Here is a 72,089-nt window from a genome sequence, read left to right as displayed (position 1 = left end):
GAATCAGTCGAGTCATCAGACGACTTAGGCTCAGAATCCATCGAATCCGGCTCAGACTCGGCGTCCACTGACTCTTCCTCGGAATCATCCTCGGGCTCTAGCTCCTGCTCCATGGGCTCTGGCTCCGGCTCAATGTCGAACTCCCAGTCCATCGGCTCCTCTCCCTCGGACTCGGTATCCATCTCGATGATGACTGGTCGGGTGCCGGAATCCTCCTCGGACGTGGCAGCGGGACTCACGACCTCTCCATCAGCGGCTTGCGTATCCGGTTGGCCATATATGTCGAACGGGATGTCGATGGTCCTAAGAGGTCCATGCGTACCGAACTGATCCCGAAAACACCAACCGAGATAAGGATGGGCCCGGAAATGCGGCCCACCCTCGTCGACCCAAACTATAATGAAATGCCTAATATAAGACTCCCCATTCCCTATGGGGTGCTCAGTCACCGATCGCTCTATGCGATACGAGATCCCAAAACGAAGTGGCGCATCCACCATCTCAAGGTCGGGGGTCTGAAAAGTGGGGTTTAAACAACAATGAGAATAAATCTTAGCGAGTAGGCCCCGTAAACCGAAACTAGGCTAACATGCACCTCTCGGACAAGCATCAACTAAACACATAGTTGATCAATCACACGACTTAGGCCCTCGGGCCCAAATCAAGCATATAGTGACCCTGCAGGTTAGGCACATAATAATAATAATACTATGCCCAGCAATGCACATACACATGTCAATTGGCCACTGTCACATGCCGCACACATGTTTGCACTCGTTTATGCACTCTTCGCACACTTGCCAATGTCATGCTTATGCTTGCACAATTCAATGCACACTTGCACACTTGCACACGTGCCAACTTTCCATTTATTCACCGACCCGCATAAAACGCATCAGGTCCGACCCGCGTAACACGCATCAGGTCTATCACTTATCGATCAATCTCCGGCCCGTGTTAAACGCATCAGGCTCATGACACAACCCACGTGTGGGACGCCTCAGGTTGGCCATCTTCTGGTAATCCGGGCATCGTCCCGCGTTAAACGCTTCAGGACGGGTTCATTACCCCGCGTAAACGACGCCTCAGGGTTTATGTGATCACACGAGCGCAATCCATTAATTATTATCTGAACCCCGCGTAAACGATGCCTCAGGGTGGTTTAAGCGATCACATGCTCATGCCAATCGTGCATACTCACATAATGCACATATTATGCCAATGCTCAATATGCACACTCATGGCCATAACAATCACACTAGGACACTCAATTTAAATTAGCCACAAGCTCAATTTATGCCACGACATGCTTAATTCACCTCTTAGCGCGCCCAATGAATCAATGAATTCAAAACAGCCACAACACATATTTGGCACCCGAATTCATACGATTAATCAATATAATTGAGCACACTCATGGCCCATAATGCCCCTCAATTCTCGGTCACACTAGCACTCAACATGGCATTACATAATCAAGCATAATTCAATACCCAAATCAGCCACCACATGGCCCAACCAATCACACATGGCAATTCACGAACAAACCACATATTAGCTGAACAAGGCCCAATTAAATCCTCAATGGACAGCCACTTAATCAGTCCACCCTAGGCCACTAATCCATCTACAAATCATCACATTAGGCTATTAAAATCACCACAAAACAGCCAATACTCAGCCCATAAATTGCACTCACAATAATCCACATATTAGCCCTTTCTAGGCCACCAAACCACATTTAAATCATCACACTAATCCATCAAAACAGCCACAAAATCAGTCCTAATCAGCCCACACTAATTAACCCCTAAAATACCCTAATAACCCCTAAAACTTGTCTAAAGTGCACATAAGCCTAAATAAGGGTTAGGGTTTTCACTCACAAGGTTTAAGGCTTCAAATGTGGGCTGAACAAGAAGAGAAATGGGCCGAACAGCAGCTGGATCAAACCGGCTCAACGGCGGCGCTCCGGCGTCCTCACGACGGCGCTCCGGCGTCCTCACGGCGGGCGGTGGTGCTCCGGCTGAGCTGGGAGGCGAAGGGGGAGATGATGGTGGTGGTGATGGTGCCGAAATGAGGAGGAAGAGAGAGAGAGGCGGTCGGATGGTGGTGGTGAGGTGAGGCGGACGGGCGGCGGTTCCGGCGGGCGGCGCGGGTGAGTGGTGGCGGCGGCTCCGGCGACTTCTCATGCGGCCAAGGGAAGGAGAAAGGGAGAGAGTGAAGCGTGAGAGAGGGGAGAGAGAGAGAGAGTGACCGGTTGGTGAGAGTGAGAGGAGAGAGATATTGCAAGAGAGAGGTTTATCCACAATGGGTTGGTAGGGGTTGGTGAACAACTCCTCTAAAAATTACCACCTTACCCTCTCCACTCATGACTTGATCTAATGGCCACAATTTAAAGACCAATCACATTCAATCAAGATCAATGGCCAAAATGGTTTCTAGACACAAAATATCCAAGGCCACTTTAGGGAATGAGCAAGAGTGATGGGTGCACCAATGTCCAATATTTTTGGCACTAATAAGGCTGAATAAACCAATTAAAACCTCTAAAATTCGGAACCCATGCATAGGCTTAGGGGCAATTTGATAATTTTTCGATTCCGGTCCGAAATTTCATTTTTCGACTATACCGATCCCAAATATAATTGGCCATACTAATGCGACGTTGTCCTTACAAAAATAGTCGCATACGTCCGTGAAATTCGACACTCAAGTCCGGATTCAATTCCATGATCAATTTCGCTCAAATGCGATTTTAGCGTCTCTCACTAACGGGCGGCTGTTTAGGGGTTACGCGTATCGACTTAGGATTACTCGAGTCGTGACGGTCTCGATTTCCAAGATAACGCGAGGATTATCGCTAGTTCTGGGGGTCGCGATCGTTCAGAATAAGTTCGGGATCGTTCGCTACACGCACTCTCGGTCATGCAGAATCACCCGCGTTCCGATCGTATGTCGTTGGCCAAATCGAATCCGTCACTCTCCTTGGATCGGCCCTCATTGGCACAAAATATTCCCTCGGTGTTTCTCGGAATCGGGCCTCGATTCACGGTCGAGTTCTTAGGTCCACGTACCGTTTTCCTAATTAGCCATTCCCTAATGGTCAGTATCCCGAGAAGGATCCGTTCCGGGCGAGACTTACTAAAATGAAATGAGAAATAAACATATATTTCATTGATCATGAAAGTGGGTCGAATTCAGGATGTTACATTGTCAACTCTGATACTGTGAAGAAATACTACCCTTGAAATAATTTTTAAATTCATATTGATAACGAGGGAATTAGCAAAAAAGTTATTGATAAGGACACCCCTGGTAGTAAGTCTAACTGGAAAGGACTTTGCATATGACAAAATGGCGTCAAGGCTGATCCTGACAACCATGGAAGTCTCGATGGTAGTCACGCCCATATCAATCAAAGACATTTAAAGTAGAAATTGGCTCTGCTACGAAAATTCTCATGTAGGCAATTACACATGCCCTGTGCAGTTAGGAATCAGAAGATTTCTGAGAAGTTCCTCAACGTGCCGGGACCGCATTAACACAGCATGCGTCGAGGATAGGACCGCCTATTTGGGAGCACCTTTAATTATAAAGGATTTCATTCGAGCTTCAAGACTAACCATGAGAGGAGAAAAGACTCTATTAGCTTTGAAGATAAAAGGGAGACACAAGGGGTAGTTTGGTATCGTTCTCAATTTACCCTCGATCATTTTATTCCTAACACGAGCTCATGTCATTGTCAACAGGAATTGTCAACATCCGAGAAAAGCTCAAGGAATCATTAGCTTAAACCCAAATGAAGGAAGTTACGGAGGGTAATGTTGTATCGTTCTCAATTCCTGTCCCTCAAAGAGCCGTTCATTAACACAGCCTTTCTTATTACCTTGCAGGTTTGCCTCACCATTGCAACATAGGTAAGTATTTCTTTCCTTAAAAACTCTTCTCATAAGAGTAGAAAGAAACAAAGAAAGAGGAAACATGTTAAAGCAAATGGATACTTAATCCTCCCCCAAGTGTATCACGTCTTTTGGAAAGAAATTTTGCATGGTAATTTTACCAATTTAATTTATCAATTCCATATGAAAATTTTGACAATTCGACGAATGGTGTCGAACTGCTCCGATATACTGAACGAGATGTGCTAGGATGATGGAAGGCAATCCTTAGTCTATACACATTCTCACGTATTAATCGCTAGCGAGATGATTGAAAGGGTTCCATGTCTGCAAGGTAAAAGGATTTCTCGCATAAAGTACAGTAGCCAAAATGACATGAGGCAGTTCATTTCTCTGCTCCATACACTACTGGTGATCCTTTACTTAACCATTTTTAGCTTATACACTTGGAAGCTCCTTTCAAATTACCCCTGTCAAGAACCACCCCACATTGGGGCAACTCGAGGTAAGTCAGCAACGCGAAATGAGAAAAATGAATAGAAATTTTCTAGCTCTTACTTGCATCAATTTTTGAGTGTTATTATTGCAATTGAACTCTCACGATAATTTAAGTGCCCTAGGATGACGAAGAGTAATTCTTCTTCTATCTCATATACTTATATCCCTTGCTAACCAAATTGAGCCGACAATTTCATTTCGTATGAACCCAGTTGGTGATCATCCCTACATTGGGGCAATACAAAGGTCACCACAGTTCAAGCATCATAGTCCAAAGTGCCGGATGAAGATGAAGACTCCAAGAGCCTAATAATATTATCTTGTTCAAACTTGTGTAGGTTAGTTCCTGACAATGCCAAAAGAATAGCAAAAAATGATAAAATGAAAAAAATGCTGAAAACTAGGGGCAATAAAAAAGCAGTGTGCCTAGTAAAAGTAAAAGGCCAATGCCTATGGACAAAAAAGCGATAAAAAAGGCGAAGGAATTTGTATCCCCAAGCGAATTTGCAATTATTGGACAAAAGTCCGAGAAGCCAAAGCACGGGATTACCTAGGGAGTTTGCAAAGAAGATCCTGGCAGTGAAGAAAAAGACAGGCGACAATGCCAAGATGATTACCAACTCTCACCATTACATATTTTTGAGCCCAACGATCTTTTGTATCTCAACCTGTGAGCCAAGCCTACGTTATGTCCCTCATAAAATCTCTTCTGACTAAGGCACCTGAATTAACGTAGAATTTCAAATATTTATAAACATCACTCGAGGACGTGCGAGCAAGACTACTTCTATCTCATTTTGCAGGGTTCTTGACTTGTAAACCCGGAGATAATTATAGAATATTTTCTTTCAAGGTCTTAACTTGAACAGTCTCATTTGTTAAGCCATTGACCAAGCCTGCATTACGATCCTGGTAAAGACCTCTCAGATTGGTAAGATTGTATCGCTTGCAAGAAAACTCAAACCCTTGTTGATGTGACGATAGTCAGGTTGAGTGCTTTCAATGTTCCCACATTAATGGTTGGGATAAGACAGCCCTTTTCAGTAAGAGAGTGGAAAGTCCTTTCTGATTGAAGATTACTCATTCAGCATCTTGAGAAGTCCACCTTGTGAACAAAAATTGTCTCAATTGATAATTATCCTTGGTGGATATTTGGTGATGCGAATATGGCAAAATAAGCACACATGAACTTTCAAATGCACATTCTGGAATAGCATAACTTGTCTATAGCCCTTATGGATGCATGCATATTTGCGTTAATCGTCTTTGATAGGTAAAATGTCCTCAAAGACTCAAAGAATGCCTGACCTTTGGAGTATCTCCAAAGATGTCCCAAAAACTCTCAAATGTTCTCTCCAGCAGAACAGACATGGCATGCCCTTGGCAGCTTGCAGTCCCCCTTTCCATGGACACTGCTTTCACAGCTTTAAGTCCACTCAACAAGAATTGACATGGCGTGCTCGGGGTCTTACTCCCCAGTAGCACACCACGAAAATTCGGGCACTGGAGAAGCCTTTTTTACCATCCCAAGCGATGTGTCCCGAGAAAGGTCGGTCATTCAGCAGATGATGGATCAAACCTCCGGGTAAGAAACCCTAGGTATCTGATCAGAACTCTTCTCAAATCACCTGGAAGGTAAACCAGATATTCCTTTGAAAAAGAAAAGCATTTCTCATTGCCCGAGATGCGACCAAGATACCTAAAAAAGATATGTGTATTCTAGAATAGCCTCAATCGTCTATTCCTTCGATGAATGCATATGCTCTTTGCATAAAAATTTATCTGACAGGAAACATGCCCTTAAGAGGCAGGAACAGCATAGGTAATTTTTTTCTACCCATGCCCAGTTCCAAAACTCTATGTACTTACGATTGTTATGGTACCTCTTGAACATTGGACTGATCTCTCTGTTCACCACGTACCTACGATTGTTATGGTACCCCTCGAACATTGGATTGAGCTCTTTGTTCACCAGGTACCTACGATTATTATGGTACCCCTCGAACATGAGATTGACCCCCTCTGTTCACATCAAGCATTTTTCAGGTACCTCTGATAGGATGCAGGAACTTCGACAAAGCAAAATCCCGTCAAGGCGAACGAAGATAGGTTCGAGTTCTAGACAAACAAAATCCCATCGAGATGACCAAAGAGAGGTTTGGGTTCTAGACAAACAATTTCCTTCGTTAAGGTGACCGAAGATAGGTTCGAATTCTAGACAAATGAAATCCAATCGAGGCGATCAAAGATAGGTTCGGGTTCTCGACACACAATATCAACTATTTGGAATTACTCTACTCTCCTGGTAAAGTAAGTAATCTCAGGTATGTCTTTAATTAGCGCGCATCATCTTATATAGCATCATAAAAAATGTGACCCATGGTCACACCAAAAATAGCATTCATTGTACAAGCATGGGCCAAATTTAGGTGTCATTTTATCTTTGAATACAACATCTGCGAGCTCACTTTTAAAGAGGGGCAGCTATTGTTACCTATTTTCTAATTTTTTCCCGAAAATTTACTATGCAAAATTTAGGAGTTAATTTCTTAATCAATTCCTAAAACAAAAAATATATTATTTTTATCTAATTACATTGCATATAGACATTAGGCACATTTGTATTAATAGGGCCTATTAAAGCATATTTTCTTAATTAACATACAAAAAAAAAGTAATTAAAAAATTGTTAAATTTTTTTTTAAAAAAAGATCCGGGTCGGGTCGAGTCGGGGCCTGGTCGACCCAGCCCTTTCTCTTTTGCCCCGCGCGGGCCCGGCCCGCTTTCCTTTTTTTATTCTCCCCACGCGCTAGCCGGGCCCGTAACGGCCCAGCTCTTTCTTTTCCTTCCCCGACGCCGGTCTTCTTCCTCTCGCCTTCCCCGCATATGGCCGTTCACCAGCCGAATAGTGGAGTGGCCCTTGCCATCCCCATCAAACAAAGTCTTAGGCAGCAGGGGGAGGGCATTGATGGCCAGTCCCATCCCCCCCTCCCTTTCCTAGTCTTTCCCCCTCTCATCTTCCTCTCATGATGGCCGTGGAAGTCAAGCAGAGGTGCAGATTTTTTTTCCTCCCTGCATCGGCCCAGGATGGCCACCAAAATCGCGGCACAGGCTATAGCCAGCGCAGGGTCATTAAGGCCGCGACTTCTGAGGTGGGGAAGGTGGCTAGGGTCGCTTATAAAGGCCGAAGAAGATAGAGTGAGCAGCGGTCCGAAACAGAGCATAGTGAGAGAGAGAGAGAGATACTGAGAGCAAAAGATAGAGATTTGAGTGTTTCTAGGACTCAAAGAGGAGGCTAGACGACCGTCCCCGACGATCAGCATTGCCGGAAACCGCCTAGATGCACCGTCGACCGGTGACCAATCCCGACCCTGTTTCTACCCTGTTTTTGTGCACCGGTTAGCCTAGATTCCCGCTGGCCATTTTGCGTGAATCCCGACCCATACCGATGATGTAGCTAGCAAGGATCACCTAGAGGGGGGTGAATAGGTGATCTAAAACAAGTTTTAATAATTTATGCGGAAACAAAATAAATCGCAGAAGAGTCTGAATAAAATTCAGATTCAAGACAGATTATATAGACTGTGCTCTTGATGTGCAGAATGTAAAGTAAGAGATAAGGGATAGAGAATCTGCACACAAGTTTATAGTGGTTCGGCTTATAGCAAGCCTACGTCCACTCTCCCACGCTTACAGCCTACTAGCTGGATTCCACTAATCAAATCAATGAGAAGTTACAGCAAGTTGTGCCGCTTAAACCCAAGCACTTCTCCCCGAAGCTGGTGCTGCTTATACCAAGCCGATAGATCACACTATCTCACACCTAAGCACACACTTATAACACTGTCTACACCTCTCAAATGATTACACGTTTAAGCTCACGAAAGACAAGAGATTGAATCGGAGTATGCTCAAACTTTGGACTTGTTGATTCTTGATTTCGTTCTCTACCTTCTGCTTCTCGTTGATCTTCTTTTATACTCCTCCACTTCCAAACTAGCCGTTGGACAGTCTTCAGAGGATCATCTTCCAATATTCACCTTTGGATAGATTTGTATAAAATGGATTGAGTAGCCATTGGTTGATAAAATCTGAATCCCGCTGATTCTGGTCGCCCATACAATCAGAATCTTGGTTTCCATAAGTAGAGCTTTATCCGTTGTAATGTATACTTGTCGTAATGTTTGATTGTCAATCAATTATAGCCTTAGATTGAGACAATCAAAACTTTCCTTCTGTGAAATCCATACCAGATCACTAGCTGTTATGTTTCGTTCTGAATTTTGCGTCTGAATAATTTTAGCGTCTGCGTCTGAATAATTTCAGCGCCTGCGTCTGAAGAATTTCTGCGTCTGAAGAAATTCTGCGTCTGAACTTTCTCGTTCTGAGTCTGAACTTCTCGTTCTAAGTCTGAATCTCTTTTGCTTGAAGTTCTTTCACAATCTGAACACGAACTAGATCAAGATTGACATATGCTTTTCTTCCAAAAACAACTTCCTGAATCAAAATACTTCAAAGCATTTATCAGACTTACAAAACACTCATGGACAGTTTTGTCAACTTCAAAAACTATTGGGAATTTTCCTTAACAACCGATGTTCCTCCCGGTCCACAGTCGCCATCGGGAGCGAGCCATGGCCACCGAGTTGGCCAGAGCCCCCCGCTTTTAACAGCGCACGCCAGATGTTTGATGAAATGCCTCAATGAGGCCGGATTAATTTTGGTTGCCGGCTAGGGAACAGGTGGCCGGACGATGGGTCGGACGGCTGGGGAGCATCATGGCGGTCCTCAGGCGTGAAACTCAGGCCGGAATTGGCTTGGGTCGGCCGGCGAGGCGCCGAATCTCGACCGGCCGACACCACCGCGTGTCTGTACACGTAGGGACCAACCTAACCCGATTCATAACCCGGGTTGACCACTTGACTCGGTTCAGATCCGAAGATCCGACCTGGGTCGGATTTGACCCGACTACGATCCACTGACCCGACCTGGACTAATATTATAATAATATTATATTTTTTATTTTTAAAAACAATTTAAAAAAATTTAAAAAAATTAATTTTTTTTCTTTCTTTGCCGTTATTATTATTATTATTATTATTAAAAATAAAATAATTTTGTATTTCTTTTAAATTAGGAAATAATTTATAAATCAGTACTTTTTACTATGTGAATTATTTGATTAATAATCATGTTTAAATCGGATAAACCTATATGGCTATACGGTAGTATTTTGCATGTTATTTTTACTACTATTGTGTTATTATTATGCATGTTTTTAATTAGAATATAATTGCATAAATTGTTATGTTTTGAATGTTGTCGCTTTATTTAGGGTTAGAACCTTAGACTACATATCTATCTTGACTGCTAATCATTAATGATTGTGTACTCGTTTGATCACCTCACATGTTAGGAGAAATGTCCTAAAATGAATCCAAATTGCCTCATAAATATTTTCAGAAATGAACAAGGTAGAAAGGTACCGAAAGAGCATTAGTTACCCAACTAATGTAACCAAGTTCCCGAACTCATTTAATCTCTGGTCCGCAGAAGTAAGCAATTCTCCCATTGTCGTTCTTGGTGTTTGATGAACTCGCATTAAATTTAAGATTTGCTGGCATTCTGCCCCCTAAATGATTTGCAGCTGCATTTTGTAAATCCTTATTATCCTAAGCTCTTGCTTTCCCTAGAAATCATTGTATATTTGAAACCATGTCTGTTAACATAGTTGATTTGCATCTATCTTGTGGCCACATGGATAGTATGAAGCACCTAATGTTGCAATCAACTCTGAAAAGTTCCCTACATAGATATAAAGAAAGTAGCTACTGTTGTGTATCAACTTTGGTAGATTCAACTCTCTATCTTTCCCCTTTATCTGCTAGTTAGACACCAAAAGAGTGACGTGTTAGAATGACTTGTTATTAATGGATACTTATGGGGTAAAGTGTGCACATGAAATGTTTAGAACTTGGTCATAGTTAGGGTTTGAAGGACTGAAGGAATGTAGCCTGATGATAAACCTTGTGTCATTGAAATATCATTTTCATACATGTTGTTTGTCTTCCATCATTAATTTTGCATGTTAAACATTCTTATTTTGTAATCTTGCTATACTCTTTGGAATTCTTTGAGTTTCTACAGTAGGTAACTTGGGCAAACTATCCTAGAAAATGTCTAGAAATTAAAGTAATTTCGTTTTTGACCGGTTTGAACCAAATTCCGGAAGAAAACTTGGTTCTAAATCGATTTTTGTAAAATTGATGATGCCAAAGTGAAATTAAGGTAAAAATGAGTTGATTTGAGGGTTTTCAATTTTTTCAATTTTTTTGGACAAAGTGTTTATCAAAAAGTTAACATTTTAATGATTAGTCACTAAAATGTAAATTAATGAGTCCAACTTTGAATTTTTTGAAAATTGATAGTGCAAAAGTGAAATTGACACTATTTTGGGGTTTTTTTATGCAAAAATCAAATTTTGACTTTGGGTTGACTTTTTTGTCAAAGTTTGATCAAAAGTCAACTTTTCTACTTTTTGAAATTAAGATGCAAAAAAGCAAGAAAATGAATGGCTAATCCTAATTCAAATGTTAAATGACTCTTTTTGGTTGAAAAATGGGTTCTTTTGCAATCAAAAACCCTAATATCAAGATTTTTACCTTTACGACGCGTTGGCTAAAAGTCAAGTGTCAACAGTCATAAAGGTAAAATTTAGCGAAAACTAACGGAGAGTAAATTGTCACAGGTATACCCGTTTAGGATTTTTGGTGGTCAGAAAATTAGTTTTGGGTAAATTGTGACAAATTTACTCCCCGTTAGTTGTCACAAATTGTCACAGGTGTACCAGTTTTGAGTTTTTTGTGGTATTAAGAATTTAACTCTATCAAATTCTATTAAATTATAGAAATTATATTGATTAATTCTATTAAATTATAGAATTCAACTCAACTAACCACTAAAGTCGACAATCCAAGGTAATTGCTGTATACATACTTCTTCTATGCATAATATTTCTTCTCACTGTTTGCCTTCTTCGCATTGCGTTTCTAGAAAAGAAAGGTTGACTAAATCAGTACTCTAAAAAAGTAAACACAAAAATATGTGAAAACAAAAGAGGGCTATGGTTACATTGTATTTACCCAATCTTATCAACTAGCTCCGGTATATAGTGGCTTGCCCCGCCACCTTCTTCTTCATCCACATTGTCTACTCCTCCTACAAAAAAAAAAGATTTAATTGTAAACCTTCAAAGAATTAAGAAAATAATAATGGTAAAAGTACGAATGCAAATGTAATTATGATTCATTTGACATATACAAAGTGCACTTTGCGTGCAACATACATGGACTTCATATGCACATCGCATGCAACAGACATGCACTTTACATGCGAACTAGCCTTGACCTTCGTTTACCTTGTGATGGATGGGGGATTGACGACTTTCATTTTACCATCAAACAAAATAGTCTGGGAGAGAAACTAGAATCTTGTTGCTCCTTTTCTCTCCCACTTAAACCATTCATGCTTGAAAAACTAAGATATAAAGAATTTAACTCGACCAAATTCTATTAAATTATAGAAATTCAATTGATTAATTTTATTAAAAATGTGACTGAACTAACCACCAAAATCAATAATCCATGCTAATCGGGCAACTCATGTGCAAAGTACATGGATGAACACACTTTTAATATTAGAAGACGGTGAGATTAATGTAATGGTTTTGATTTTTAAGTGTGGAAATGAAACTAAAACAATCCAATGCTCTATTTGGGAATGGGGGATAGAAGAAGATGAAAATGAATAAGATCATTGCATGTGAATCTAGTGAAATTCCAAAGTGGAAGAAAATGGAGGAGAGCAGTCTGTTTGGAAAATTCTATTTTCAGTGGAATCTCTGTTGAGAAGATTGAGAGAGCATTGTAGAGGACATACAAAAAAATCCGCCCCTTACTATTTGATTTTGACGGTGGGTGTCACGTCCCGAACCACTCACGGTTGATGCTTGTTGACCGACTATGACCGGAACGAGCCCGTGAAGCATAGACAATTGTTAGAACGTCCCGTTGATTTTAAATTGAAACGCAAGCGGAAGCAAAATAAACGAGACAAATCCAAGCAATTAAAGCAAACGGTGCACGTTATATTTACATGATGGACTCGTGCTTATTTTACATGCCCTATCTCGGGCCAAGCAAGCCGCACACTAGATTTTTCACATGCCTATTTCAAAGGCACCTCCGAGTACAAGCCATATAAACAACAAAATTTGGCTTGGGTCCCTAGCTTCTTTACGGCTACTAGCTTCTCGCTCTCGTTCGCTCCTCTCTTCTCGCTCGCTCCTCCCCGCCCTCGTCCGCACAGCCGTCCTCACGCCTTACCCGTGGCCGATCCCGGAGTCGATCCGCCCGTGCCATCAAAGGGACCGCTAAACCCACGCTGGGGTCTGACCCAGTCTTTGTTGGCTAGGCGATACCAAGCCACGTACGGGTGCGGGACAAGGTCTTCCCGACCTTCGTCAACCATAACGTAGGTCGTAATCCTGCAGTAGGCACGGTTCTCACGGGCATCGATCACCGTCAGGAGCTCGGCTCTCATCTCGATGGGATTGCCGAACCGGGTCGGGGGTGACGCCATTCTATGGACCTGAAAAAGGGGAAACAACGGGGAGTGAGTCGAGGAGACTCAGCAAGTGAAAACTCTAATAACAAGCGAGGACATATCGATCGCCGTACACGAACCATTTCTTACCGTACCGGCCTTAGTGGCCAATCAAACAGTAACGTGCATACCAAGCGTAACACAAGAACTTCAAGCATGGCTAGTTCATGGTTTACCTCATTTATCGCGCCTCGGTTTCTATTTCGGTATTAAGTAACATGCAAAACCATGAAACAAGGCAAACTCGTTATAGAAAAAAAAATGCAACATTGAAACACCAAGAACCGAGAAACGGTGGAACGCTCATGATACAACGTATCCCAAAGTCATTTTCCGGTATTAGGGAATTCACTTACTACTAAATAAAACAAGAACTAGAGAGTGGAGAATGGACGGTGGGGACGGCGGCCTTGGGGGTCTCGGGCGACTTAAGGTGGCCGACTCTTTCTCTCTCTCTCTCTCTCTCTCTCTCTCTCTCTCTCTCTCTTGGGCGTGAGTGGCCGGCTATGTATGTGAAAAGTGTGGCAATTCTCTCATAATGTCCTCTATTTATAGGGCAATGGCTTGGGGTTTATTGATGTAAGCGCATATGTCATTGGGGTATGAGGTAAGCCATGACCTCATTAGTTCATTAAGAGCATAGGCCAAAATTCATGATTATGAGAATTAATTCTCTCTCTCTCTCTCTCTCTCCTTCGGTTCTCTCCTTGGCCGAAGCTCTCTCACTTTGGGTCAAATAATTGGTGCACTGGTGACTCAAGGGCTTCATAAATAGTCTCATAAATGCTAGTTAGAAAATTAAATGCAAAGGGGACACCTATGTCAAGCATTAAATGAAGGTAATAATGAAGAAGATAAGCTTGGACTTGGTCGAAGACTTCTAGGCTCTTCCTTGATGCCAACGTGAGCTCACAATCAGAACTTCTAAGTGCTTGTTTCTGTCCCAAATCACTTGGATCAAGAGGCTCTCGTAAAAACATGCAAATAACGCCTAAAACGAACCCCGCATCATACTTAGATTAATCACTTTCCGAGGTTTCTCTATAAAATAAAATACTTAATAAACTCAAATGAACCAAGGTTAGATGTATAAAACCATCTAAAAATGATCAAATAAGGTTAAGGAAGTGTTTAGACGAAAACTGGGCAAAATCTTGCTTCTCGGGTGGCCTGGCGCATGGCTTGACTGGCCGGGCTTGACCGGGCAATTTGCCTGTGCGTGGCCGGGTGCGTGGCCGAGCGCCTGGCCGGCTTGCACGGGCGCTGTGCCTGGTTGCACGAGCAACTTGCCGGGCTGCACGAGCGGCGCGCTGGCACAAAACCGAACGAAACACTCCCAAGGTTGGTTCATGGTTCAAGTGTAACTATTAGTTCATGCATAGGCACAACACATGACTCACGAGCAATTTTCATGGGCACGGGACTAGGTTGGGGCCGAATCTCAAGGGTACAAGGGTCAGGCACGATGCTAGGCACACGGCCGAGCGCGTGGCTCGTCCGCGGCCGAGCACATGGGCACGGTGGCCGGTCATGACCTGGTACAAAGCCTGACCGCCTGGCCAACGCAGCAGGCATGATGGCCGGCCCGTAGCCAAAGCTTTAGGCCTGTGGCCCGCTACATGGCTCGTTCATAGCTTACTCATCATAACTTGACAAAAAAATTTACAACCGATCCTCACCCGAGTACTAGCGGTCTAAGGTCGACCCTCGGTTATTCCTATGCCCAAATCCGGGGATGTCACAATTCTTCTCCTCTAATAAAATTTCGTCCTCGAAATTTAAACACATACCTGGTTCCTCAAATAAATGCGGATACTGACGTTTCACAATTTCCTCACTTTCCCAGGTGGCTTCCTCTATACCATGGTGACGCCATATTACCTTTACTTAGGGAATGGTTTTGTTTCTCAACACTTGCTCCTTACGATCCACGATCCTCACCGGCTCTTCAACATAGGACACTCTGCTGTCCAATTCGACCTCATCGAAATTCAGCACATGTGCCGGATCGGGCTCATACTTTCTCAACATAGATACATGGAGCACATTATGTACCTGAGCAAGTTTCGGTGGCAATGCCAACCTATAAGCCAAATTCCCTATCTTCTCTCAAATTTCAAAGGGTCCGACGTACCTGGGACTTAACTTACCTTTCTTTCCGAACGCGATACTCCCCTCATAGGCGATACTTTAAAAAATACATGGTCGCCTACTTGAAATTCTAGGGGCTTTCGACGTCTATCAGCATAACTTTTCTGCCGACTATGGGCGGTTCTTAACTTATCTCTAATTACTTGCACCACGTCTACTGTGAGTTGGACAAGCTCTGGACCCGTGACCTTTTTCTCCCCAACCTCGTTCCAACAGACTGGAGTTCTGCAAGCTCGACCGTATAATGCTTCAAATGGTGCCATACCGATGCTTTGCTGATAACTGTTGTACGCAAACTCAACGAGATGTACATGTTCATCCCAACTCCCCCTAAAATCAACGACACATGCCCTCAACATATCCTCAAGAGTTTGAATAGTCCTTTCTGATTGGCCATCCGTCTGGGGATGATAAGCGGTGCTGTATTGTAGCTTAGTTCCCATAGCAGCTTGGAGACTTCGCCAAAAACTTGCAGTAAACTTCAGATCTCGATCCGATGTAATGGTTACTGGAACTCCATGTAATCGTACAATATGTCGGACATACAAGTCAGCATAATCTTCCAAGGAAAAATCTTTCTTTACCGGTAGAAAATGTACTGACTTGGTCAATCGATCAACGATCACCCATATCGAATCGTTTCCTCGCTGGCTTCTTGGTAGTCCCATAACAAAATCCATAGTAATGTGTTCCCATTTCCACTCGGGGATTTCTAATGGTTGTAATAACCCTCCAGGCTTGCAATGCTGAGCCTTGATTTGCTGACAGGTTAAGCATTTAGCCACATGCTTAGCAATATCTGTTTTCATACCCTTCCACCAGAAATATTGCCGTAAATTCTGGTACATCTTGGTACTGCCAGGATGAATACTGTAATTACTTTTATAGGCTCCTGCCAAGATTTCTTCTTTAAGTTGATCATCATTGGGCACACATAGCCGTCCTCTGAACTTCAATATTCCGTCTTCCGTTGCCTGAAAGTCAAATTTCTTCTTTTCCGGAAAACCTTGCAAGATTTTCTGAATCTCGGAGTCTGTCTGCTGCAGTGTCTTGATCTTCAAAATTACTTCGGGTTCAATTCTGAGTGTTGCTAAGACACTTTGGTGTTGCCTTACTTCAATCTTGAAGTGTAAATCTCGAGCTACTTCAAGTAAGGTCCATTCATTGACCATAAGATGAGCGATAGCTGATTTTCGACTCAGAGCATCAGCAACTTTATTTGCTTTGCCAGGATGGTACAATATCTCGCAGTCGTAGTCCTTGAGAATTTCCATTCATCGCCTTTGTCTCATATTCAGCTCCTTCTGGGAAAATAAATATTTCAGACTCTGATGATCCATGTAGATTGCGAATTTTTCTCCATATAAGTGGTGTCGCCATATTTTCAAGGCGAACACTATCGCCGCGAGCTCCAAATCATGAGTGGGATAATTTAGTTCGTGTGGCCTTAGTTGTCTCGACGCGTAAGCCACTACTTTGCCGTATTGCATTAATACACAGCCTAGTCTCTTGTGAGAAGCATCGCTATAAATCTCGAATCCTCCTGGCCCTCTTAGTATAGTCAAAATAGGTGCTGTAGTCAGCTGTTGTTTTAACTCTTGAAAACTTTGTTCGCACTTGTCCGTCCATTCAAATTTTGTTTCTTTCTTTAGCAATCGCGTTAAAGGAATAGCAATGCTAGAGAATTTTTTTACGAACCTTCTGTAGTAGCCTGCCAGTCCTAGGAAACTTCGGATTTCTGTTATGATCGTTGGTCGCGGCCAATTAATCACGGCTTCCACCTTGGACGGATCCACTGATATTCCTTCACTAGATATTACATGGCCTAGAAATACCACGCGGGATAACCAGAATTCGCACTTACTGAATTTGGCATAAAGTGCATGTTCTTGGAGCGTCTGAAGTACCATTCTCAAATGTTGTTCATGTTCCACTGAATTTTTTGAATATACCAGGATATCGTCGATGAAGACTATGACAAAACGATCCAAATACGGATTGAATACTCGATTCATCAGGTCCATAAAAGCAGCTATAGTGTTTGTCAAACCGAATGGCATAACGGTGAATTCATAATGGCCATATCGAGTTTTGAACGCCGTCTTCGGAATATCTTCCTTCTTGATTCTCAGTTGATGATATCCTGACCTCAGGTCGATCTTTGAAAATATTGATGCTCCCTGAAGTTGATCAAATAAATCATCGATCCGTGGCAGTGGATACTTATTTTTGATAGTAACCCTATTGAGTTGCCGATAGTCGATGCATAGCCGTAACGAACCGTCTTTCTTCTTCACGAACAATATTGGCGCACCCCAAGGTGATGCACTTGGACGGATAAATCCCTTGTCCAGTAATTCTTGCATTTGCACCTTCAATTCCTTCAGCTCGGTTAAGGACATCCTGTATGGAGCTTTTGAAATAGGCTCTGTTCCAGGGGCTACTTCAATAGCAAATTCAATCTCACGTTCTGGAGGTAAACCTGGTAATTCTTTTGGAAAGACATCTGGAAATTCCTGTACTACCAAGATATCTTCTAGTTTTGACTCTTCCACTTTTGATTTGTCTTCTACCATGGCTAGTTATCCCTAACACCCCTTCTCCAAAAGTCGAGATACTTCTAATGCGGAAATCAAAGAAGTTGATGGTCCTCCTCCATTACGCACAAAAGTATAACAAGAACGATTGGGCGGACTAAACTGGATTATCTTGGTATAGCAATCTATTTTGGCCCGCTGTTTACTGAGCCAATCCATTCCTATAATCACATCGAAGTCATACATGGCCAACAGTGCTAAATATATCCTTTCTTCTGGCCCACCTATGATGAGCTTACGACCTTGACATTCTAGGGTGGTTTGGATTTCGTCTTTCAACGGAGTAGAAACACTAAGTGCATTCGCTAACAGCTTCAATTCTAACTTTGCCAATTGTGCGAATTGCTTAGAAACAAAAGAATGTGTAGCTCCAGTATCAAATAACGCATACGCGGCACGGTTATTGAGAAAGACCATACCTGTAATGATCGTGTCGGAGTTCTCAGCATCTTCTTGGGTAAGTGCATATATCCGTCCTTGAGCTGGAGGGCGATCGCCATTATTAGCACAAGGTTGTTCTCCGATTGTTACTGGCCTTGGTTGCGGTCGCACTCCTGGTCGCCTTTGTGGACAATCTCGTACCATGTGGCTTTGCTGACCACACCCAAAGCAAGCTCCCGTACGCACTGGGCACGGAGTATCGCCATGCTGTCTTCCACAAAGAGGACAAGCGTCACTAGAAGTTGTCTTCGAGAAATTCTGCTTCTTGTTGGGGATGAAGGGACGCCTTCCTTTCGAAAAAGGTCTTTTACCCGGGCGTTGGTTTATCTAAGGAGCAGGGTAATAGGGCTTTACCGGAGTTGCTGTCTCCAACAAATCCTTCTTGATCAGTTGGGCTCACTCGTATATCTCGTTGTAATCTTTCAGGTTCAATGGCACCAACTGACCTTGAATATCAGGTTTGAGGCCATCACGGAATCGTTTCGCCTTGTCAACAGCGTCTTCAATAAGTCGAGGGGCGTACCTTGATAACTGAGCGAACTTTGCCTCATACTGATCCACCGTCATGGTGTTCTGCTGGAGGTGTAGAAATTCCTTCACCTTTCTGTCTCGGGCACACTCGGAAAAGTATTTCCCGTTGAATGCCTCGACAAAGGCATTCCAGTTCACCATAGCATCTCCGGGAAACACCATCTCCTTGGTTGCTTTCCACCAGTAGCTGGCATTACCCTGGAGTTGATATGTTGCTAACGTCACCTTCTCTTCCTCGGAGCATCGTAAGAGTTCAAACGCCTTCTGGAGTTCATCCACCCAGGCTTTAGCCTCTTCAGGATCTCCAGTTCCAGTAAATTTCGGGGGTCGTAGCTTCAGGAACTGCTCGACCAATCCATGCATTGTACGGTCACCATTTCCATTTCCATTTCCATTTGCCGCCGCTGCATTCTTAGCAATAGGCAGTCGTTGCTGTGCTTGTTGCTGTACTTGTTGTCCCAGCAATTGTCCTACGGTCGCAAGAGCCTGCAGAATTCCGTCTATTCGAGGATCTTGCTTTGACTTTCCTTTCGAGGTCGAAGTCGGGTCCGGAGCACTCATACTACCGTGGTAATCTACTAAGGCTTTCTACAACGCAAGAACATGTCAGGAATCAAAAACTTAACAACCAAAGGCCTACTTACCAATCAATCAGGTGCACAGACACACAATCTCATGCATGGGGTATTTCCTGGCTAACTATCCCAACTTCAGCGCATCTTATCACTCCAGGTCATTAGTCTTACTTGGATTTCAGAACTAGCTTTCCCTGTTCGATACACAATTCAGTACTTCTCGTTCTCAGTCATCCTAGAAGCGTGCCAAGAGCCGCTCAATGTTCAGACCTTACACCCCGGCGCCACCTCCTTAGAGGCCACTTAATGATCAGGTGTATATACCCGGGCGCCACTTCTTACCCGAGGCCGCACAATGATCAGGCTTTCCAGCCCCGGCGCCACCTCAGTTAGAAGCCGCTCAATGTTCAGGTATTCATGACCCCGGCGCCACCTTCGTAAAGGCCGCTCAATGATCAGGTCGTTTGGTCCCGGCGCCACGCCCCGCCCTCATTGGACTGTCTGAGCACAAGTTGTTCCGAACTGCGCCTACTGGAGGGAAAACCTGCTCTGATACCAAAACAACGATGTCACGTCCCAAACCACTCACGGTCGATGCTTGTTGACCGACCATGACTGGAACGAGCCCGTGAAGCATAGACAATTGTTAAAACGTCCCGTTGATTTTAAATTGAAACGCAAGCGGAAGCAAAATAAACGAGACAAATCCAAGCAATTAAAGCAAACGGTGCACATTGTATTTACATGATGGACTCGTGCTTATTTTACATGCCCTATCTCGGGCCAAGCAAGCCGCACACTAGATTTTTCACATGCCTATTTCAAAGGCACCTCCGAGTACAAGCCATATAAACAACAAAATTTGGCTTGGGTCCCTAGCTTCTTTACGGCTACTAGCTTCTCGCTCTCGTTCGCTCCTCACTTCTCGCTCGCTCCTCCTCGGCCTCATCCGCACGGCCGTCCTCACGCCCCAGCCGTGGCCGATCCCGGAGCCGACCCGCCCGTGCCATCAAAGGGACCGCTAAACCCACGAAGGGGTCTAACCCAGTCCCCGTTGGCTAGGCGATACCAAGCCACGTACGGGTGCGGGGAAAAAAATGCAACATTGAAACACCAAGAACCGAGAAACAGTGGAACGCTCATGATATAACGTATCTCAATGTCATTTTCCGGTATTAGGGAATTCACTTACTACTAAATAAAACAAGAACTAGAGAGTGGAGAATGGACGGTGGGGACGGCGGCCTTGGGGGTCTCGGGCGACTTAAGGTGGCCGACTCTCTCTCTCTCTCTCTCTCTCTCTCTCTCTCTTGGGCGTGAGTGGCCGGCTATGTATGTGAAAAGTGTGGCAATTCTCTCATAATGTCCTCTATTTATAGGGCAATGGCTTGGGGTTTATTGATGTAAGCGCATATGTCATTGGGGTATGAGGTAAGCCATGACCTCATTAGTTCATTAAGAGCATAGGCCAAAATTCATGATTATGAGAATTAATTCTCTCTCTCTCTCTCTCCTTCGGTTCTCTCCTTGGCCGAAGCTCTCTCACTTTGGGTCAAATAATTGGTGCACTGGTGACTCAAGGGCTTCATAAATAGTCTCATAAATGCTAGTTAGAAAATTAAATGCAAAGGGGACACCTATGTCAAGCATTAAATGAAGGTAATAATGAAGAAGATAAGCTTGGACTTGGTCGAAGACTTCTAGGCTCTTCCTTGAAGCCAACGTGAGCTCACAATCAGAACTTCTAAGTGCTTGTTTCTGTCCCAAATCACTTGGATCAAGAGGCTCTCGCAAAAACATGCAAATAACGCCTAAAACGAACCCCGCATCATACTTAGATTAATCACTTTCCGAGGTTTCTCTATAAAATAAAATACTTAATAAACTCAAATGAACCAAGGTTAGATGTATAAAACCATCTAAAAATGATCAAATAAGGTTAAGGAAGTGTTTAGACGAAAACTGGGCAAAATCTTGCTTCTCGGGTGGCCTGGCGCATGGCCTGACTGGCCGGGCTTGACCGGGCAATTTGCCCGTGCGTGGCCGAGCGCCTGGCCGGCTTTCACAGGCGCTGTGCCTGGTTGTACAAGCAACGTGCCGGGCTGCACGAGCGGCGCGCCGGCACAAAACCGAATGGAACACTCCCAAGGTTGGTTCATGGTTCAAGTGTAACTATTAATTCATGCATAGGCACAACACATGACTCACGGGCAATTTTCATCGGCACGGGACTAGGTCGGGGCCGAATCTGAAGGGTGCAAGGGTCGGGCACGGTGCCAGGCACACGGCCGAGCGCGTGGCTCGTCCGTGACTGAGCACATGGGCACGGTGGCCGGTCATGACATGGTACAAAGCCTGACCGCCTAGCCAATGCAGCAGGCACGATGGCCGGCCCGTAGCCAAACCTTTAGGCCTATGGCCCGGTACATGGCTCGTTCATAGCTTACTCATCATAACTTGACAATAAATTTTACAACCGATCCTCACCCGAGTACTAGCGGTCTAAGGTCGACCCTCGGTTATTCCTATGCCCAAATCCGGGGATGTCACAGTGGGGCTCATCCTCTACATTTTATAAGTGTATATTACTTATTGTTTAAGAAAAATAATGGAAATTATAATGAAAACATTTTAGAGAAATGTCACATTTTTCGCGAAACGAACGAAGAATATACTTAACCATATGTGGACAAAACTCTCGGCAATAAATACTAATGGAAGTATTTTATCATGAAAATATTAAGAAAACTGTTAAGGATTTTGTGTTAGAAAAATTCATAAGAATTTCCTTTATATATATATATATATAGTTTAATGCTCATTTAATTATAGAAGATCCTTAATAAACTCAATATTTGTTATCTCGTGCAACTCACATGTAACGGGCGTGCAAATCATGTGCAACGGATATGCAAATCACATTGCATGCGCAGACAATCCCAGAATCCAGAGAGCCCAACGAGAAATGATAGCAGCACGTCGTCCGAAGCTCTACCTCTATACATTGCATCAAACAGACATGCAACCCAGTTTGGACATTTAGCTGAAAAAGAGCGTTCGAAAACAGCCATCCTTTGAACTTTCCGAAGCGGATGAAATACAACATAAGTATGGGTGCAAGCATAACTGGATGAATCTAAAATGAAGGAGTCGATACGATTGAAATGTAGCCATAAAAGGACAATACTACACAATGCACGCGAGTTGCACGCCGGTTGCTCTTGAGTTGCACGAGATAAAAAGTGTTGAGTTTATTAAGCATCTTATATAATTAAATGACCATTAAATCATATAAAGGAAATTCTTATGAAATTTTTTAACACAAAATCCTTAACTGTTTTCTTAATATTTTCATGATAAATACTTCCATCGGTATTGATTGCCGAGAGTTTTTTCCACGTATGATTAAGTGTATTTTCCGTTCGTTACGCGAAAAATATGACATTCTTAGAAAATATTTTCATTATAATTTCCTTTATTTTTCTTAAACAGTAAGTAATATACACTTGTAAAATGCAGAGGATGATCCCCACCCTCAAAATCAAATAGTAAGGGCCAGATTTTTTGCATGTCCTCTATTCTTCTCTCTTCTTGCGCGAATCTTCTCAACAGAGTTTCCACTGAAAATAGAATTTTCCAAACAGACTACTATTTAGTCGACGCAAGTTGAGGCTTATGCCGCAGCAGTTAACCGTCAAGGCTGATGGGTTAAATAATTTGACGAGCACCACCAAGAAGACGAAGCATACAAAGAGGAGGAGGAGGAGTATTGCCCAATTTCGCCCAAAAAAAAAATTCCAATCTGCATCCATAGCAAGCGCAGAGAGAGAGAGAGAGAGTCTTCTTATATGATAGAATTATGTATTAGCTAATACGAGAGAGTGCATATCATTGTCTTTTATATAGATTTATGCGTTCGTTATATGCATCGTGTGCATACGCACACACTGCACTTTGAGCATCGTTTAACCTTAGAACTCCTAGTTATACTATAAGTAGAGCCGTGACTTGTTTGGGTGCGCAACGTAGGTGGGGATGAGAGGGACCCAACCCATGCATAACAACCCGTCGATCGATCGAGCTGTGTATTCGGTGCATTACACGCGGGCAAAACGGTTTATCATGAAAATTAAGGTATGTACAAAATCATCCCTCGCGATTATTACAAATTATTAAATATCATCCCTTTATTTAGGAAAGATTCCCAATTTTGAAACGAAGTTTAATCTAGTCGTGTCCAGGTTATTAAGAAAGAAAAAGTTAATCTAGATTATGCCTATTCATCCGTTTAAGGTGGAGGGAGAAGATAAACCAAGTGTTGATGGAGGCCATGGCGTGTTGGCGTGGGAATCGGGCGAAATTCGGAGACGCCGTCCACGAGGCCATCGATGGATGCCCGATTGACGATGGTGTCCACATAGGAGTGTTTATATATATATACGCTAAAGAATAAAATCAAGTCTTGGTAATTTACATTTTCTCGACCTTCTTTCTTAATTTGCGTCTAAAATTAAAAGGCAATGTTGTTGCAGGGGCCGGACGAGCCGTTTACTTGTATGCGAGCAAAAAGTGACGATGAAGGCATTTCCCATTCGACAATGATTTGTTGTTGGTCCCCACCCTCAAAAAGCTTAAAGGAAGCACCAGCTGTTGGTGCTGTCCACGGCGTAGCCTTGCGCATATAAGTAAACGTCTTGTTTAGAGACTCTCCTATCAACCGAAAATTTTGTTCTAAATACCAAAAAGAGAATCGCGGGATGAACGAACAGTCCAAAAGCCACTGACGTGGTCCGAGAGTGCGCTCCACTCCCATCCAAGACCGAGTTCTCTCCTGAGTATATGACAAAAAGTTTCAATCCATGTTGGTTGACGCGCATCTGATCTTTGCGGCTGACACTCATCGACTCCCTGTCACCACCTTCCCACCTTCCTTCCTTCTCCTCGTCTCTATCTCTCTTTCTCTCTCTGTGATCGCGACCTTCCTCTTTGGTCGCTTCCCCTTCATTCTCCTTCCGTCTCTCTCTCCCTCCTCCGTCGTCAAGACTCGAGACCCATCTCTCCGCATCTTCTTCCCCAGCATCCCTAGCTGACCAAAGAAGCGTTTTTGCAAGCGAGAGGGCGAAGAGAGAGCAAAGAGATTTCGGGTGAAAGATTGTTCATCAAGTTCAATTTGAACCAATACTTGAAAAACGATTTAAAAAGGAACAGACGAATAACATCCTATATGTTTCTGCTGTCCGATGTATGCACAGGTTTGCATTCCACCTGATATTATTTTTGCTGTGAGAATGTTGGGGTCAGTGTAATTTAGGTATGGATCACTGGAGAATTGCCAAGATGGTGACGAGGCGCCTTCAAGATACAAAAGATTATATGCTTACGTATAAACGAACTTGCTTTCTACTTCCACTGTGGATGTTGAGTTCCTTTCCTGAGGCTGGAGCCGCCGGAGACCAATGGGGTGTCGTCATCCCGGACCCGCCTCGTGTTCGCGTACTATGTCACCTGCGTCGGCTTCATCTATCCTTGAGTGTGAATTCAATCTCTGATCTCTCTACCGATTGCTACAGCTTGAGATGTTGACTGCTCTTGGACTGCTTGTTTTCTCTAAAGATAGGATTTTGTATGTAAAATGGAACAGTAGTAATGATGATATTTTTGCTAATGAACAGGTTTCAGATGTTGTTCCAGTCGCACGCTGTGCTGCAGCAGATGCTGGAATTCGCTCTGTTTGTGTCGCCCACTTCAGGTATCCGCGAATGCCGCCTTCTGTACCTTGGATTTCAGTTCCTTTCGTGAGCATCCATCTGTAATCGGTTTTAAAGTTTTCACATTTTGGTTCTTTTCTCTTTCTATTTTGGGGGCATGCTCATCTCTTTCAGCTACTGGCTAATCTTAATAGGTTTGAGGTCACTTCAAATTAGTAAGGACTTTCTGGAAAATTAAATGCTTATTTATCAGAGATGATTGGCTTATTTCTGTAATTTACACAGTTTTCCTGTGAAATTTGGTTCTACATGTCTAAATATGCTAATTTATAAATAAATAAATAAAAATATGGATTTTTGATCTGGATGTCATTTGATCTTTTATCTGATGGGATCTGCGCAGTTGGGACTTCATCTATGCGGAATACGTAATGGCTGCGGGAAATCATCATCGTAAGATAGTTTGGCAGGTGTTTATGATATTACAAATGTTTCTCAGCACCTCTTTTTTGCTTATCAGGAATTACCAATGTTATGCGTGTACGATCAGATTTTTTGCTTTAAACTTGTCTTTTCTGTAAATCCTTGATTGACCCTTTCGTTTTTGGGAAACCCTCTTCCTCCTCCTCCTCTTGCTGAAACAATATTCATACACCATAACCTTTTACTAACAATGATAACGCTATCTTACCAAGTTGAAAAACAAAGTGTACTCAATGTGGACTATATAGTCCTTTGTGGTTTTCCGTTCTTCAGTTAGAAGGCCCTAATAATATGAAACTGAAGGTGACACTCATGGTTGCTCAACTTTTCTTGACCAAGTTTAATTTTCCCCCTTTGGACATCTGAGATAGTGAGATAATTTAATTCCGGAACTTGAAATTTTGATCTTCACTAAATTATGACTTGGTACAGATAGCAGAAGACTATTCACATTGGGCATTCTTAATCCGGCTCCCAGGATATTGCCAAGTAAGTTATTAAATTGATTAGTCATAGTGATGGGTGTTTATATTTATTTATCTCAGTTACAGCTGGACATTATCCGCATTGTGAATTTCACGTGCCATTTTTTTACAGTGCCCACTTTCCTCAACGTTATAGATGTACCGTTGGTTGTTAGAAGGTTGCACATATCCCGTAAGGAGGTTTGATCGGCAAAACTCAAATTGACATCCTTTGTAGTCCAATATTGTGTATAATGCAGTATCTCGATGTAGGTTAGGAAGGAACTTGGAATTGGGATGATGCGAAGCTAGCTATCCTCCATTTTGGCGGACAGGCGAGTTTAGTTTGAGTGGTTGATAGTTTTGTACACAATAATTGGGTTGCTTTAAGAAGACAAAGATACAATAATTGGAAACTAAAAAATTTCTTTAGATTAGAGGGGTGTAGCTGGTCTGTTTCTTCAACTACGTGACAACAGTACTTCCAACTTGAGGTTTCATGTGATCTTCTTATTATCTTTTCACTGATGATTTTACATATACTGCATTATGTGTTCATATATAACAGTGAGAATATATTAGCAATCTGTGCTTTGGACCATGCTGATATGTCACTTATGTTCAGTTAGGAATTTTTACTTGTACCAGCAGCATTGTTTGTTTCCTGAACTATTGCTCTCTTATTCATTTGTGTCAAAATCTGCCTTGCCTGCAACCATCAGGCTGGAGTTGGAGGAAAAGTACTTGCCTCCCGGTTGATTGTGCTTGGTATGTTCCGTTGCGTGTCCTTTAGAGCCCACGTTATGCAAAAGCCACTTACATTATGGCCCTAGTTCACCTTCTTACGACTGATATGATATTTGATTTGGGTTTGTGGTGCATCTGAGAGCGAAAACCTTCCACCGAACTTTGTAAAGCTTGCTGAAGATGCATACACACCTGATCTCATTGCAGCCTCTAATTGTATGCTTGGTGAGTAAGGAACTCGCAGCGACATCTGAAGTACATTATTTTGCGTCTCTTAGTTATCTTATTTCAGTCAGTGAGTCTTCAGCATACAAGCGTCCATTTGTATTTGCGCGGCGTGATTACTTCAATGAAGAACCATTCTTGAGGAATATGCTGAAGGTACTTCTCGCTGCTTCTCTGTATATGTATATTTATGTGGAGTGGGAGTGCTGTGTTTATTTTAACTTTTTGCATTGATTTCTGCAGTACTATCAAGCTGGAGTAGAGATGATTAGGAGGGACTTACTCACTGGCCATTGGAAACCTTACCTTGAACAAGCGATCAGTCTTAAACCATGCTATGAAGGTGGCATTAATGGTGGCCAGGTAACACTTCTACAACTTATGAGACTATAGTAGGACAATACATCTTTGTAGGGAACTTGAACGGAATTCACACGGAACGACCACTCAAAACATGTAAATCTCTTTAGGCATCATACCTAAACCTGTAAAGCTTCACACTTAGGGTTTCTTAAGCATCACAGTGAAGAGAAGAATTGCATCAATTCAAAGCAAAACTTGCTAATGATCTTCATAAACTCCATTGATAGAAAAAAGTGCCAGTCTACATTAGACTCTTCTGAAAGAGCCTTTCTCCTAGTTGAAATATCTATACAAGAAACGTTAAATTCCACTCATGATGAAAACAGGAAATATAATAATATCCTAATAGTTCTCAAATCCTAAATGATAAGACTATTAATTGAACCAAAAGAAGAATCCTCATATTTTTAGGACTCTTATTTTAGTTGTGGATAAATGCAACACCCCTATCCACCAAAGTTTGGTAAAACCAGTCATTTGTTTGAACACATATCAACTTGTTAGCTGCATCAAAGCATTTGTATTTCTTCCATCTTTTTGTGGCTTCCATCATGCATCGAGCTAAAAGAGCACATCTGCATTGTATAATGCTCAATGCAATGATGCTTTTTGAGCATTTTAATCTGTTCCAGCTGCATGCCGGTGAGGTTCATCTAATTGAATTGGTTCCCGATGTTCTGTGATGCAAAATTCCAGGTAGCAGCTTACATATTGCAGGAGACAGCCGCTGCGAGAAATTACGGATCAGATAAAGTAATCATAATTGAACTGTTATTTCTTAACCCTAGGTTATTCTTCCCTAGCACTGTATTAATCTTGTTCCTCTTGCTGACAAAATGTAGTTTAGTGGGGCAAGTAGACTGCGCGACGCAATAGTTCTTGGGCATCAGCTGCAAAGAATGCCTGGAAGAGACCTATGCATACCAGATTGGTAGGCAAACGCTGAAAATGAACTGGGCCTTAGCGCTGAATCACCAAAAGTTGGAATGAGTGAGAAAAGTTCCCAAATGACTTTGTGAGTTAGTTTCACCATTTGCCATATGCTCGATCAATTCTGGACTTAGTTGGCAGTTGTTGACACGATTTTTCTACCTTTTGTAGATGCCCTTATGATTTTGAAATTCTTCATGGAGATCTTCATGAGCTTTCTGATACAGTGAGTTTCTTGAAGAGTTTGTCAGAAATTGTGAGTGAAGCTGGAAGGGATCCTGAGATGAGGCAGATGCGGGAGCGTAAAGCAGCTGCCGGACTCTTTAATTGGGAGGTCTGATTATCTTATTTGGATTAGTTTCTACATTTTTATTCCTCTTCCAGTTTGATGGATCAAACGCCTGTTGGATTTATTTGGAAATTTCATGAGTGGGATGTGGGAGGTAAATGTTTGTGTATTAGTTCTTTCAAAAAGGGTTCCCATTGGGGCAAAAGTAATGAATCCTTCTGACTTCTGATTTTTGGCAAAAGTCGGTGAGAGATACTCTGCAAAGTGTCCCTTTTTTGTTTCAGTAATTTGTAAGTGTCGTTTAGTTGCATTTTTGTGTAGTGAGGGGAGCTGTAAACTGATCGTGGCCATTTTTTTTAACATTTTTCTTGCTTCTACTGTATATGTGGAGTGGGTTGGTGCTTCCGTATGGGACTTGGTGGCAAATGTTGTAATTTTGATTTGACTGTTTTCACAATAATTAAACAGGAAGAAATATTTGTCACGAGCACCTGGAAGGTTAGATGTAATGGGTGGAATTGCTGACTATCCAGGAAGCCTTGTGTTGCAGGTTAGAAAGTCCTCTGTTTACTACTTTTTACGATCCAACAATGGTTTCAGTCAATTGGGTTAGCAGAATCTTGCTGGAAAGAGAGCATTGGTCTTTGTTGCCTTCCTTTATTTCAGTAACATTCTATTTCTGACTTGATTTTTTTTTCACATTACATATGATCTTACCTTATTGTAAAACTACTTCCAGATCTGTCATGGCAATTTGGACATTAATGATAGATAGACAATAGATGATCTAAATTGATGGATGCTGAAGTTCTCTTCGATTATTCAGAATAATTGTGCTTAGATGACAACTATCAATTGGCTTTCAATGTGGCTGGTGCTTGGATATTCATGAATGTTCAGTTCTCGCCAGTTGCAAGTGCATATACTTGAATTGCTTCAATAATTTTACTTTACCCTTTTTTTTTCTTTCCCTCTTGCTTGTTTCAATCTTAGAAGGACGTTGCGGATGAGCCCCATGGAGAAAATGTCAATTAGGTGTAGATTTCGTGATGATACATAATTGTTAAAAGGGTTCCAATTGGGGTAGGACTTCCTGATCTTTCATAATTGTTAAAAGGATTTCCAACGGAATTATAATTGTTTTATAGAGGGAGAGGCTATATTGTGAATGAATTGCAGATTATCAGATTGGATGAATAACATTTTGTGTAGTGAAGAAGCGATAAAAGGTGGGATGGTGAGGTGCTAGTTTATGCAAGAAAGCATTTGGGTGTTGCTTATCTGCTTGGCCTTGTAAATATCTTGATGTCCCATGCATTTGCTTTCCATACTGCTAGTGTTTTCTGCTTTGCCTTGCCTTTTCAGGACATACCCCCTTTCATCACCATAGGGAGAGTTATGGAAGGCATCCCTTTGCCGAAGTTCCTTTGTTTGAATGCTTGGACTTTCATTTTCTTAGGTTCAATTGAGCAGACATGCGTCAAATACAATTGCATTGATCCTTTTACTGTTGTCTTCTTTTCTTCTGTTTTCACTGGCTTTCAGTATAGTGTAGTTTTGTCAAACTATACCTGTAATTTGTATCAAAAGTGACTGTGTTTCTAAGCTCGTGTGCGTATGCATTTCATTGTTTAAGCCTTGTCACTTTTATGTTCTCTATGCCCAGAACACGTTTTCCTTCTGTTCAGTTACAATTTCTCCGTCTCCTGTTGACATGTTTACCTACCGGTGCCACTCTATTTTTCACCTAGAACTTGAAGCACTCTCACTTGTAATTTCACATTCACCAGTTAAAGCTTGTCACGGCATGAATAGTTGGTCGTGCTCCAAGTTGGTTGCTTTGTCATGGGTTTTTATCGCATGCCATCTATATGTGGCTTGCTGGGGAACTTTTTTATTTTGGCTAGGCATGGGTGAACTTGGATGTATTTGTATCCTTTTCTTTTCTCACCTTTTCTTTTTTCTTTGACACTCCCATTTGCATTCTCATAATCGTGGCCATTCTGCCATTCGCTAAAACAGGTCTCTCGTAGTTTGAGAAGTATTACTTTGAGTTGCTAACCTTTTCTCTATTAATCAACTCCATTAGAAATTATATATCTCTTGGGTCGAATTTCACAAACTTCCAAAATTCTGTATGTCATGTTTTATGAGACTTTTTCCCAACTCCTGCAAGGTTTACCACTACAGTCGACTAGCGTGAGGTATCTATATGTTATTTAGTCCAATAACATGCTTCAGCACCTCCTGCATTCAGATGCCTATTCGAGAAGCCTGTCATGTTGCTGTTCAGAGGAATCATCCAAGCAGGCAGACTATCGAAACATGCTCTGGCTCACCAACAAGCCAGAGGACAAGGACCAACTCCTGTTCTTTATTGTGGGTTTCCAGTTGACAATAAATACGTTCTTTCAAATTCTACTCGCAGTTTAACATGTATCTTTACCTTTTATCTGAGGACCTGAAGGAGACTTATCTTGGATTTTTCTTATGTAGGACAATTGTTAGCGTTTTGGGACTTATCTCTAATTCTGAACAGAACAAGTCTTAGCCTTTCAGGAATTTGTCTATAATTTTGAATCGAACAACTCTTTAAGTAAGTGTTATTGTATTTAGGAAGTACCTGATTTATTCTTCTTCTTTTGAAAATGCTCATCTTAGGTATCATATGGATCAGAATTAAGCAACCGTGGACCAACTTTTGACATGGATTTGTCCGACTTTATGGATGGCGGGAAACCAATTTCATATGAGAAGGCAAAGGAGTTCTTTGCCTGTGATCCATCCCAAAAGTGAGCTTAGGTCCCATCTGATCTCTTCTTCTTTTTCATCTTCTTTCGTTTTGGGTGTTAACCTGCAATGTACTTACATAAATTCCAATTTCAGGTGGGCAGCTTATGTTGCAGGGACTATTCTTGTTCTAATGACAGAGGTGGGTGTATGCTTTAAGGACAGTATCAGCTTGCTTGTAAGGAACCACATCTGTTCAAGATATATTTAGTCACATATGGTTGCTTGACCGTTTGAGTGTTTTCTCAGCTATTTTTCTTTCTTCTACTCTTTATTTGTTCATGTCCTTTTTCTTATTAATTCAGCATAGCTAACTCCTTTTTATTCCTCGTATTAGTTGGTTGGAATCAGCTTATGGTTCTGGACATGATTTATTGTCCGTTATGGTTGTTGTAAAATTTCTTGTGAACTTTCCTTGTTTGGAAGTTCTTTTTTCTAATACTCAACGCCCAAAAGCATTTCATTGGTGTAGCATGGATACTTACCTTTTACTAAAGAAGTACAGAGTCTACTGTGATATCGGCTATTACACACTGTCTGGTTGCAAATAGTTTTGACTCTAAGAATTGTACATTTGCAAGGGCATGCGTCAGATTTACATGCATCCCCTGCTACGCTGTCTAGACTACTGTAGACTTTTACTACCTTTCAACTGTTCTCGACTATCTTGGTATTGCGTACCTGGCACGTGTCAACTGTTTGTTCAGATTGTTATTAGAGCCATTATTGTGGTAAATTTGTCTTGTTTCCCTCATTTTCCTGGGGATTTATGATTATGATGTTGCTTTTCGTTAGAAATTTTATCATCTATTAAGTATGATATTCTTTCACAATGCTGATTTCTCTATCCAGATACCGATTATTAGAATTTTTCACTTTCAGGTTTCCTCTGCTGTTCCAGAGGGCAAAGATGTATCTTCATATACCTCTATTGAGGTTACTAGCATGTCTGCTATAGCTGCTGCTCATGGCAAATTTCTTTAGTCAACATCTCATCTATGATTACACTTAAAATGTTGATGTTTTTATGTTTTCTCGATGGATGATAATTATGACTGCATCTCATTAGGATGAGGAACTTTTTTCCCCTTAGGATAGGTAAAGGGAGTAGAGGAACCATATCCAGGACCTCTCGGATCTTGGATGAAAATATGGATGAAAACAACTCGTAAAAATTTCTTTGAAGTACCCGTGTTTGCACATAACAGTTTGGTGAAGAGTTCCACATTTCTTACCTAGGGGTTTATAGCAGGCCTTTACACACGTAGTCTCTTCCATTTAATAGATTATTCTTGGGAAAAATGGTATGTCTTATATGGTAATAGAGTCACAGGTCACATGTTTGAATCCCGATACTTTCCTGTTGAACTATGCTTGTTTTTCTGCCTCCTCTTGTTTGTATAATGTTGTTATGTCCATGTCTTCTTATTTACGTGAAGGGTCCAGCTTACAGGCAATTGTTGATAGTTAAGAAGTATGTTATATATTCTGTTGGAATATTACTTGAGGATAAAAGGACAAGGAAAGATACGATTGTTTTTAAACAAAACTATATGAGGATGAAAGGATAAGGGACTATTCAAGGAGACATGGTAGAAAACATTGGGAGAATACTTGAATAATTGGATCTTACTGACATCTGATAGTGATGGAGCAGAATTACATTGAAAATATTTTAGGATTACGAGGAGAGAGGGAGAGAGAATCAATAAAGAAGGCAAGATAGGTTTGCACAATCTGGGACATCACCGTTCTGCTTTTCCAGAACTACACATATAACAAGGGGTGTTGACCATATTTCATGTTGAATTTTGTATGAGTTAATGTATTTAATGATCTTCTAAAACATGGCAGGGTTTAAACATTAGCCCGCGGGATCTTGCTTTGCTTTGCCAGAAGGTGTGACTCACAGAACAATCTTCCAATTAATTTGTTATTCAATTTCTTGATTTTCAGTTGAGTCATTATTTCTATATCTTTTGGTTCCGCTTGTAATTTTGGAAAAACATATGCAATAGGTAGAGAACCACATTGTTGGAGCTCCGTGCGGTGTAATGGACCAGATGACTTCTGCTTGTGGGGAAGCAAACAACCTTCTTGCCATGGTCTGCTAGGTAAGATTTTCAGGCTTGATTAAAAGATCTTCCGAGCTTGTTGAATGAAAAGTGATGTGAGAATTGTGCTGTGCAGCCTGCTGAGGTGATTGGACTTGTAGAAATTCCCAGTCATGTCCGATTCTGGGGAATTGATTCAGGAATTCGTCACAGGTATAAGTTGTGTGGTTGTTTTGATTCTCTGATTCTGGTTTATCACTCTCAGCCACCTTGCTTGATGCAAGCATGTACTGTTTTTTGGCCAAGCCGCCAGTTGTGTGTCTTTTAATTCTGTTCATAATTGTGGGTTTTGACAGAAGATCTGCTTTCTTATCACTGGCTCAGATTATTTCAAGCCTAGTTTGTTTCTTCTCCAAGTGTTTTTACCTTTTCCTCATTAGATCAGGATTGAATTTTGCATTTAAATCGTGCCTTCTCAAGCTAATTACCCCCACCCCCCAAACAACAGAAGGAAAACCTCTATAATCCCATTTTCAGTTTCATTTTAGAATCTTTTATCCCTGAAAAATGTAATGGTGAACTTGAGAAATATGTGTACATTTTCCCTTCTTGCACAAACACTTATTTCATAGCTTCTTGAAGGGGTGCCTCTCTATGACTGTGATTAGGTCCTTCGCTTTCCCTGGAGACACTTTTTCCTGTGGCTCACAACCTTTCTACTATGGTCGTGGCCCTTTCTTTTGAGGCACCATGGACACCATTTCACCCTCAATCGGTGCTTATGGTTGTCTGTAGCGTGTGCGAGTTTTGCTTAGGTCTCTATTATGTTCTAGCTTTGGATAAATTGGTCTTTTCAATTGGCAGTATCGGAGGTGCAGATTATGGATCTGTCAGAATTGGTGCCTTTATGGGTCGAAGGATGATAAGCACTATGCTGTCTGGGACTCTGTCGAATGGAAACGGGACAAATCAAGATGAACTGGAGGAGGATGGTCTTGAACTTCTTGAATCTGAAGCTTCATTAGATTATCTATGCAACCTGTCACCTCACAGGTGTCCTTCAAATATATGCTTAGAAACTTTGGTCGCCACTTGTGCTAAATGTGATGCGCCATTCCACCCTATATACATGAGCCGCTCTCTTTATAACTTCTCTCTATAACGGTAGATTCTAGCATTCGCTTACTCGTGCTGCCTCAGTAGATGATCAAATGAAGGGAGCACATCCCTCTATATACAATATACACGAGCCCCTCTTTCTATAACCATAGATTAACAATATGATCTATCGGGGGAGATTGATTGGAAGTCACTAGCGTGCAAATATATAGTTCTCATACTATGTTTAGAAATACTCTAAAATAACCATGTGTACATTTCATGTATTGCTCCCAATAATATTTTCGACGAGTTGCATTAAATGGAAATCAAAGTGCGTGTCTCGAAATTCGAAAAAAATTTAAAGGTTAATATCACGAAAAATCTCAAAGTGGTACGTTCCTGATAAATTTACCAAAAACTAATTTTTTGACCATCAAAAGCCCCAAACTGGTACACCCATAACAAATTTACTCTCAATTAGTTTCTGTTAAATTTTACCGTCAAATTACAAAATCGAATGGCACGTGGTAGTTAACAAGTGTACCGGTTGGGAGTTTTACCTTCTGTTTGTCACAGGTATATCAATTTGTGATTTTTTGTGATATTAATCTAATTTAATGGAAGTTAACGGATGATAAATTTGTCATAAATGTATCAATTTGAGATTTTTGGTGATCAAAAAATTAGTTAGGAATAAATTTATGACAGATATATCAAGGTTTTTCGTAATATTCACCTCAAAAAAAAAAGTTACAGGAAACGCCGTCGGTTCTTCTCGGCTGGAAACTTCCGTCCCCGAACTCAGTTCGTGAGTAGCTTCTTCTTCTTCCGGTCGCTCTGTCAATGGCATCCCGACCAGAAATACAGGCGCCGCCCGAGATACTCTACACCGACGTCGACGCTCGCAAGTACATTCACGGTTGTGTCGGCTGTCGGAGAGAGCTTTGGAGCTTCTTGCTTCGCCGGACGGCGGAGTTCCGTGATTGCTCCCTGACACCGGTATCCCCCCTTCCTTCTGCGAGTGCTGAGTGGGCTTGTGCTTGAATTTGATTTGAAAGTGTTGGGTACGTGTATTCCGCGTTGAGGGCGATGTTGACTTGATCGACATCCGGTGGAGGTTGATGAGACGGTGGGAGAACTTATCTGGAGTGCGATTGCGATGTCTTTGACCCGAATACACGATGTTTTATGACTGATGATTGGAACTCCTATTGGGCAGTATTGAAGAATGTCTCCTGTACATTGGGTAAGCTTTTGGGTTGATGAAGAGACATGGTCAATTTGCTTGCCGGGGTCTTGCATCTTCGGCTTTAGGTTTTCAGGAATGAACAACCCATCAACTCCTCTTGTTAAATTACGGCTCGAGACCTTATTGCTCGGTTATACTTTCTTAGCTTTGATATCATCACCTGCTTGATGAGGATACTTCTCTCCTTATTTCTCGTGAGGAGTGTTTGTAAAGCTCAGGGAGGTTTGATGGTTGATCATGTTGTATTGACATTTTGGGTCTTTCTGGGTTGCGGATCTGGATTAAGTGGGGGAGACGGCTATCGGAAAATGGACACGTCTGGATTGGTTTGGACATTTCGCCGTCAATGCTTGGTATGGAAATGTCCATACCTATTGATTTGAGAATTTGTGTTAGTTTGCTCAGATTTTGATATTCCATTTGCCTGTTCAAATGTAGACTTCGCATTGGAGAGAGAGGCAGAAGGTGAGGTTTTGCTTGGGGACATGGGTCAGGTATTGACCAGTTTAAAGCTTTTGAGCTGTATTATTTCTAAATCTGAGGAAATTCTGCACATTGACTCTTTCTCCTACTTCACCTTTAATGCTTTTAGCGGCCATTGTTTTCTGTCTCTTTAGTTATTATAATGAATAGGCACATTAATGAAATAGAACAGAGTTTTACATTGAGTACCCATGAACTACATACATCGGAAAGTCAAAAAAAAAAAAGAGAGAAAGAAAATAGAAAAGCAAATGAAAAGGCCTAACCAAATAAAAAACAGTTGTTTTTCTGCGGAAGAATATAGAACAAGGCTGTTCAACTTTTGCTGATTTGATCCCAAGCCTTCAAAATTCCTTTTGTTCCTTCCATGCCTTTAAGTTCTGCATATTAGGGTGCATTTGTTTGAAGGAGAACTCAAAATTTGGAAAAAAATTTCCAAAAAATGTTTAGTTATTTTGCTCACAAAATGAATGAATGAAAAATATTTTCATCGTATCCGAAAATAGTTAGGCGTGAATTGTTGTTGATAATGAAAGTATTTTTCATTGAGTAATTTTTATAGGCAATATAACTAATCATTTTTCGGAAAAACAAGCGCACCTTTAGATAATGGAAGGATTTTGGAGTTTTCTTGGTGTTTCTGATTCCTCTATGCCATTTCCATTAAGAATCATCTCTGTCCCATTGTTTAGCATTACCTAGGTGATCCCATCTTGGTTGAACCGGAACCGTAGTCCAAATAGCAAAAGACACCTGACAGTAAAAAAGAGATGATCAACTGGCTGGCCAGAATTTTAACACGCAATATTAATGTGATGGCAGTTGTTATGGAGTATATGTGCTTGCGTGCTTGATGCTTTCTCTATTTTTGAAGAACTTTGTGCTGGCATATTGTACTTGGTCTTGTCAATTGTCAAATTTGATGGTATTGATCGTTCCGCATCTTATATAATTCGCTTGATCTCTTTGCCATTGTTTTTATTGGTGAATTTTGTGTTGTAGGCTTTGGGACTTAGACCTGGTGTTATTGATGGAGCCATCAGTATCTCTGTGTTCAGGTTCACTTTATTGTGTTCATTATCATTTTAATGATATTACTCCATAGGAGTTCTCTTCTTGGATGTTATATGGAGCTAATCTTCATTTGGAGCTACAGAATTACTACACTCACACTTAATAGTGCAAAAAGTAGTAAGTAGCAGTTGAGCTTCTGTATTATTGGGTTCCTTAGTGTAAGTACCAAAAAGAGCACACTTGTTTTAGACTATGAAACAAGATTTTACTTTTTTCTTGTCAGGCTCAAGTAAATGTGGCTTAATCCAGCTGGTATAATTTAGAGGATATATTAAGGTACTTGTGCAGTGGATCTAATTAAAGTTTCTCCCAAGACTAGTGTTTTTAAAAGAGGACCGATTATGTTAATATCCTTGGTAAGATCTTAGATAAGACTGTTCTGCATAGTAAAGGAAGCTACAATATTCATTACATCAAGTGATAATTCATTGCGCAATTACTTGAAATCTGTAAGCATGTGTCAGCAAATAAATTTTTCTTGTAACTCTCAAGTTTTGGTGCATCGATCAGGGGCTGGTGTCAATATGATAGATGGTGGGCTTTAGCACCAGTGTTCAGGTTAATTTATATAGTTGCAACATGTGGATGTAGACATGTCTTGCAGGGTCTTTTACATCTAGATGTGGAATATCTGGAAGTATTTAATGACTATTGTGTGATGCCGGACTTATTATATAGATTTGGAAGAATTTGATGGTGTTACTTTGAGCAGCTATTTGTTTATTTCTTTGTGCTCTGAAAACTCTTTGTTTATTCCCTAAATATGTAGTTTCTGGGTGAATACTCACCGGAGTAGCCTTTTATCTTTTTGTATAGTGTCTGATGAACTTGCATTACATCTAAGGGTGCGTTTGTTTCGCAGAAAATGAGTGATTTATAAAACATTTTCCAAAAAATGATTGCTTGTATCGTTTATAAAAATTAGTCAACAGAAAATATTTTCATCATTGATAACAATCTATGCCTAACTATTTTCGTGAAAGATGAAAACATTTCTATTCATTTATTTTTGTAAAAGATATAAGCGATTATTTTTTGGAAAATATTTTCCAAATCAATTATTTTCTGTGAAACGAACACACCCTAAGATTTGCTGGCATTCTGCCCCCTAAATGATTTGCAGCTGCATTTTGTAAATCCTTATTATTCTAAGCTCTTGCTTTCCCTAGAAATCATTGTGTATTTGAACCCATGTCTGTTAACATTGTTGATTTGCATCTATCGTGTGGCCACATGGATAGAATGAAACAGCTAATATTGCAATCAACTCTAAAAAGTTCCCTGCAGAGATATAAAGAAAGTAGCTACTGTTGTGCTTCAACTGTGGTAGCTTCAACTCTCTGTCTTTCCCCCTTTATCTGCTAGTTAGACACCAAATGAATGCCACATTAGAATGACTTGTTATTAAGTGGATACTCATGGGGTAAAGTGTGCACATGAAATGTTTAGAACTTGAGCATAGTTGGGTTTGAAGGACCAAAGGAATGTAGCCTGGTGATAAACCTTTTGTCATTGTTGTATCGGTTCCATACATTTTGTTTGTCTTCCATCTTTAATTTTGCATGTTAAACATTCTTATTTCGTAATCTTGCTGTACTCTCTGTAAATTCTCTAAGTTTCTACACTGGGTAACTAGCAATCTTTTTCGGTTTCTTTTCTGTAGTTTGTTGATTCTATATCTGTTTTTCAAGCAGTGGTTATGCAATGCAGATAAGTCCTCGCACGAGCCACGGTTAAGATTGAAGTATGTTCCTTAGTATTGGACGATAACTGGATGATTGTCCTAAACGAGAAAAAACTTTCTTCTTTTCTGCTTTTCTATCATGCAGAACTCCTACTCCCTATTTGGCTGGCTTATAATCGAACTTCGTCTTGGTTGTTTTTAGGGCATTTTTTGGATTGTCGTATAGATGCTTAGCAAGGGGAGAAAAGAACAGTTTTTTCAAGTTTACCCAGAAAGTATAGCCCATCGTGAGTTGATTTTGAGTTCTGCCTCGCATGTTGGATTTGCAGGTGGTGTGGTGGCTGACTACCCATACAGGTACCTATATTATTACCAAAACTTATTTTAGTGTTCAACATTGATGGAACAACATATGCTGTGCATATCTTTGTATATATTCTGTCTGTTGGAAGACCTCCGTTAAAGTTGAGTTTCTGAGATCGGAATAAGAGAGGTTTCATTGGAGAGGAAACGCCCTTTTCTGTAATTATTGAAAGTTGGTTGAAAATCTTATACCTTTGGTATAGAGGAAAGTCATGTGTGGATGGAAATGCTTCAAATTGACATTGTACATAATTTGTCTAGTAACTGAGCTCTTTTGATTATGAGCTCTTTTGGTATACGGGTTTCCACTCCCTTGGTGCCCTTCAGTAATATTTTCTTTTAACTATCAATAAATAAATAAATTTCTGAGAAATTTCCGCAATAATCTCATTAGTTTATTTCTTAAATACGCGACAGCTTGTATATGAGATTATCAAATGTGCGCATAATACAATTTTAGCTGTCTTTGCCCATTCTCTTACTAATGGGTTATTGTTGCCTAGGATAACTGGCAAAACCGAGCTAATAAAGTTGGTCTGTGATTATGTAGAGATTCTTATCAATGTCATGTCCAGAGTTGCTTGTAATTGTCATGACAAGTTTTCCTCTTTTTTTCAGTTTTCTTTTAAGGACGGTCTAATGCCAAGTCCAAGCAAGAGAAGTGCCATTTAACAAAAGATTATACAAAGGCTTTGGTTGCAGAATAAGTGCTCTAGACTGTGTGGATGAGATAAGAATCTTAATGTTCTAGATAAAGGCTGAGCGCTGCCATAGTAATTCGGATAAATGCCTTTATGAGAATCTTAGCAAAGAAAAATGAACTTACCTCGAAATCATTGTTGAAAACAGCACCAAGAGCAGGAAGATGGGGAGAGTCCCTCCGATGATAGTAGTGGTGATGAAGACAATCGAACAGTGAGTTTGCATCATAATTTACAGTTGAATATTATGTTAGACTTGTTCTGAGCATGGATTTGCATATCAAATTCATTTTTAGGCTCATTCTATATGTGGGTTTGCATAAGAAACTCTCTCGCTCTCTCTCTCCCCCCGTTCATTTGGTATTTTTATGTGAACATTCTTTTGCAAGTGTTCTCATGTAAATATTGACTGGGGCAATTTTCTTTTCGTTTGGCTCTCTTTTCAAATGCAGGTTAGTATCTTGCTAGGCACTACTGGCCAAAGAAATAACAGAAACTAAATAGGAGAGGAGTGGGAAGAGAGTGGGTTATGAGAAAGAAAGAACAGATGAGGACAAAAGGGAAAGTGTGGTGCCTGTTGACACAAAGTATACGGCTCACAAGCGCAAAGCTTGGTTTCGATCAGTGGTGGGCATGAGCTCGCAAGCGCAAAGCTTGGTTTTCACAATAGAATTTCTGCATGCGTGGCCCCGCTTTTAGAAGCATCACTGATTATGCACCGCACTATTTATGTTTTTCCATATCCAACAGTCAAATGTAATTTCCTCTTTCAAGTAATTAATGACTTATTAGTGTTGATGTATGTATATGCAACTCCGGAGAGAGACAGGATGGTCCTGCGAGCATTTTGAGTGACTTGCTATGTTATAGTTGTTACAGGACCTACCTTCCATGTCCTGTCTTGTCCTTCCATGTGTTTTTTTTCATTCTCTCTTTTTTTTTCTTGTGACTAGATTCAACCTTGTGTTTCTGGGAGATTAATGAGCTAAATATGCAGGTAATCTTGGTTTTCAAATGGAGTTTTTGTCGATGGATGGTTTACTTGGTTTCATCGGGAAGGCTACTCTAGTATCTACTCAGATATCACAGGTTGTTTTCGACGTTAACAAAACGATGATGCACGTGAGTTTGCAAGCATTCAATTGAATGTCGTGTTTTTCGGGTTTAATTGGGTGACACTCGAGGAACTGTAACTAATTAGCAAAGAGCACCATTCACACCAGAGATTGATGTGATTCTTCAAATGCATTTTCAGGTCACCCCATTAGTCCATTTAGGAGTGGTTGCTGAGATGTTTGATGAATGGTTTGGTTGTATGAATGAATTAAAAATGCTCAAGTTGGCGAACTTAGATGCATTTAACCCAGACATGTGCCTGTAAATTTCTTCCGATGAACTTCAGGTATTGGAGATCATGTTATTTCGATTCTTAAATAGTATTACTGCCATAGTTTTGTCGTCCTGCAATTAGTTATACTTTTTTCGTTTTGCAATATAAAGAATATTTGTATTCTGTACTTTTTCAAGAAATCAAATCACGAAATGCAACTGCGCAAAACTAAATCGCTCGGACCTCATTCCCGACCATCGTCACTATGACTTTACATATGTGAAAGGACAAGTCTTTTGTACTTAATAGCTTTTAAGAATTTATCTACAATCCAAGAAGCAAATCTTTGAATTATGTGATCAATTGCACATCCAGACTAACAAATGACGATGTTCTTGCTGTTTCGGCACTTCTGAACATATAAGCTTCTCAAATTGAACTTGTTCAGCCTAAAAAACAGAGTACAGAAAAGCTCAATCTTTTACAAGACCAAAACTAGCATCGGACATCATTAATGTACTCATGAAATACCAACTTCAGTAAGCAGTAAAAACGTGTAGCAGCGGGCTAGTTGATGAAGCACAATCTTTTAGGATCGACTGGTTTGATAAGGCTATTCGGTTGTTTTCTGAGGTTAAAGTTCGTGCTGGCGTGAAGTCAAGTGGATCCCTTTTGATTAGCATATATGAGAATGGCATCGAGTACCCACTTGAGCTAGGCATTGCATTGAGTACCCAAAGTAATTGCAACAAATTACTAAATGCATCGGAAAAAAGAGAATTCATTTTTTTAGTAGAAAATCTTACAAACTAAAACCAACTACTCGGGATCTTCTATTTCTACTTTGCCACGACACAGCGGACACGAGTCATTCCCCTCGAGCCACTCGACGATGCATTTGCTGTGAAAGTGGTGCGAACATGGTATCTCCATCACTTTATCCGCCCCATTCAGTTCCTCTAAACAAATGCAGCAGCATCCGTCACTGTCCAGGACAGAGCAGCTCTTCCGCTCGAGGTTTTCGATGGTGCTTCTGGAGACGCCCCGCGCCACTTGGTCGGTATCCGACTCGTATCCTCCAGTGATGTCTTCCATTTCGACTTCCTCCTTCGTGGCCAAATCCAAATTTATGTTCATGTTAAACTGTCGATGGCCATGACCCGATCCTCGAAATGCCGTGCACATAATCATTCTTACGATATCATCCCAAAAGCTGCTATGAACACCCAAAGCATAGAGAACTCTCTCCACGTGCGTTTCGCAGAGGGATTGCCATGGTAGGATACCGAGTGGCATCTCAAGCGACTGACTCGACTCAGACAACGTAGTGTCTTGAACATTTATTGGCTCCCCCAGTTGATCCACGAACACTAGCAAATGGTGCCACTTGACCGAGAAGTTGAATACAGCGGTCGGCAGGCCAGAGAAATCGGAATGTCTTGTATCCAGCCTCAAAGTATATCCACAGTAAACCGTCTCCATGCTATTACTTCCCACAGTGAACTAAAGAGGATTTCACGGCAACGTTGAAATCCAATCACGAGAAAGCCCAAGAAATGTTTTGTGAAAGCTTTGGAAGATGTATCGCGAGACAAATGGAAGAAGAAGCACCGGAACGGAAAATCGGAGAATAGGAAATTCTATCTGCAGATGACATACAGCAGCGATACTAGCGGTCTTATATAGCCGTTGGTCGGTTGTCTTAGGAGGCGAACTCGACTTTCCTGTTTTGTGCACAAGGCTCCTGGCGTTCAAATAAGGCAACTGCCTTAATTGCATATTTTCTTTCCTCTTTTAGAACTATTATTGCTTTCCTCAACCGGCTATTTAATTAACTGAAAATTAAAGCTAAACCAAATTGCATGCGTATTAGGTTTAGTGCCAAATGAGGAAATAAGTCATCACGATAATGAAGAGAACCTTACAAATAAAATTGTATTATTTCGAATTTAGTGCAAATTCGAACACAACAAGTTTATTGACCTCATTTATTGAAAAGGGCAGATGATACAATCTAGCACATTTACAATGCGAACTCTTGCTATAAAATTTTAATCATACTGCATCTAAACTATACGTGTTTTAGAGTGACAAATAGATTAAAATAGTTGGCGCACATGTAACACATATATTTTTCATGTATAAATGGGTTGATCCATTTATGGCCAAATTCGATTAAACTTATAAAAACAAGCTTTATACATGTTGTGTAGCCTAATCGTGCCAAAGATTGCTAGTCCTAGCTAAAAACACTAATAAGATCAACGAGTTTCCTTATTTCAAATCAAGATGATCATTTAATATTGAAATAAAACATTAAAGGACAGGATTAAGTCTTGAGTATTGTAAGATCGAGATTGATACAATAATATAAGTGTCATTATTTATTGAAATCCAAAATAAAAAGTAAGCCGAATATTAAAATTTTAGTATACGGAAAAACAGCATTGTTGTGATCCGTATTTTACACTTTTAGTGTTACTCTAGAAGAATTATTTTTAATAAAGCACTATATCATACTTTTTACATGATAATAGAAAAAATTACTAGACTCAAATGTGCGAAGTTATCTAACCAATTATGATGGGAAGTCGTGTAGTTAATTATAAATTGATTATCGAAATCAAAATCCATATGAACCCGAGAATTATAAATAATGATAATAATAATAATAACATGTGAAAGTCGTGTAGTTAATTATCTAGCCAAAGATACCTATTATCTATAAAAAAAATGAAATTAATCAATAGCCGTCAAATTCTATTTTTTAAATAACTGATTTTTCGTGAAAAAAAAAAAACTGGTATTCGATCCCCTCTAGGGTTTGGAATTCGCAGCATCCGGAGAAGATAGCCATGTTCGGAAGCCAATTCGACGGCGCCGCCGCTTTCTCCGGCGGCGGTTTCATGCCCTCTCAGTCCACCACGCAGTTCGCCGCCGATCCCTCTTCCGTCTTTCACGCTTCTTCTGTACCGCTTGAACCCGTCAACAGATTGTGTGGCTCGAGAGGCGTGTTCTGGATTTGACGAGAGATTGTAGCAGGGATTCGGGTTTGCCCATCTCTCTCTGATTCAATTCCTCTAGGTTGTGCTATCAACACTCGCGTGTTGCTTCCTTCTGAGTCGTGGTGCGGATGCAATGGAGAGTTAGGGTTTTTTGGAGAACCGAACCGAACCGAACCGAACCGAAATCTATGGGTGTGGGGAAGTATTCCGTGGATTTACGGGTTGCAGTTCAAGTGCCTTCAACGTGACTTTCAGGAGGTTCTGAATTCAGAAGAAGGGAAGGATCTTTTTATAAATATTGTGGGCGCTTTCCAAGGCCAAGAATGTGATATCATTATAATGTCATGTGTTCGTCGAATGAAAGTCGATGTAACTCGTGCTAGGAGAACTCTAAGGTGTATGGTTTCATCTGCCCTCCTGTTCACTTGTAATGTCATGTGTTCGTCGAATGAAAGTCGATGTAACTCGTGCTAGGAGAACTCTAAGGTGTATGGTTTCATCTGCCCTCCTGTTCACTTGTCACTTGTTTGTTTTTTGTGTCTTTTTCTCTTAATAGTGTAATGGGAAACGCTTATCTCTGATTCAGTCTGATTACTGGGCTGCGCCGAATGCTGATGCCAAAGCCATAAATTGTTACGTGGACATGGATTCTGTCCCCAAAGAGTTCTTTTAATACCTAAAGGGCCAACCCTGGTTCCCCTGCCCGGAAGACTCCTATAAACTCCAGGGGTTTGAGGTCAAGTGGGTCGAGGCATAGATTGACGGACACGCACGCAGAGCCGAGGTCAGTGATGGCACCAGAAGATGAGGAGAACTTGCCAGCATCTTTAATCCCCAGGAATGGAAATTTCCGGCCTCTGAAGCCACCCGTGGAGAATTCAACGGAAGCTGTTGATCAGGTGGTGACATATCCAAGAGTATACTGGCAAATACGGCGCACAGAAGAAGCAGCAGACTTCCTGTAAACCAATGTGGAAGAGAGAGATTACTAACTGCTCGTCCTCTCTGCATTTTGATCTTTGCCTCACTCAAGCTCCACCTTGTGTTCCGTTTATGCAAAACGTGGAACCCGGTCATTGCCTTAGGGGGGAAAAAGCTCCGATGATCGGGGGTGCTGCTCAAACGAGTTAAAAATGGACATAATCAGGTCTCCAATGAACTACTCATGTTCGATAATTCAAAGTTTCTTAGGAGATTTAGCCATAGAGAGGATGGGAAATCCTCAGCAACCCCACCTTGCACAGGAAAACTTGCTGCAACATATCTGGCTGGTCTGCCCCTCTCGCTATCTCTTTGCTAAGAGCCAGGTATCAGGCCTCCTGTGGGGACAAGATGGCTTGGTAAACTTGCTGTCGTTGGACTTTAAGATAAGAACGTTGCTTTCTTAAGTAGTTTTCTTTTAATTACATCACGGGGATAGCAGAGTTTTTACGAGCACTTATCTGAAATGTGAAGACTAGTTTTACGCTGACTAAAATATTTGAGTTAATTAGATTTTTTTCTCAAAGGAGGGTTTGGTCTTGAATGGGCTCTGGTTGCTCATATTTGAGTTAATTAGATTTTTTTTCTCAAAGGAGGGTTTGGCTCTTGAATGGGCTCTGGTTGCTCAGGATCTTCGGGGCATACAAGTGCATGGTGGACACACTTCTCTGTAAGTGCCCTTTCTCTTTAGTTGCACTGAAGCTTCTTATTTGTATGAAAGGAAGAGCAAAAAAGAAAGAAAAAAACTTGTGTACTTGGATGGAATGCATTACTCTTACTCAAGGGGAAGAAAGACATCTGCAATGGGGGATGCCTTGGCAAGGTTTGGAAGGGCTTGGAGTTGTATGTAATTTGTAACTTCCCATTTATTTTGCTCGGACATCTTTATGAAGTTGGCGCTCTATGAGGATCTGTGGAAGATCAAGAAGAAGCTGATAGATGGTGACCTCGGGCACTTGTCGCAGCTCCTGCTTCCGTGGGGCTGTATGATGTCCCACATGCTCCAGTGGATGGGCGAGCAGATGGTGTGGTGGGGCGGGTCGTGACTCGTGAGCAGGGAAGGGAAGGACGTTGCCGTGAGGGATGCAGACATGGGCACCAAGCTCCGGCTCGTGTTCCGCTACTGGACGTCGCCAAGGAGCTACGCGCTGAACGTGAATTAGAACGAGCTGTTTTGTCAAGAGACAAGTGTTGGAGATCGGTGGGATGTTATGGGACTCAATCGCGTGCAAGTTCTGTTATAGGATGCTTGTGGCGCAAGCCATGCAGCAGCTTGAGTCTCTATTGGATGGTTTTTGCGATAGGATTTTTCTTTCCTGAATACTGGCATGTGATTGGTTAAAGTCAAAAAGAGAGCACGATTATAGCTCAAGAGTTTCTTTTATTCTTCCCACGAAGTGATGAATGGTCTTTTCCGATTCAAATGTATACGAGTCAACTCTTTTGAGAAGATGCAATTGGTTGACTTTATTGTGTTTTTTGATGAGCTAACCTTGAATTATCTCGGCACGACATCGAAAAGTGTGTATTATCTGATTCTATTTTTGCGCAATGCTACATTCTTGCACGAAAACAGGATGCAGTACACTCCAATGTCTCAGAACTTTAAACTTTGCTCCCAAACCTTATCTAAGGAAACATGGCATTGGAAGTTGTTTCTTTATATGAATAAAGACATGAAAGAAGGTTATCAATTAACTAGTTGAAGTGAACAAGAACACATATTTACACCTATGGACCGACGAAGCGAACCCTGCCGGCGACGGGCGGCCGGTTGAAAAGTATCTGCATTGCTCTTTTAATCAGTTAAATTCCTCCTAAAATTTTCATAACCACAACTAAAGTTTTCAATTTGCTTATTCAGGAAAATCATTTTTGCCAGTATGCAAAACCAGAGACCTAAGGGGGTTGCACCAATTCTTCGCATTCAGACGTGCCATCCCTTTTCCTTTCATTTTGTAGGGCTTGTGGGCATTTCCATGGAGAGATATTCGCTGATTCTTAAAGTGGATGGGACTTTGCTTATTGCACTAAATGCAGGACAAACCATCCCCTTGGTGAAATTTATGCATGCAGAACACTTCTTGGAGTCATTAATCCACCACAGGATCCACTCACGCCTTCAAATGGAAACGCAGGATGAAGAGACCGTTGATGGTACCAGTGGCGAGTGATCGATGATGATTGGAGGAGATTCGGGATCGAAGAAATGGAACATCTTCACGGGTTTATTGGATGTCTTCTTATTCATGGTAATTATGTGTTTTTTGAGAGACGATGAGAAATTAGAAGTGTAAAAGATCGAGAGATTATTTTGACCGTGATAATTTAATAGAAATAAGTAAAAGAATTATAAATCCATGCAGTTCTCTATTATTTATTATAAAATTATCCACTATAGAATTTAACTGAAAGTCAATATACATGTTCTTTAAGCCCTTGAGGAGCAGGTCACCTTATGGTATCCGTAGGAGATCCCACAGGAATTAAATTTGGCAAAAGAATACTACAAGTGCCATAACTTGTGTACGGCGCTCACTTTGGTGCCATAAGTTTTTTTTGGATCACTTTAGTGCTAAAATTTTTGAAAAACGATCACTTAAGTGTCAACTCCGGTGCCGTACACAATTTTTCGCCGGAAATCCGACGTGGCATTTTTTTTATTAATTTCTGAAGCTGACGTGGCTCGTCAGAGATTGGCACTTAAGTGATCGTTTTTCAAAATTTTTAGCACCTAAATGATCGTTTTAAAAATTTTTTAGCACTTAAGTGATCGTTTTTCAAAAATTTTAGCACTGAAGTGATCCAAAAAAAACTTATGACACTTAAGTGATCGTTTTTCCTCCGACTTGGCATCAAAGTGATCCGAAAAAAAGTTATGGCACCAAAGTGATCTCCGTACACAAGTTATGGCACTTATAGTGTCCTTTTACCAATTAAATTTAGAAAGCCCCTCTCACTCCAAGTGTAGAATCACAACGTGTGGTGCCTCCTGACACAAAGCACACGGTGCACTGGCGCAAAACTCGGTTTTGATCACTGGCGGGCATGAGCTGCATCAAGAGATTTTCAGAATAGAATTTCTGCATGCGTGGCCCCTTTTTTTAGAGGCATCGCTAACTATGCACCGCACTATTCATGTTTTTCCATATCCAGCGGTCAAATGTAATCTCCTCTTTCAAGTAATTAACGACGTATTAGTGTTGATGTATGTATATGCAACTCTGGAGAGAGACAGGATGGTCCTGCGACCATTTTGAGTAACTTTTTATGTTATAGTGGTTACCGGACCTACCTTCCATGCCCTGTCTCGTCCTTCCATCCTTGTGTTTTTTTCATTCTCTCTTTTTTTTCTTGTGACCAGATTCAACCTTGTGTTTCTGGAAGATTAATTAGCTAAACATGTAGGTAATCTTGGTTTTCAAATTGAGTTTTTGTCGATATGGATGGTTTACTTGGTTTCATCGAGAAGGCTACTCTAGTATCTACTCAGATATCACAGGTTTTTTTCGACAGTAACAAAACGATGATGCACGTGAGCTTGCAAGCATTCAATTGAATGTTGTGTTTTTCGGGTTTACTTGGGTGTCACTCGAGGAACCGTAATTGATTAGCAAAGAGCATGCTTCACGCCGAGATTGATGTGATTCTTCAAATGCATTTTCAGGTCAACCCATTAGTCCCATTTAGGAGTGATTGCTGAGATGTTTGATGACTGGTTCGGTTGTATGAATGAGTTAAAAAGCTCACGTTGGTGAACTTAGATGCATTTAACCCTGACATGTGCTTGTAAATTTCTTTCGGTGAACTTCAGGTATATGAAACATAATTCATTTGCTTCATTGGAGATCATGCAATTTCGGTTCTTAAATAGTATTACTGCCCATAGTTTAGTCGACCTTCAATTAGTTATACTTTTTTCGTTTTCCAATATAAAGAATATTTGTATTCTGTCCTTTATCAAGAAATCAAATCACGCAACGTAATCACGCAAAACTAAATCACTCGGAAGTCATTCCCGACCATCGTCGCTATGATTTTACATATGCGAAAGGACATGTTTTTTGTACTTAATAGCTTTTAAGAATTTATCTAGAATCCAAGCAGCAAATCTTTGAATTATATGATCAATTGCACATCCAGACTAACAAATGATGATATTCTAGCTGTTTCGGAACTTCTGAACCTATAACGCATCTCAAATTGAACTCATTCAGCCTAAAAAACACAGTACATAAAACCTCAATGTTTTAGAAGACCAAAACTAGCATCGGACATCATTGATGTACTCATGAAATACCAACTTCAGTAAGCAGCAAAAACGTATAGCAGCGGGCTTGCTGACGAAGCACAATCTTTTAGGATCGACTGGTTTGATAAGGCCATTCGGATGTTTTTCTGAGGTTAAAGTTTGTGCTAGCGTGAAGCTAAGTGGATCCCTTTTGATTAGCATATATGAGAATGGCATCGAGTACCCACTTGAGCTAGGCATTGCATTGAGTACCCAAAGTAATTGCAACAAATCACTAAATGCATCGGAAAAAAGAGAATTCATTTCTTAGTAGAAAATCTTACAAACTAAAACCAACTACTCAGGATCTTCTACTTCTACTTTGCCACGACACAGCGGACATGAATCGTTCGCCTCAAGCCACTCGACAATGCATTTGCTGTGAAAGAGGTGTGAACACGGTATCTCCATCACTTTGTCCGCCCCATTTAGTTCCTCTAAACAAATGCAGCAACATCCGTCACCGTCCCAAACAGAGCAGCTATTCCACTCGAGCTTCTCGATGGTGCTTCTGGAGACACCCTGCGCGACTTGGTCAGTATCCGACTCATATCCTCCAGTGATGTCTTCCATTTCGACTTCCTCTTTCGTGGCCAAATCCAAATTTATGTTCATGTTAAACTGTTGATGGCCATGACCCGATCCTCGAAATGCCGTGCGCATAATAATTCTTAGGATATCATCCCAAAAGCTGCTATGAACACCCAAAGCATCGAGAACTCTCTGCATGTGCGTTTGGCAGAGGAATTGCCATGGTAGGACACAGAGTGGCAGCTCAAGCGACTGACTCGACTCAGACAATGTCACGCCCCGAACCCCAATGGACACGTGACGCCCCTTACCTAGTCGATGAGTGCGACGTCCCAGGAATGTCGCCGACCTCAAATAATCATCAGAGATTTACAACCACAGCGGATATTACAATTAATCCTGGACAATATAAAAATTGGGGAGGCATTAAGGGAGAATATACATATCCATATCTCATTTCCAAACTTATACCAAAATATTTACAATTACAAAGCCACCCCAACACGTACAAGCCACCATAAATACAAGTACTCGCCACACCACTACGGTCAGTAACAAAAAGGGCCTATGACCTGGTCAACTTTCCATACAAAAATGGTACTCGCAAAAACCTATTCCATATCCGGATATTACTCCCTACGCCCCTTACTAGGCGTCCATTCTAAATCCGATTCTTCGTCCTCTGAGTCGGAATCCCCTTATATCGTCCCATCTACTGAGGGCTCCGAAACGTTCTGGTGGCGGTGGCGGAATATTCATCGCTCAGGCGGGGGATCTGAAATGGTTTGGTTTATACAACCATGAGACACTTCTCAATAAGTTGTAACATAAACCCTACCTAGGCTATCACGTTATTCCAGACATAGATAAACACATGACCAAACAAACCACCACAAAACACACGAATACACATACCTGGACTCTCGACACACGCAACCTGCACAATAGTCCACTTATAAAAATTTATTTTGAAAACACAAGACACAACATACAAATTTTCCACAAATCACTCACCCAACGAACATAACACGATTTCGATCCACTCAACATACGCCCATTCCACCTCCACTTTCTCATTCTTTCCATTCTCAATTCTTCTTTCCCATAATACTCGCCAGTGACCCGCGTAAACGTACACGCCTCAGGTACACTGCGACCACTCATTACTTCCCACATCACTCGCTAGTGACCTGCGTAAACGTATACGCCTCAGGTACACTGTGACCAACACTCAGCCCGCACCAAATGCGACAGGCCTACATGATCGGAACTCGAGCTTATAATGCCTTGGTCCAATCCCGGTCTCACCCGAGCTGATCGTGCCTCGGACCGAACTCAATCATGCTCTTTTGAGCCTTAGCCCGTGCCAAATGCAACAGACCTACATGATCGTTGCCCGAGCTTATGATACTCGGCCAGATCCCAACTCACTTTCTCATGCCATTGCCTCAAATTCCATGCACACTTGCACCCCACACTTCACCACATCATCATTTTCACACAAAAACACATTCTCACGTAAAACAGTATTTTTCTTTGTTCAAATGTTTTCAAATCATTTTCAGCCCTTCACGGGATTTTCATAAAATTCCAAGACGGACCTAACGGCACCAATTACGCGTCAAACGACTCACCACAGCACAGTGTACAGTACACCCACAGCTCGTGAACAGTAATTTCTGCAAGGGCAGGCTTCTAGGATGGCAAGGGGGGGCATGTCTCTTGTCCCACATCGCTTAGGGGGAGAGTCCTGGGCTAGTTTATAAGGCTTGGGTTCTCTATTCTGTGTAACGCGTTTTAAAGCCATGAGGGTCAGTGGGCCCAAAGCGGACAATATTACACAGTGTAGACCCCGGGTCCTTACAACTCATTCCACAATAAGTCTTTTACTTCTTTTGGAGCGGTGCTCCAACTAATATACTGCCCCATCCAACAATTATTGACTATTTTATTAAGTTCCCTCACAACATACGTAGCATTCGTGAATCTGCAAACAGATTATAACGATATGGACAATGAAGCATATGGATAATTTGCAACATGGACAATTCAGTTGACATCCATAATAATTTACATATACTTAAAAAAATGAAGTACTTACGAATCTCTATATGGGCATATCATGAATCGGCTATCTTCTTCATCATTCAAGTGTTACACTGAAGAAGAAGGTGGAACCGAAGGTGATGGAACTGAAGGAGATGGAACTGAAGTAGATTCAGTTCACATGTCTCCAAGTTGTCCCCTAATATGTTCTTGAGGGTCGGAGGAAGGGCCAATGTGTCCATGTTATCCATCAGTATATAGTGGTTGAGGGTTAGATGAAAGGGCAGGGGAAGAGGAAAGGGACGGGGACGAGGACGAGGAAGGGGAAGGGCCTGGTCTTCTTTGTGAAGCTACACCATGCATGTGACCTCCACGTTTATACTAACAAGTTGGAAGGTTAGACAAATATCTTAAAAAATATGAACATGTATTAGGGACACATAATGACGTACGTTGTGAAGCTTACCATTTTGTTTTAGAGAGCAATAGATAAACTTGAGAAAATGAAACAAACTTGCTATCGCCTCTGATAAAAAGCAAGCTGTTCGAAAACGTCTACGAACTTCTTTAGCTCTTTTTTTGCCACAAATAACAGTTGTTACCTCTGTCTACAAAAATATTCAACAAGCACTTAAATATTAGCTCTTTTATGGTGATTATTATCTAAGAAGAAAACATGAGTGAAGCAACATGATGTTGAGAAGAAAACTCATGTGCACTAATGTTGATTTTAAACATCAACAAGCTTATGTACATTGACAACATTCGTCATCACATTATTCTAATCGCCATAAAGAAATTACAGCTTTACCCAACCTTTTCCATAAAGAAATTACAGCTTTACAAACAACTATATATTGCTATCTCTAGCATCTATTGAAATCTTACATTAGATTCCACGAAAAATGATGGTTTTAATTTTTAGTAGCCTACATGACATGATCTCAGTAGCCTATTTTTAATTGGTTTCAATTTTCAAACCTAGATATAAATAAAACAATAATCAAATGACTCGGAAACGCCAAAAAAACTCAAACCGAACCGAAATTACTGTTTTTACATAATGGTTTTTTGCTCAAAAACTCATCTAAACGACTCCGAAACGCCAAAAAACGACATGCATCACAACCAAAGGTAGTGTGTATTGATCAGCTGGCCGTTTCCACTTTGCCGACCAAATTTCAGCCCATTCCGACCAAATTTCAACCCAAATCAGACCAAATTTCAGCCCGTTTCCACTCGACGAATAGAACAAATTCGCCGGAAATTCCAGTTACGGCTAACAGAACAATTCAAGTTACGACGAACAGAACAATACATTCAACCCGAGATAAGTCGAATCAAATTCGCCACAAATTGAAAGCTAATTCCAGTTACCACGAACAAAACAATACTTAAGAAGAACCAAAACAGAAGCAGCAGACCCAACATAAAAGAAGCAGCATCAAACGTCCACATAATTTGAAACCGAACAATCTCCGCCCTACCCATCTAAAAACAGCGCTCGCTCGAGACCAAAAGTGCAAAAAATTTAGAGAATGTACCTCCTCTAAAACTCTCGGACGACGATCCTTGTCAGATGGATCCTCGAGGTGGGTCCTCGCGGTTGTGCTGGGTCCTTGTGCTTGTGCTGGGTCATTGCGATTGTGCTGGGTCTGGGTCCTCGTGCTTGCGCTGGGTTCTCGCGCTGGGTCCTCGCCCTTGCGCCGGGTCCTCGCGCTTCCCAGCGTCCGTCGGAGGGTTCCTCTGTCCAAGAAAAAATCGAGCTGAAGAACGCCGAATCCGAAGGTTGCCAACTCGACAGAATCCGTCGAGAATCGATCGATCGATCGAGAGAGACAGAGAAGAGAAAACCCTAAATTTTTTGATCGAGAGAGAGAGACAGAGAAGAGAAAAGAAAACCCTACTTGTACCCACAAATGAAGACGACGCCGTTTTGCTAATTTCCGCCGAAATTAGCCACGAATTTTATTCCGTGGCTAATTTGCGACGATATTAGTCACGAATTTTAAATTTGTCGCGGCAAATTAGAATCGAACTATAAAATTGTCTCGGCAAACCCAAATTTTTTTCCCGCGGCTAATTTGCCACGGATTTAGCCACGAATTTAAGTTTTTCGGCACCTTACCCGACTAATTTTTTTTTCCGTGGCTAAATCCGTAGCTAATTTGCCACGGATTTAGCCACGGAAATGAAGTCTCCCCGCACACCCGACAATTTTTTTTTATGTGGCTAAATCCGTGGCTAATTTGCCATGGATTTAGCCACGAATTTAAGTCTTTCAGCACCTTACCTGACTAATTTTTTTTCCGTGGCTAATTTGTCACGGATTTAGCCACGAATTTGAGTCTTTCGGCACCTTACCCAACTAATTTTTTCCAGTGGCTAAATCCGTGGCTAATTAGCCACGGATTTGAAGTCTCCCCGCACACCCGAATATTTTTTTTTAATCCGTGGCTAAATCCGTGGCTAATTAGGAAGTCTTACCCGACTAAATTTTTTTCCATGGCTAATTTGCCACGGATTTGAGTCTTTCGGCACCTTACTCGACTAATTTTTTTTCCGTGGCTAATTAGCCACGGATTTGAAGTCTCCCCGCGCACCCGCATTTTTTTTTTAATCCGTGGCTAATTAGCTACGGATTTAGCCACGGAAATGAAGTCTCCCCGCACACCCGACTAATTTTTTTTTCGTGGCTAATTTGCCACGGATTTAGTCACGAATTTGAGTCTTTCGGAAAGTATACTTTTTTCCCTTGCAATACTCACTTCCTTTACTTTTAAAATACTTAGATTCTATTTGTGTGAATTAGTCATCTATCTCAACTAAATAAAACTATTCATTTATTTTCTAGACCTTCCGGCGTGACAAAGGACAATGGATGTAGCAAATGTGCTTCACTGAGCTATTATACTCCCTGCATATATGATTTGAGGCATCCGTGGTTAACGAAGGCAACTCGTCTAGGAATATCGAGCAACAAGAAAACAAGCAATTGAAGCGGCCATCAACAAGGCAGAAAGAACCCTTAACAGTTAGCACTCTCCAACTTGCAACAGCTTATACAGGCCCTATAGAACCTTGGAGAAATATTAACTTTTTCTTGTACCGAAGATATATGAACTTGATGAACTGGAAATGATACATGCTTGAGATCGAGACATGAAAATTTGCTTCATTGTATGTCTCAGTAGAGTTGATGAGGTAGATGTTCGTATGCTTTTGTTAAAGTTGACTGCTTTTCATTCTGCTTTGTTGTTATCCACTCCTTTCCAAGGAGGGAAGTCAAAAAAATCAGCATTTACACGTTGAGGGGGAGCTAGAAAAATTAGCTGTTATGTTCTGTACATGAAATTGCTTTAAGCGTATCTGAGATGTAATGAAACAAAGCAATTTTCCACAAATACCTTCACTTTTATCCACTGACAGATCCACTGATGTTGCTACACGATGCCTACATTACAGAGGTCTCTGTGTGCATTTTAAGCTCCTGAAAAGTTCTTGCACGCATTGGCATTTATACTGGTTAAATAGAGACAGCGAGCACCCGCACATTACGTTCCTTCCCTAGCTATTACAAGAAGCACAAGTTGACTGTTAGGAAGCAGACTAAAACTCTCTTCTAATCAAGTTTGTATGAGATGAGATATCATAATAGTTGTGTGCAAGCTACGATCGAATTTGTAGGATGTGATTTTTTTTCTATAAATGTTAATATGTATCTTTTACATTGCTCTCAACGCGAAAATATAAAAGTTACGATCATTGTTTCTTTTTTTCAATTTTTAAAATTTAAAATTTAAAAAACTTAATTTGGTTACACCAAAGAGCTTTGCAAATATATGTTTACTAAACAGTCCAGCATTTCCCCAAAGCCCTTTTCAGTTATAGTTTACTAAACAGTCTAACATTTTCCCAAAGTCTTTTAGGCTAAAGACCTTTGCATTTGGCCAAAGGCTTTTCCCAAATGCTAAACCAAACGGGGCCTAAATAGTGTCTGACTCCCCTTTCTATTCTATTCATAACAAAGTTGAAGCTGAGATTGATCTTCTCTGTTCTCTAGAAGGTGCGGGATGGGGCCCTCACGACGGCAGTGGTCGGGATGGGCTAGTGAAGCAGCTTCCTCGTGGCTTGCCAGAACGTGGCGGATCGAGGTAGGAGTTTGCTTGGCTGTCGCGAGGTTGAAGAAGACGAAGAAAAGAAATTTGAGAGACACAAAGACTGTTTCGACTCACTATTTATTTTTTTTACGAAATTTTATTCCAGTAAATATCTGACTGGGCATGTTGTAACATTCTGAATTTCGACCCATTTCCGGGATCCGACGAAGTGGATATTATTTCTCATTTGATTTTAGTACGTCTCGCCTGGAGCTGGCCCCTCGCGGGATACTGACCAATGGGAAAGGCTAACTAGGAAAACGGTACGTGGACCGGGGACCCGATCGCGAATCGGGCGCCGATTCCGAGAAACGGCAGGGAAGTATTTTGGGCCAGTGTGGACCGATTCTAGGAAGGTGACGGATCTGGTTTGGCCAACGACGTACGATCGGATCGCGGGTGATTCCGCTCGACCGAGAGTGCGCGTGGCAAATAAATCCCGAACCTGAACCGAACGATCGTGACCCCTGGAATAATCAATAATTCCTTGCGCTATCCCGGTAATCGAGACCGTCACGACTCGAGTGACCCTAGGTCGATACGCGTAACCCCTAAACAGCCACCCGTCAGTAAGAGGCTTTAAAATTCTGAATTGAGCAATTTTGATCGCCAAATTGGACCCGAACTTCGATGTCGAAATTCTACGGGTGTTTGCGACTATTTTGCAAGGCCAACGTCGTTTTGGTGTGGCCACATACATTTGGGGCTAGTCCAGCCGAAAATTGGAATTTCGGCCGAAATTGGAAAAATTACGATTTTACCCCTTTGGACTTCGACGTCGATTTTCGAGGCCGTATGAGATTATTTTTCGAGGCCGATGCCGTTTTAGGGTGGCCACGCATATCTAGAGTAGTTACGGTCGAAAACTGGAATTTCGGCCCAGAAGTGAAAAAAATTACTATTTTGCCCCTCCAAACTTTGCAGTCAATTTTCGAGGGCTTAAAAGGTTATTTTTGCGAATCCGACGTCATATTATGTTGGCTACACACATTTGGGGTCGGTACGGTCGAAAAATGGAATTTCGACTCGGGACCGGAAAATTACCGTTTTGCCCTTATGGCCTATTTTTGGGGTTCCGAATTTTGGACAATTTTGGAAATTTATTGTGGATAATTATGAGTCAAAAATTCAGAATTTTTGAATGACCAAAAGGGTCCTCAATTATTGGATGAGAGTGATTAATGGCCATTGGATCAAAGGGCAAAATGGTCCAACGCACCGGATTGCGACACGTGGCGCCACTTTTTGACCCATAAGACCCCTTTGACTCTCTCTCTCTCCTCCCATTTCTTCCCCCATCAGCCGATCATCTCCCCTCCCACGCCACTTCTTCTCTTTCATTTTCCTCTTGGTTTGGCCATGAGAGGCCCTCGCCGGAGGAGCGTCACCGCCGCCGCCGATTTCATCGCTCGTCGGTGATTGGCCGCTCGTTTCCCATCGGCTAGCCTAGTGTGGAGCTCAGTTAGTGTGAGTGGAAATCCTAACCCTTAATTAGGATTATGTGCACTTTGGACAAGTTTTAGGGGTAATTAGTGGGGGCTGATTTGGGCTGATGTTGTGGTGATTTTAAGGGCCTAAGGTGATGATTTAGGGATGGTTTTAAGGCTATGGAGACTTGATTTAGAGGTTGTATGAGTTGGATTTGCTTAATGGTGCAAGTTTAATGATTCTCGAATTACTGATTTTACTGTACCTCTGCGCTTTGTTATTTTTTTGTGATCATTGTGGGCCGAATTTGAAGAAGTGTTATTCATGAAAGTTGTTCCCAACATCTTTAAGTATAACATACTTTAATTTAGGAATTTTTGGAAATCATTTGAGGCCATTCGGAAGTCCATCTTTGGACCGAAATGGGTCTGCCCGATTTACTGTTCACCCTACCTTCGGATCTGTTCGAATGTTTATAAATTTTTCCAGGCCTATTTTCAAAATACTTCCTTCACAAAAATTGTTGGGTACATTTGTGGCTATAACATATAACAATTTCAAGGCTTTCCAAAATGATTTGGGTACTGAATGAGTTGTATTTTGATGGCCTGAGGGGCTGTCCGAGCGAATCGGATTTTGTCCGACTTGGAGTATCAAAACGAGGTGTTTAAGGTTAGAACTGGGTTTCTAGTTCTTCACGGAAAATGTTCATCGAGATGTTTTGTACAACATATCCAAATTTCATAATTCTTGGAATTGATTTACCATTTATTTCAAATGGATTTCTGTCACTATGCAACAGCCCAGTTTGGACCCGATTTTGTATATTCCCGGTTTTCTCTCTCTCGAACCGAGTAGTGGCTGTCCATTCAGGTTTAATTGGGCATTGTACGGCTAATGTGTGGTTTGTTCGTGAATTACCATGTGTGAATGGTGGGGCCATGTAGTGGCTGATTTGGGTATAAATTGTGCTTGATTGTGTTAAATTTTGTGGTGCCTCGTTTGAGCGACTCGGTGGTTGAATGGTACTTTGTCATGCTTAATTGTTTAATGCCATGCCGCCTGATTGCGTGTTCGAGCAATGCGGTGTGTGATTGGCCAACCATTGGCATGAATGTTTATTGCCCAAATGCGTGAATTATGTATTGGGCCACATAGTACTAGCTGGCCAAGTGCACATGTTATGCGAATAAGTATGGGCAATTGATTGGCTATTTGAGCACGTTGATTTGGCATGTTTGTTGAAATGCCGTGCTGAAATTGAATGCTCATGTTGCATTGTACGACATTACATGGCCACGCATTGTGTATGCCGAGAATGGGGCATGAGATGAGATTGTGTGAGAATGCGTACCTGACATGAGCATGTGATAATTGCCCTGATGCGTGTTACGCGGGGTTCAGATAATAACTGGCCGTGTGTATGTGTGATCACAATTTGCCCTGATGCGTGTTACGCGGGGTGTGCCGTCCTGATGCGTTTTACGCGGGACGATGCCCGGTACGTCCGGAAGACGACCAACCTGATGCGTTTTACGCGGGCTCTGGTTCGTAAGGAGATCGGTGTTGCGCCTGATGCGTTTTGACGCGGGCTAGAGACACTGGGCCGGAAATGCGTTTTACGCGGGCCACGGAGTGTTGTGAATTGAGGAATTAGACCTGATGCGTTTTACGCGGGTCGTAATAAATTGAAATTTAGCATTGAGCCAGTGTGCAGTGTGAGCTAGAATAAAGCATGGCATGATGATGACAATGCATGCACAAGAATGCATGGGCCAGTGTGCGAGTGAGTGAGACTCGGTGAATGGCATGCGAGATGAATACTTTGAGCATGAGCATGCGTATGGCGTATGTGTGGCCAAGTGTGTACACGCATGTGTTGTGATTATCATGTTGTTATTGCCTAACCTGCAGGGTCAGCAAGGTAAGCGATCCGGGCTCAAGGGCCTAGGTTATTTGATTGACATCATTGTCGGTTGTGTGTTGATTTGCTTGTCGGGAGGTGTATGTTAGCCTAGTTTCGGTTTAGGAGGCCTACTCACTGAGATTCGTCTCATAGTTGTTTAAACCCCGTTTTTCAGACCCCTGTTAGAGGATACCTGGTGTACCCGATCAATATAAGGATCCGGAGCCCAGAGAGCAGGATCCCGAACAGGTTGGCGAGGTCGAGCAGATGGATTCGGAAGATGAGATAATCGAAGCTGAGTCCGAGTCATCAGGATCTGATCCCGATTAAGTTTCCTAGGATCAGTCTTAGCCTCCCTTAGGTCGGGCCAGTAACCCTTTGATTGTAGCCCCACCTTAGACTGCCCCCTTGGCCACTTAATCATTTTGTTAGTAGTGGCCGTCGACCTGCTTTTGTTTGGAGATTTGTATTGGTGTATCGTGGACATTGTATATGTTTTGAAGTTCAATGCAAGTCTTGATTATTAGGCTTTTAATTGTTCGTCGTTCCTGCTACCCTTGGTTATGTATTGTTTTGTACGGGTGTTTTAATTATTGCTTCCGCATGTGCCTTATGCTCTGTTTTGGGAGATGGGTCGGCGACGCGTCCTGGGACGTCGCATCAAGATAGACGGTACGTGGGATGATCGCGCTTCGAGGGGTTCGGGGCGTGACACATGTCGGTGAGCTACATCATCGGAGAAATTAATAAAATATGGTCACGTCAAATTTCTGGCAACTCAAATCGGAGTTAGCACTCAAGTGATCGTTTACTTAAAAAGTGGCACTTAAGTGACTTGAAAAAAACTTTTGGCACCAATATAAGCGTTGTATACAACTTTTGACACTTTTAGTGTCCTTCTCCTCGACCACAAGTGAAAAGAATACCAAGATGAGGAGTATCTACTAAATAGCGTAGTATACGCTTGACGGATTGCCAATTCGTTGTTTTAGGAGCATGGATAAATTGCATACAGTATTGACAGAATATGCAATGTCAGGTCTGGTGAGGGTCAAATACTGAAGGGTCAGGTAAAGGCTCTCCGTGTCTTGAAGAGATTGGTTTATCAGTTGTGCATGGAGTAGAAACCTCACGAGCATTTGCCATTCTTTATCGATCCAAGATTTCATAAGTGAACTTTACCTAATGTAGGAGGAGTCCTTCAGAAGTTGAATGGACTTCAACACCAAGTAAGTAGTGAAGGGGACCTGACCTAACATTGCATATTCTGTCACTATTGCATGTCAATTTCTCCATGCTCCTACAACAGCTCATTGGCAATTGACCAAGCGTATATTATGCTATTTTACAGATACTCCTCGTCTTGGCATTCTTTTTACTCGTGGCCCTTCCACAGCTCTTCATGCCATCTCCGATGCCAAATGGGCTGGTGATAATGATGATCGACGCTCAATTGGAGGTAGTTGTGTCTTTCTTGATCGCAATCTTATTTCTTGGAGTTCTCGCAAGCAACGAACCGTGGCACACTCCGATTCAAAAGCTGAATATAAGTGCTTAGCTAACACAACTGCAAAATTTATGTGGATTGAATAACTTTTGAAAGATCTTCATGCTCTTCCACAACACCCACCAACTCTTTGGTGTGATAATTTATCAACTTTGTAACTGATTGCGAATCTCGTATTTCCTGCTCGAACAAAGCATGTGTAAATTGATTATCATTTTATTTGTGAATGCCTAGCCCGCTGACAAATCGATATCCATTTCATTTCATATGTGAATCAGCCTGCTGACAGATCGATATTTCATCTATGGATCAACCCACTAATGTCTTTACTAAAGGTCTCTCTTCCATATGCTTTAGACTTCTAAGGTCCAAGTTGACCGTTCGTCCTAACGCATTAGCTTGCGTGGGATGTTGAACAAGTCAAAGTCCACATCAACAAGCTCCTCCAACAGCCCATAACTTTCCTTCCTCAATTTCATCATAATTATGATCTTCTAGCTACTACTCACCAAAGACCAAGCTTGTTGAGCTAACAATGCAACCTAAAGGGGGGTGAGTAGGTTAAAAGAGAACTATGAAGAACTTTTGTGGAATATAACGAGTTAAAACTTCACCATCAACATAAACAGTTTAATGTAATCATGAGTTCTGCTGATGAATAAATAATGTAATCAGGAGTGGTTCTGATAAACAAATAATGAAATCAAGAGTGTTAATAATAAAAAGATAAAAGATTGCATACTGAGATTTAACATGGTTCGGCTTTATCTCCAAGCCTAAATCCACTTTCAAGACCAATAGCCATTACCAGGTTGGAATCTACTAATAATCAACGGCAAAAGGACACTATAAGTGCCATAACTTGTGTACGGAGATCACTTTGGTGCCAAAACTTTTTTTCAGATCACTTTGGTGCCAAGTCGGAGGAAAAACGATCACTTAAGTGTCATAAGTTTTTTTTGGATCACTTCAGTGCTAAAATTTTTGAAAAACGATCACTTAAGTGCTAAAAATTTTTAAAAACGATAATTTAAGTGCTAAAATTTTTGAAAAACGATCACTTAAGTGCCAATCTCCGGCGAGCCACGTCAGCTTCAGAAATTAATAAAAAAAATGCCACGTCGGATTTCCGGCGAAAAATTGTGTACGGCACCGGAGTTGGCACTTAAGTGATCGTTTTTCAAAAATTTTAGCACTAAAGTGATCCAAAAAAAACTTATGGCACCAAAGTGAGCGCCGTACACAAGTTATGGCACTTGTAGTGTTCTTTTGCCAATAATCAACATTGCAAGTTACAACTGACAAGTGTTGTTCCTTTCATATGATAGGTCACACTATTAGGTCCTATTACACTTGCACTCTTGATTCTACTATGATTACAACTCAGTAGCACCAACACAGAGACATTATCAGCAACACAACATCTATTAACAAAAGCAAAGCAAAGAAGAAGACTCGAGAACTCTAGACTGATTTGTTCATTTCCAACCCCAACATCACTACTTCTCTTTGTTTGGATTTATATAGCCTTCTAATTCTTAGATGACCGTTTGCAACTCATCTCTATGAAGTAGCCGCTGGTTGTACTGTTGCCAACATTAGACCGGCTCTCTAACGGCTTTCTCTAACAGTGGCAGTTTTCCAAACCAGTCATACTGCTCTTGTTAGTGTCTGCACCTGCCAAAATTGCCATAACTGCAATGATGCATCTTCAGTACTCCTAATGTGAACTCCAAGCCTTTGTAACGGCTAGTTTCATTTTGATCAACGTTCCCATCAAATGAATAGCACCTTCCAAAACTTGATATCAGCACGATATCTTACCCATAATCAGGAGTGTTGATTATCATAAGCCTATTGATACTACATTGTGTGGAATGATATGTAATCAATCTTCCAATGATCCTTTTGGCTCCATTAGCTTTCAAAGGCTTTCAAAGACTTCCAAGGACATCAGCATCATCACTGATTCCTTGTCTTCATTGATTGCCAAGTCAACATCCAAAGACCTCCAACGACATAAGCATCATTGCTGATTCTCTATCTTCACTAAACTCATTGGATCATAGACATTGTCATTGTTTTACCACCTCATCTAAAGAGAACTACTCCAATTAGCAATCTGCTGTACCAATAATGATCCGCTCTTCTATCTTATGGTCTTTCCAAGCATATTGGTAATCATGATTGGACTAAGCTTTTCACCTTCACAAGTGCGGTCCTTCCAAGCTTCAACAAACATTATCGTTCTAGGCTTGTTCACCATCACCAAGGTCCATCCAATTGTTCACCTTATCTCGGTCCTTCCAAGCCATCATGAACATCTCTGTTTTTCTCAGCTTGTTCACCATCGATCAAGGTCCTTCCAGCTTGTTCATCTTTGTAGAGATCCTTCTAGCTTGTAGACATCTCAAACACCCAATAACTTGTTCACCTCGATATTGGCAATGATCCTTCCATATTTGCAGAGCATTCCCGATTGCGACGGAACATATCAGGATCACACCTATTACTAATTATGACACCATCTGCATTGTGGTTTGTGTATATATTACATGGTAATACTCAACTAATACACAAATTAGTAGTCTTTGATTGTCTTTGTCATCGTCAAAACCACATAGGGGATTTTCCCAACAAAGCTTACTCATTCGAGCTCATGTATTTTGAGAATCTCATGCAAACAGAGCACATGGAAATTATTTATCATTTTATTCGTAACGCCTAGCCCGCGGATAGATCACTATCCATTTCATTTCATTTGTGGATCAGCCTGCTGATATCTTCACTAAAAGGTCTCTCTTCCACACGCTTTAGAATTCTGAGATCCAAGCTGATCGTTCGTCCCAACCCGTTGGCTTGTGGGGATGTTGAACGTGTGAAAGTCCACATCGGCATGCTCCTCCAACAACCCCTAACTTTTCTTTCTCAACTTCAGCACAAGATATGATCTTCTAGCAACTACTCACCGAAGACCAAGCTGACTCATTCAAACTCGTGTAAACAGATTCTATTGAGTCAAAATTTAGTGTATAAATAAAAAGAAGCTCACTTTGTAAAATAGATAGAAAACTATCAATACCAAAAGGACTCTCCACTTTCCCTTTTCTCTTCCATTTCTCCGCATCCATTTATTTCTTTTGTTTCTCTCTCTGATTCGATCCTCTATCAAAATTTGCTAATCGACTACCAAGATATCAATATACAAATTTGTTGTCGATTTCGAAACTACTAATCGACTACCTAACAACTAGAGGTTGTTATGATTGATTGCATTGCTGTTGGTTGATCTTCCAAGATGTCTATTGGGCTACCTAGGCTGGAGAACGAATTAGAGTCTAAATTATTTTACTTTCATATGGTCAAATGTATTCAGTCCTAGTTTTATGAGTCTCAAGGGTATTGTAGGTTTCAAGATTAAAAGTTCGAGTTTATATGTGTTTTAAATGCATTTTCTAGTTCTTAGGTTTTTATTAAGTTTTCTAGTTTCTGTTTCTTTAATGTTTGGGCAGTTCCCATGTCTTTAATATTTGGCTAATTTCTATGTCTTAGTTCCTCTATAAATGAAGGGGGTTCTCAAATGTAAGACAACTTGAATATTAATAATAAAAGAGAATTCCTCAAGTGAGTGAATATCTATCCGGTTCTTTATACTTTGTTGGATTCTTCCTTGGTGGTGAATTATGAAACCCTTTATCCTTGGCCGGTGGTTTTTCTTTAAGCCTTAATGGTAAGCTTTTCCTATCCCGAAATCCGTTTTCCTTAGTGGGTGGCTTGTCTTTTAAATTTTGGTGGTGAACTTCGTTTATCCCGATCTCTAGCCGTGGCTGACGACGTGTCATTTATGCCTTGGTGGTGATTGTAACATATCCCTTATCACTCAAAACACATTCCCTGCCTCGCACATCTCTCTCTCTCTCTCTCTCTCTCTCTCTCTCTCTCTCTCTCTCTCTCTCTCTCTCTCTCTCTCTCTCTCTCTCTATATATATATATATATACAAAAATTGCTTCTCTAATTTATGTGAACCAAACCAAAAGGAGAATCTCTTCCTCTTATTAAAATGAAAGGTAACTATAGATTCTTTCCCAATAGAATCATAATTTCACAAGATCAATGTGACTAGCGCATAATTTCCCAAATTTTACATCTATACAACATTTACATTCGAACCCCACTATCCTGCAACAAACTGGGGAATATCTTTCTTCCTACTTAACCATGTGTGAGCTTACCTATTAAATTCTTTTCACTGTTCTCTAGCACTATTTTGTCCATTATGTATGTTTCAGCCCTCGGAATGTAGAAGGCAAAAGGATATGATCGGTTCCCGAAATTTTGTCCAATGTGCAATATTGTCCCTAAATTTTTAATTTGTTCAATTTGGTCATTTAACTTTGGTTCAATGTTCAATGTCCAATGTCATCATTGAACCTTTGATTTGTTCAATGTGGTCCTTGAAATTTGGTCCAATGTTCAATGTCGTCATTGGACTTTTAAACAATTTGCACATTGGGTCAAAGTTCATAGACCACATTGCACAAATTAAAAATGCATGGACCACATTGTACATTGTACCAAAATTTAGAGATTATGTGTGTTATTATCCAAATGTAGAAACATCCAAAATTCAACAAACGTGCGACTGTCTTGCTTCTTGCCTGATGTAAGTTGCTTCTGAAAAGGGTGATAACAATAAATGTTGATCGCTAACTTAATGGTGTCTAGTTCTAAAAGTGTATTAACTAGAGAGAGATACGAGAATTTGCGCCCAGTGTGTGCATGAGCTACTGCATTTATATAAACTGAGCATCATTTAATTAAAAGTGATCAAGGTCATTTAGTTAGGAGCAAGAATTCACATATCATACATCTTCCTTTCTACATTCATACAAAGACAACTACCAAAAACGAATGGAACACCTCATGTTACTCTAGTGGCATTCATCCTTTGCATTCTCATTGCCCTCAAGCCCTTCGGAACATGTCGCTTTAGCATCAGGTTCATTACAATACATAGACTCAACCCATCGTTAAGAGCCTTGCCCTCACAAAAGAGTTATTTTTCTTTATTTCCTTTTGATGGCCCAAAAAATGTTACTTTTTGGGTTGGCTTAAATGTGTATGTAATTAGCTTGGCTTCACATCAAACTCATTTACATCCAGATGCTTTATGTCCATATTTTCCATGCAAATGAACTATATATTTGATATGTCTGATAAAACCAAATTGTGGTCATAGTCAGTTCGATTCTTTTCCCTACTGGGAGAAAAAAATTTAATTAATATTTAACACATATCTCGATGGATATACAGCCGGTTGTTGTATTTTGTTATGTAAAAATGTTAGAATGAATCGCACTCAATTATAAAAATTTGGCTTTTTGAATTTAAATTGATGGTGATTAATGGAATAACAGGTGCCCCAGATGGGCAAAGACCCTTGAATATTCCCTGATGGGGAATAAATATATGTCTTGTCTTCCTCTAGATAATTTGATATAAATTTCTAGTGTCAACAACTTTTTGCGGATCGTGACCCACAATAGCTTGTAACAATTATTGTAATTGCGTCATATTATATTCCAAATTGTCGATAGTCTTTGTTAGGATAAGGACCAAAAGAGTTAAAAACATACCACTTCTATTTTATCATTCCCTTCCATAACATGAAAAGGCCATATGCAATAGCATTATTGAAGCCACATGGCTAAAGAACAAATGTCGAGAATGGAATTTTGCACCTCTCTTGGGGCCCTCACATGTCATATGGATCAATCATATCCATTTATATAAAAATGGGGACTCATGATATTTTGACATTTGAAACAATCTCTGACGTTATTCTATCCGGTCTTCTTATGGTCCAAATTTTTTTTTATCTCATAAAAAATCATCAACTTTCACCCTTTTCTCAAATCTGATCTGGCCTACCGTTGAATCTCTCTCTAAAGTCACCATTGTTTGAGAAAAAAGGTTATGATCGTGAGCTTGGCGAATCTCGTCCATGGCATCTGTCAACTGGTGGTGGTCTACAACTTCAGATTATGACAAAATGACGAAGTCTGACTAGAGAAATTTAATCTGGAGATCTTTTTGACTTGCCGGTGAAGTGAAGGAGACGAACAGTTTCGCCATTATTCTTTAAGCTATGACTCAAAGAAGAAGACAATGAATAGTGCTTTAAATCCACTCTGTCAGCCACGTGGATTTATTGCTGAGGTAGAATAGTCAAGTTGGATTATTAATGATTTTAAGTCAAGGGGGGCCAAATTTGGGATTTAAATGAAAGTTGGTGATTTTTTATGAGACAAAAAAAAGTTGGGGCCAGAATTGTTCATTGACCTAAAATTATTACTTTTTTACGAGATAAAAAAAGTTGGGGCCAGAATTGTCACTCGACCTAAAGTTTATGCTTTTTTTTGGAATTAGGCCCATTTTTTAACTCATTTTATTGAACTGAGTCTATATGCATTAGGTAAATTTTTAAAATGGGTTACATATGGGTTGTGTTATAAAACCCAGGCAACCCACCTCAGTCACAGACTTCTTGAGAAAATGGAACAGAGGATGCTTCACCGTCCACCCTTACAGAGAGCATCACTCTCTCCAAGTCACTCTCTCACACGCAGCGAGTGAAGCGACGACGCCAAAATCGGTGCAAAAAGCTTCCCATCCTACTTCGGAGGGAGAGAGCATGGCTGCAAGCGCATGGAGGTCAACGGCCCAGGAATGGTGGTGGCGAATGGACATCCGAGGCCGCGGTGCATGAGCAGCTACATCAACGAGGGCAGCACCAAGAGCCACCACTACTACCTGGCCCGGAAGACTCTCCTTGAGATGCTCCGGGACAGGGGCTACACGATTGCTTCCTCCGAGATTGACCCCTCTCCCACCGAGTTCCGCACCGCCCATGACCAGAGCCCCAATATCGACCGCCTCCACAACTTTAAAGCCCTCCACTCTGACCCTTCCAAGCGATTCCATCACGCCTTCTTTTGATACAGTTTCTTGGATGTGCATCGCCAATTGTCTCTGATATGGTTGTGCGCTTAGGACTAGGGTTTTTCTAAATATAGTGAGGTGAAATGCTGCTTTTTGAAGTACTAAGTATGCAAGATAATTTGACAGTTGCATCTATCGTGGGTTCAATCGTGCATCTTGATTGTCCAATTTGGAAATTTCCTTTGTAGTGATAAAATTCTTTGCTTGCTTGCCTTTTCAAGTTAGCAGAACATTGACATGCTAGTTCTTCGTTCTGCACCCTTTTCGCATGTTTTATGACTAATTAATTTCCACTAAGAGGTACCTTTGCTTATAGAGCCTCCTAGCTGTTGGTCCTATTACATTTTTAACCATCTCTTGTTGGGAATGCGTAGTAGAAACCTGATACTTTCACCTTGGGAGATTGCCAAGAGGGAGCTCAAGTCTGGCCTTTCAACATATCCAGTTGGGTCCACCTTTAAACCAATGAGTTATGGGCCAACTTGAATATATTAACTACTCCACACACACCAATTCTCCGATGTGAGACTTTTCTAACACGGTTCACATGTGTATTCTAACAATCTCCCCATCATGTGTGAGTTCAGTGTTAGGTATGGCTCTCCCTTAATTTAGGTATATCCTTCTGCACCAACATATCTCAAGTTGAATCTCCACATCATTGCAATGCACCCGCAACTATGCACAGTAACCATCATCAACTGCTAACTTGGGAATGTATCACCCATACGCAAGACCAACTGTCCATGGTCACTTCTCGCCAGACCAACCGTGATAGCAATTTCCACCCGAAACAAGAGTCAATCATAAGATTTCTTTGTTGAGATATTCTCCAAACACCAGAATAGATTTGAGACCCACCAATCAACAATCGGCTCTGATACCATTTGTTGGGAATGTGCAGCAGAATTCTGTTGACACCTATTTTATAATTCTTGCCCAAAATCAATTATGCAAAATTTAGGAATTAATTTTTTAATTAATTCCTAAAACAAATATATATATATATTTATCTAATTGCATTGCATATAGACATTAGGCACATTTACATTAATAGGACCTATTAGAGCATATTTTCTTAATTAACTTTCAAAAAAAATTATTATTAAAAAAAATTATTAAAAAAAATTCGGATTGGGCCGGGTCGACCCGGCCCTTTCTCTTTTTCCTCCCGTGCGGGCCCGGCCTGCTTTCTTTTTTTCTTTTCTTCCCCCCGCGCGAGCTGGGCCTGGCCCGGCCCGGCCCAGCTTTCCTTTTCTTCTTCTTTCTTCTCCCCCGACGCCGGTCTCCCTTCTCTGTTCGACTCTGTATCTGGCCGTCGACCGACGAACGGCCGAGCGAGCTCAGCGTCCCTATCCGAGCAGGTAAGAGCGCAAAAGGGGGAGGCATTGATGGCCAGTCTCATCCCTCCCCTTTTTTCCGGACTCTCTCTCTCTCTCCTCTTCCCCTCTGCGATCGCAGAAGTCAAGGAGTACAGAGGCCAGATTTTTTCTTCCCCTGCACCAGCCTAGAACTGCCACCAAAGTTGTGGCGCAAAGCAGGTCGGCGCAGGGGCCATTAAGCCCACGACTTTGGGGCGGAGCAGGTGACCGGCGTCGCCTATAAAGGCTGGAGAAGAGAGGAGAGTGCAGAGGTCTTTCTCGGTCAGAGAGAAAAAAAAAACAGAGAGAGGCAGACTAAGAGAGAAATAGAGAGAAAGAAGGTATACTAGGGCGATGCCGGAACAGGAAAAGAAGCCAGTAGCCTCGCCGGTGTCTGAGAACTGATCGAAAACCCCCCTGGAAGCTGCTCAAACCGGTGAGCCTCCCCCGGTCCTGTTTTCCCCTGTTTTTGCCGTGCAGTTCGGCCGGGACTCGCGCCGACCGCTTGGAGCGAATCCCGGCCTATACCATCTCTGGTCTCGGCCCCCACTCGCTGTCGGAGGCGAACCACAACTGTCGAAGCCTACCGAGTCGCCGGAGGAGGTCGAGATCCCTCGATTTTTGCTATACCCCCCATTTGTTCGATGAAATGCCTCAAAGAGGCTAGGTTTGTTTTAGCTCGCCGGCCGGCAAGTGGGTAGTCGGACAGTGGGCCCGGTCATCGAAAAAGGTAGGTACAAGCTCATAGGTGGCCTGGGTTGTCCAGCGAGACCGGCGAATCTCGCCGGCCGAGGCTCCCGCGTGTCCAAACATGCGAGAGCCGTCCCTGGACCTGCCTGTAGACCGATTGGACCGGTCTGCAAGCCAAATAGGACCGGTTCAACCTAGTCGAACCGGCCCTATTTCGTCTTTACCAACCGGACTGGGCCCCGACCAGGTCCGATCCGGTCCATACCCAGGTCAATGAACCGGGTTGACCCCCGACTCGGGTTGGATCCGAAAATTCGACCCAGGTCAACGCATTGGGTCGGGTCCGTTGACCCGGGTCAGTTCTAACAGGCCCGATCCGCTGACTCGACCCGGTTTTAATATTATTTATTATTTTATTTAAAAAATTATTTTTAAAAAAAAATTTCGATTTTTTTCTCCCTTTTTAAAATTAGGATATAATTTAGATATAAGTAATGTCTAATATTTTTCTAAATTATGTGACATGTCTAAATGTTTTAAATTTTGGTTGTGTTATTATTATACATGTTATTGTTGTATTATTATGCATGTTATGTTTTTAATTAGAATATAATTGCATCAATGATCATCTTTTGAATGTTGTCGCCTTAGTTAGGGTTAGAACCTTAGACTGCATATCTATCCTGACTGCTAATCGTTAATGATTGTGCACTCGCTCGATCACCTCACATGTTATGAAAAAGGTCCTAAAATCAATGCAAATTGCCTGACAAATATTTTTTGAAATAAACAGGCTAAAAAGGTACCGAAAGGGCATTAGTTACCCAACTAATGTAACCAAGTCCCCGAACTCATTTAATCTCTGGTTCGCAGAAGTAAGCAATTCTCCCATTGTCTTGCTTGGGTGTCTAATCGACCTACCCCAAATCAATTAGTGGTGACCCCTAGATAAAAAGCACTTGTAGGTTAAAAACCTAAACCCTAAGTCGTGATATGGTATGGGCTTGGGAGAGCCCGGGTTAAGTCCCGAACTTAGACTTAGCGCGTACTAGGCGAGATGCTCGTTTTAAAAAATAAATAAAAACGGAGGTCGGTCGCGACAAAGTCCGATACCTTCACTTGAGGAGATCACCAAGAGGGAGCCCAAATCTGAGCCCGTCAACATATCCAGTTGGACCCACCTTTACTCAAAAACTTAAGCCTATGAGTTATGGGCCAACTTTGATATATTAACTGCTCCACACACACTAATTCTCTGATGTAGAACTTTTCTAACACAGCTCACATGTATATTCTAACATCTCTCTTGTTTCTTCACACTGTATGATACCCTTTTCTCGTACTTTTTGCCAAACCTTGCTCTGTTCGATGATACTGTCTCTATCCTTCGTCGAAAGCCTCAAACAACAAAGTAGTCTTTCCTCAAAAGCAAGAAACAGCGATGACAGAAGATTTCATCCCTCATATTCCAAGTACTTGTCTTCGATGCCAAAATGTTGCTTTTCAAGCAATGTCATGTGCTCCTAAGAAAACCCAGATGGCGATTCGTGCGGTGGCTGGAGCTCAATGCATAAGTGATGGTCTTCTTGCTGCTTGGCTACAGTCGTGTTCTAGTGTGAGAGATGTTCAAAAAGTTCAAGTTGTAGCTTTGAAATGTTCAGGGATCAATGCTACTTACGCTAATATTAATAAATTGATGTCTGTGTACTTGAGATATAGGAGGTTGGGCGAGATCAGGATGGTGTTTGACGAAATGCCCGAGAGGGATGTGGTTAGTTGAACA

General features: G+C 41.3%; 3 protein-coding genes and 1 long non-coding RNA gene across 10 annotated transcripts; 2 read left to right on the top strand and 2 right to left on the bottom strand.

Moving 5' to 3' along the window:
- Positions 1-24,829: 24,829 nt before the first annotated feature.
- On the top strand, positions 24,830-34,561 carry LOC115679371 (uncharacterized). Of its 2 annotated transcripts, none has more exons than XR_008816366.1 (13): positions 24,830-24,889; positions 25,032-25,108; positions 25,471-25,520; positions 25,983-26,986; positions 27,069-27,142; positions 27,230-27,349; positions 28,046-28,102; positions 28,192-28,364; positions 28,451-29,118; positions 33,213-33,257; positions 33,377-33,472; positions 33,549-33,625; positions 34,277-34,561. It is a non-coding gene; the product is annotated as an uncharacterized LOC115679371 (long non-coding RNA). The 2 variants fall into 2 exon arrangements; XR_008816365.1 differs by having other exon boundaries at positions 25,471-25,537.
- Positions 34,562-35,268: 707 nt separating this feature from the next.
- Positions 35,269-40,977, top strand: LOC115679405 (18S rRNA (guanine-N(7))-methyltransferase RID2-like). Of its 6 annotated transcripts, none has more exons than XR_008816503.1 (7): positions 35,269-35,512; positions 35,631-35,771; positions 36,049-36,115; positions 36,201-36,227; positions 37,248-37,303; positions 38,983-40,281; positions 40,520-40,977. XR_008816503.1 is itself a non-coding variant. In XM_056311119.1 (7 exons), exons 1-6 carry the CDS (start codon positions 35,742-35,744, stop codon positions 39,177-39,179), a joined length of 309 nt encoding a protein of 102 aa, XP_056167094.1. In that variant the 5' UTR covers positions 35,269-35,741; the 3' UTR covers positions 39,180-40,281; positions 40,520-40,977. The 6 variants fall into 6 exon arrangements, 4 of the variants coding, with proteins under 4 accessions (XP_056167094.1, XP_056167093.1, XP_056167095.1 ...); XM_056311119.1 differs by having other exon boundaries at positions 35,269-35,759; positions 36,201-36,256; positions 38,983-39,063; positions 39,149-40,281; XM_056311118.1 differs by having other exon boundaries at positions 35,269-35,759; positions 36,037-36,115; positions 36,201-36,256; positions 38,983-39,063; positions 39,149-40,281.
- Positions 40,978-42,216: 1,239 nt separating this feature from the next.
- LOC115679370 (E3 ubiquitin-protein ligase At3g02290-like) lies at positions 42,217-42,879 on the bottom strand. Its single transcript, XM_030602956.1, has one exon. It carries the CDS (start codon positions 42,877-42,879, stop codon positions 42,217-42,219), a length of 663 nt encoding a protein of 220 aa, XP_030458816.1.
- Positions 42,880-49,971: 7,092 nt separating this feature from the next.
- On the bottom strand, positions 49,972-50,403 carry LOC115679369 (uncharacterized). Its single transcript, XM_030602954.1, has one exon. It carries the CDS (start codon positions 50,401-50,403, stop codon positions 49,972-49,974), a length of 432 nt encoding a protein of 143 aa, XP_030458814.1.
- Between the last annotated feature and the right edge of the window lie 21,686 nt (positions 50,404-72,089).

This window comes from Syzygium oleosum, unplaced genomic scaffold (genome assembly GCF_021117445.2).
Source record: "Syzygium oleosum isolate NSW1041296 unplaced genomic scaffold, Sole_v2.1 Sole_v2.04, whole genome shotgun sequence".
Taxonomy (NCBI): domain Eukaryota; kingdom Viridiplantae; phylum Streptophyta; class Magnoliopsida; order Myrtales; family Myrtaceae; genus Syzygium; species Syzygium oleosum.
Note: the sequence above shows the minus strand (reverse complement) of the source record. Positions and strands in the feature narration are given on the sequence as shown.

What these genes read in the sequence shown, in the direction of transcription:
- LOC115679370 (XM_030602956.1), bottom strand. Translation starts at nt 42,879, where the DNA reads ATGGAGACGGTTTACTGTGGATATACTTTGAGGCTGGATACAAGACAT.
- LOC115679405 (XM_056311118.1), top strand. An exon ending in CATTTCGCCGTCAATGCTTG is followed by an intron (nt 36,116 to 36,200) that starts GTATGGAAATGT and finishes GTTCAAATGTAG; the next exon opens with ACTTCGCATTGGAGAGAGAG. An exon ending in ATCAGTATCTCTGTGTTCAG is followed by an intron (nt 37,304 to 38,982) that starts GTTCACTTTATT and finishes TCTTTTCTGTAG; the next exon opens with TTTGTTGATTCTATATCTGT.
- LOC115679369 (XM_030602954.1), bottom strand. Translation starts at nt 50,403, where the DNA reads ATGCAGAGAGTTCTCGATGCTTTGGGTGTTCATAGCAGCTTTTGGGAT.